The sequence below is a fragment of the Equus przewalskii genome, chromosome 28 (assembly GCF_037783145.1).
Source record: "Equus przewalskii isolate Varuska chromosome 28, EquPr2, whole genome shotgun sequence".
Taxonomy (NCBI): Eukaryota; Metazoa; Chordata; class Mammalia; order Perissodactyla; family Equidae; genus Equus; species Equus przewalskii.
The window spans coordinates 11,102,019-11,174,107 of NC_091858.1; the positions used below are offsets into that span (position 1 = coordinate 11,102,019).

The window sequence follows — 72,089 nt, forward strand, 5'->3', positions numbered from 1 at the left end:
TGTGGAGGTGTCCCACATACAAAATAGAGGAAGACTGGCATGGATGTTAGCTCAGAGCTGGTCTTCCCCAAGCTAAAGAAAAGACGATTGGCAAAGGATCTTAGCTCAGGGCAAATCTTCCTCAGCTAAAAAAAAAAAAAAAAAAAAGGAAAAGAAAAGAAAAATAAAAGCAGTACCTTACTAAGTAGAGAGTGTGGGGAAAGGCCCTCCAGGCAGAGAAAACTGCAAAGCACTTGGTGCATTCAAGGAAAAGAAAAGAAGGCAATCTGATTGGAACAATGAACTCACCTGAGACTGCAGCCATACATGGTTGCTTAGGATAACCACACAGGCTGACCATGCCTAGCCCCAAATAGGTGGGAGCAGGCAGGTGGGGGAACAATAAAGGTTGTAGCTGTATTTCATGATCTTATTCTGACCTAAAATTACCCACTTTTACTTATAGAATTACTCAAATATATTCCTATTGCCACTGGTCCTCAGTAGTCCTCTCCTTCCCCTGGAGTCTCTTTCAAATCCTCTGGAGAAGACATCACCTGTCACTGGGGTGTAGTAATTGCTCATGAAACAAGGCCATGAATTGCTATTCTTGATAAATTCTCTGTTCACAAATAATGATAATTGATAATTCTTACCTTATAGAACAATAATAAAATCTGAAGAACCGAAAATACAGTTTTATTTGAAGCAATGGGTTTATTAGTCACCTATATGTTAACAATGAACTTTTCAGTGTATCACATATTTTTTGTGTGTACGTGAGGAAGATTGTCCCTGAGCTAACATCTGTGCCAGTCTTCCTCTATTTTGTACGTGGGATGCTGCCACAGCATGGCTTGATGAGCAGAGTGTAGGTCTGTGCCTGGGATCCAAACTCACAAACCCTGGGCTGCCAAAGCGGAGCACGTGAACTTAACCACTACCCTATCACTATGCCACTGGGCCTGTTCTACAGTGGGTCAGCTTTCAGTTTTAATCAAATCTTCAGTAGTAATCCACCTGACCCAAAATAGTTGGTCATTTCCTACATACTGATATAAACCACCACCTATTAAATGATGCTTTTGCATTAAAAAAAAAATACTCAGATGCATTTGGTATTATTTGAAAATCCAGATCATGTGGCAATAAAAATTGACAATGGCTTGCTTTGCCAAATGTGTGTAACCTATATTTTGGGATATAATAAAATTTTCCATACAACAATAATCAAAACATTTGTTGTATGATGCATGCATCATAAATTTAAGCATAAAATGTTTTTGAACATGAAGTATATTAGAAACATTGGATCTCAGAGAAGATCAAATGATATTCACATATGCAAGTGCTTTGAAAATGGTAAATCATTATAAAATATATCAAGTGAGGTATGAAAGTAATAGATACATAAAATAGCAGGAACCAAATGTAACTGCGTGCTGCCAATGATGTAATGATTCTTGTTTGTCTAATTTGCATTTTCAGAAAAGACTGTTCATATGTTGCAACAGCAGCTAAGTTTACAACAATTTTTCTTTGTTCTTGGCAAACAAAAAAAGGTTAAGAATTTGCAGACAAGTCTTGGCAAAGAGAGACTCTGATTCAGCCTTGCCAATCCCTGAGAGTTACAGTATACAGCTGAAAATGTACGTAGGCTATGGACTTGTCAGAAAAAAATTCAATTAGTATTGCTAATCAGTACAACAAAATCTTCAGGTCATAATTGGGTCTGGAGGAGCATTAAAATAGTTCTAGAGCATTTTAAACACTAGTTGGCTCCTCCCGTTCCCATTTAGATGGTCTCATTTCCACGCAGAAATATTATTTGAGTTGAAACAGTAAAAGAGCATAACCAATAGTTCCCTGATCCATCTAAATATACCATTTGATTTAGAACATGACTTTTCGTGCTGTCAAAGATCAACTGGACTATTTCCTCTATCACAACGTTTTGATTTCTGACCCAGATTTTCATTGCTATGCATGAAAAGGCTGTTCACTTTATCCTCAGAAAAGATACAAGGTTTTTGTATCCAATGATACTTCTGGTTAAACATGCATATCCATAGACCCGACCTAGAGATTCAGAGGAGGGTAGAACTGGAAAGGAGTCTATAGATCATGTAATGGATGGCACTGACCCATTCCTCATTTGACAGATAGAGACCGAGCCCCAGGGAGGCATTTCTAGTATAGCTATGTTTCTAGGCCTTTTATTTAAAGTGACAAGTCAACTGCTGTTGCAGAAATGATGGCCACACTTTTTTTTTTTTTCTGAAGAACCAACTGTTGCAAGAATTTTCACTCTCCTTTCTCTGTTTCTTGCTTGCTCAGACAGGATATGTTTCCTCTTTGTCAGCCTGCCTCACAGCCCCAAATTCTTTTGCCCCTTATATGGAAAGATATCACTTGCTTAAACATGTTGAGAAGCACAAATAAAAATGAGCCTCTAAAAATATTTAAATACATATCTTTTATATAAATATATACACCAGGTTCAATAAACCAACCAATACAAAGAATTACCTACAATAAACTATTATCGAAAATAATTGACCACGACCTGACATGATCCTAATGTCATTAACACGGTCTTACACGTACCCCTCTCTCTCTCTCAGCTTTACTGTTCCAAGTTTTCACATATATCTGTCTTCATTTGGGGCATTTTAAAACTAAAACAAATAAAAGGAATAAAACTAAACCAAATGGATACCCCAACACTATTTTGAAAATAATGACTTTTTTTCCTGTTTCTTTTTGTTGTTTTCAAGTTACAAAATAATTGCATGCTTGTTATAAAAAAGTCAGACAGCATATGACTTTAAAGATGAAAAAATGCAAATGCCTCCAACTAATCCCTCTTCCAGAAGCATCCATCATATACCGAAGGCAACATACTATTGTGTTTAAGATGGTAAGTGCTGAAATCAACCTGCCTGGCTTCAAATCTTGGCCTGCACTTACTAGCTGTGTGGTCCTGAACAAGTTGCTCAGCTTTTCTGTGCTTCATTCACAGCATCAATAAAATACATTAATAAAAGCGCTTACCAGATAAGTGTGAGAGAAATGAAATGAAGGCATTTAGAAGAATGCCTGGCATAAAATAAATGCTCCGTAAATGTTATCTATTATTATCAGGTCCTTTTGAAATGTAAACAAAAGTATAAATCAAAAATAAATAAAAAGCTGTAAAACAAGAAAAAAAACCTTGGTAACTATGTGAGGCGATGGATGTTAACTATACGTAATTGTGGTAATTATTTCACAGTATACACATGCGTCGAATCCTCATGTTGTACACCTAAAACTAACACAGTGTCATATGTCAATGATATCTCAATAAAAGGGAAAACAACAACAACAACAAAACAACAAAAGCTATACAAAATAGCACCTACTGAAGGAAATTCTTGAGATCATAAAGCTACGATATGTTTTTATTTCATCATTCTGTTACCCTCCACGTCAAATTTAGTTTAATAAGTTATTCCTAGGATTTCCAATTGTTGGCTAAATTATAAAGCCTATCACAAAATCTTTTGAAAAGTAGGCATATTTTTGAAGTAATTCAAATAAAATTTCCTCAATAATTTTGAAGCAATTCCAAATATAGTAACTATATCTGTTTCTATTAGTATCAAACAAATATCTTTCCATAAAAAACCCAATTCCTCTATAAGTTTCTTCACTCCTCACTCCCCTTTCTCTCCCACCTCCTTCTTCTTATTCTTGGATTGTGAAGAAAGCCAGCACAGGAACTGGGAACCTGTCATGGAATGACCTCTGATGACATTGCAGCCTTCCACTTGGCATATGCTGAAGAGACCAACACTATGTTCAGCACAAGACTGGAGCTTCTCCCCCAGCCCCACCCCCCTGGTCCTGGCTCTGTCTGTCAAATAACATCACAGCATCCTGAGGCCGCACTCTCTGCATTTGGCGTGACACCTGCACAATCCTAGCCTGATGGCCACTCATCTTCTCATCTGCCCTGAGATTTCCTTTCAATCACACCTTTGCCTTCACCAAATGTATTTAATCTTAGTGGAGTCTTGCCTGGTTTGAAAGTCTTCAATGTTTTTATCATTGAGTACGTTTGGCTGACTCAACACAAACCAGTGCAACTCAATTGACAAACCCTCGTTTGTACAGACTTAAAACGTTCTCAAAGCCAGTCAATCTAAGAGGCTTAAAATAATCTAACTACTGTTGCTCTTTTCACGTTAAGTATGAAACACCTGTGCATAATCATGGCTATGTTTAAGTATATGAAACTGATCAGAAGTGTCTGTGATAATCTGAGACAAAAATGGGGAAAAGTGTAATACTTTCATAATATTGAAGAAAGAAGAGGTTTTCTGTGGAACTTCAGGGCCATAAGCAACTCTTCTTCACTCAAAATATACATGTTTTTAAGGAGTCTCTATGTTCCACAGAATTTCATGCATGTGTGTGTGTGTGTTGATGAGAAACAAGAATGGCCAGGCAGGGTCATATAAGTTTGTTTACTGATGTATTTGTTGATAATAATCTGTTGTATAACTGTTTGAACACGTATGTCTGGTTACTATGTCAATAGGAAGTTTCCATCTTATCTGATCTAGTAGATAAAAATTTCAGTCCATTATTCAAATATTTTAAAAAATATACCTTCATTTTCTCAGAGTTGATTTCATGTCCCTAACCTTTGGGACCGGTGAGAAAATTCACCTCGGTCTTTATAGGACCCTTGACCCACAGATTTTTTTTCCAGGATTCTGGGTGGATGGGACAGAAACAGAGCTGAGGAGAGTCAAGCCAGCCCTTGATCCTGGAGTCATCCCTCCTCCTTGATTCCTGAGAAGAGGCCACGAATCAGCTCCCACAGCTCTTAGGGTGTGGTGGTCCCTGATGCTTCGGAGCAAGAATTTGAGCCTCTTGTTGTGGCTTTCGATGAACCATCAGCCTCAACATAAATGCAGTCACTTCTCCTCTGAAGTCATTCTTCCTGCTCTGTCTGTCCTCTACCCCCTCGTGCTCCATCCTTCCTGCCAAGAAGGTGAAGGTCCCTGTTCACTAGGGTCCTACACCTTCGGGTGTCTTACTGTCTCCCTAGGAGCATTACTCAGGAAGTGGAGTGCAGGTCTTTCATTTTCTCTCTCCAGGTACCTGTAAACATTTCTCTTTTTTCCTTCCCTTTCTCCACCTCATTGGAATCATACTTTTAGATATCTAGGGTAGCCATGTTCTCTCACCCATTCTGGCCAAGACATTTTTTCCTACGATTAGGAATCTTCTCTCTATTCTGGGGCTAAGCTTGAGGGAGACAAAAAACAAAAATAGAATCTCAAAGCCTATGCTACATTCCTTCCCTCCAGCAATAATTTCAGGATCTGAATCAAAGGAAAGTAAAAGGCCCAGGATAGATGAGAACATTAATCTCTAAAAATATTAACTCCCCTGCCCCATACAGACAGATCAACCTGCCAAGACTTCATAAATATTAATAACTTGCTGAGAAGGTGGAAAATAGAGTGGTTCAAGGAAGGTATATAGATGCCTTTCCAGGACCCTCAAACTTAAATCCAAAATGAAACTCACAAACTCACCTTCTTCAGTGAAACCTTCCTTTTCTTTCTCTTTTCTCTATTTCTATTAATAGAATCACCAAGCAACCAATCTACTAAATTAGAAATGTTGATGTTGCCTTCAACTCTTTGCTCTCTCAATCTCGTCTCTTTCAAATACCATCATCTGCAATCTAGTTTGGTCATGGCTTTCAAAGTCTTTCCTCTCCAGCCTACTTCCACTGCCTTAATCCCGGCATCTCTGTTTTAAAGTCTTAAGTATTTTTTTTAGGTTAAACAGTAACATATGAATAATATAAACAATTCAAATTATATACAAGCATAAAAAATAGATGGCAAAAACCTCCTTATGGTTCTACATATCAGAATGACAACTGCTACCATTTGGGTATACATATTTTCCACATGTATACAGCCAAATAGAAAAGTTTGTTTTTGTTTTCACAAATATAAGCTTATATTATATATATTGTTTTGCAACTTAAAAAAAAATTCACATTGTGGACACCTTTTCAGGGTAGGATATATATCTCTACAACTCTTATTGATCGGTGGGAAATATTATGTTGTTTAGCTATATCACAGTTTAATTGATCTTCCCCAGACGGACATATAGGTAGCTGCTGCATAGAACTCGCTTCTACACATACCTTTGTACCCTTGTGCAAAGATTTCTACAAGATTAATAACTACTACCCAATTATCTTCCAAAAATGTTGTATATTCCCACTGACAGTGTATGAAGGCACCCCTTATTTACTCTTTGACTGGACTATTGCAACATATTCTTAACTGTTTCCTTTGGCAACAAATTCTCCCCACTCTGGTTTATCATTTTCACAGCCACCAACGATGCTTTCCTAAAAAGAACAGAGTAAATCATAACACTTCCCAACTTAGACGCCTCAGTGTCAGCTCATGGTAGCCAACAAGATGTAAGTAATGTTCCAATGGCATTCCAAGACTGGCCTCAACCTACCATTTTAATCTCTTCTTTGGATATTGCCTCCTGCAAACCTTACACTTCTACCACCCCAGGATATTAGGAATTTTTTTGTGTTTCAAACATTTTACACATGCTCTATCACTAACCTGCCCGTGATTTCACCTCTGTGAACCACTTCTCCTCAATCTGAAGTCCTATTCTGCTTCGGGATTCAGTTCCTGGCTCAACTCTTTAATAAGCAGCGTGCTCCATTTTTTATTCTTCCACGTCTTTTTTTCAAATCCTGACTTAAGAATTTTCTCTCTCTCCCACCATTGGGTAAGAATTTTGAGTGCAAAAACTGTGCCAGTTCATCTTTGGGCTCCTTCAGACCCAAAGTAGAGTCTTTGTAACAAAGAGGATGTTTAATACAATGTTTGTGGAATAAATGAATGGCTGAACGAGGGTAAATAATCAGAGAATAGATCAAATGATGTAGGAGATTGTACATCCTTGAAAAACTCTTTTAAAACTTGGCCAGTCCAAGTTCTTTTGGGCCTTTACCTGACCCCATTTCCCCATTTACTCCCTCAAAGGCATGATCGAAATCTGAAGTGCCCCTTCCCTTTCTAAATGCTTCTGGTTTGGCATCCTACAGAAAATAATGAAGCAAAGAAATCATGCTAATCTGCATATAAAAAGAGAAACTGTTGACCTGGTATAATTGTGATAAGTTGAACTGACGGAGTCAAATTTACTCTGAAGGGGATTAGAATATGCCACCCAAAAATATGACAATTTGACATAAGAATTATTTTGAGCTGAAGGCAATGGAGAATCAAATGATGCAGGAAGAGTTCTCTGCTCTCCACCTATCTGCCTGAAAGCAGAGCTTAAATTTCCCTTTAGGGGAGATGTCCCCCTCCCAGTAAGGAAGAGAAAAGTGACCCGTTATCAAAGAGGGGAAGTCAACACCAAGATGAGTTTGCATAACAGATCTGACTAAAATAGCCTTTATCTTCCATTCCTTTCCCTCATATATTTCCTAGTTACTTCCCCACACTTTGTCAACCCTTGAAACCCAAACCCTCTTTCCTTTGTTAAGAGGGATATATAAGCCCCCAAGGCTAACCGCTCCTTTGAGTTTTGTTTCTTTCTGTGAACTCCAAGTGCATGTAAATATTAATAAAAATTGTGTGGCTTTTCTCCTGTTTATTTGTCTTTTATGAGTCTAATTTGCAGGCCAAGAGAGTAGAGGAAAAGTTTCTCTTCTCCTTCTGATAGTTTTGCCATGAGGATGGGATGGCTTGGGACTTCCTACTTGCTCTGGAGCCTGTAGCTGAGATTTCCAGAAGTCTGACAAAGCCAGCAAAGGTAAGAATTCTTACCAACTTAGCATCCCAGATTTCTGCTTAGAGTCTCATTAAGTGAGAGCGGTCAGAGCCTCTCTTTGTCTTTTCCTTTACATTTGTAATAACCAGTACTTTGGGTGATTTTGAGTTTGCATACTTCTTTTTTTTTTTTTTGGATGAGGAAGATTCACCTTGAGCTAACATTGGTTTGCCAGTCTTCCTCGTTTTGCTTGACTTGGAAGATAACGCCCTAAGCTAACATCTGTGCCAATCTTCCTCTATTTTGTGTGTGGGTCGCTGTCAGAGCATGGCTGCTGACGAGTGGTGTAGGACCACACCTGGGAACCAAACCCAGGCTGCTGAAGCAAATGTAACCACTAGGCCATGGGGCCAGCCCCTGCATACTTTCGTTATTGATCCTTTCCCGCCTGTAGATAACGTTGTTTTCCCTTTGTCTCTGTCTTTTGTATTGCTTGTCATTAGGAGAATCATAAGATAGAACATGGGCATAGGTCTCGTAAGCCTCAGAGACCACTGAATTCACAGTTCTCAGACCAGCATCCATGTGGACAAATTTTGCTGTGGGTCAACAATTCAAAAAAAAAGAGATGGAGTTCTCCTTCTATTTTGTTTTTGGTCCTGAGAGCTTGGCTTAGATCTGGAGAGAGTAGTCTCTCCCTGATTTTCCACCTGCCAGAGGTGCAGGCTGCTGGGCCTGCATCTGGAGGTGGCTAGCCATCGGGTTAGGAATCTGAGACACAAGTGCACAAGCGTCATTTTCTGTCTGACTATTCCAGCTCTCAGGGGAGTTTGTCTAAATGAAGTACCTTAGCCTATAAGGAGCTCTTGTCATCTCTTTCCTTGTTACCTTGTTCGTGCTGGGAAAGTCCCATCTCAGTATTGCCTTCACATGTCACAGACTGGCATCTGTGATTGGAGGTGTCTCACTTTTGTGGGAGACTGGAGACACAAGTTTTCACAAACACCATCTTACTGCCTGTAGCAACAGAGGTCTTTGCTTTCTTTCTCTTTGGCTATCTTTAGGAGTGACCTTGGGTCACGGGGGCTGCTTCTTCTGCACCTTCTTTGGGTATGCCTCTTTTGTCTATGGTTAAGCCATAAAAAAGCTTATTGGTGTTGAGTCACAAAAGGCTTCTTGGTTTTCACTCACATTTTAGAACAGGTGTACCTTTGGAAATCCTGAATCATCAATGGCCAGATGATGATCCTTGGATTTGGGAAAGGTTTTATATTTTAAAGAACTTTGAGAGAGCTCTCATCCTAAATAAATGTCCTATTAGTACCCATAGGAGGATCACATTGAAAGGAGAAAAGAAACCATTATGGCCAGCCTGAAAGACTCCCTTAACAAAATCAAAGAGGAGAAACCAGATTTAGAACAAAATTAAGATCCATACCCACCGTAAACCATCCTCTCTCCTCCTTTTAAAATGCCTGTTTGAGAAAGCTTAATGCTGTCAGAAGAATTGACTGTTTGTCCCGGGGAAACAACAACAACAACAAAAACCTAGAAATAGTAAATATGGCCCTAGACTCTTTCTTAGAGCAACTACTTGAAAGCTTGCATCCTTTCTCTCCCTCTTTAAGATGTAAATCTTCTACCACCCAAAACCATCTTTGTAAGGATGGCAGAGATGTCTCCTTGAAAAGTAAACTACCAGGGAAATAACTCTGGCACCCAGCCCAAAGAGCATCTTGCTTTAACTTCTCAGTAGACTAAAACAACCACCTGGGATTAAAGTCACAGCCTCCATAAGATTGTATGTCAGGAAAAAAACCTTAGAAGTCTCCCCTACAAATATTGGTACAAAGCTTTAGTCTTCATATTGATCAAGCAGCTTTGACTCATTCTATTTGCCAGAAACAATTTAGGATTAAAAATAAAAGATGAAAATGAGAACCATCTCTTACATAAATTAGTGAGTTTTGTGCTTCAGTATTTACACCTGACTCATGGCTAAAGTCTTAAAAGAAAAATCTCTATTTGTGTTTGTCTATGTATTTATGCATGTAGTATGTGTGGTATATATACATACATATATATATGTGTATATATATATGATATTTGCTTACCTCTGGATAGTATTACCACATTAATCAAGGAGCTCTCTTCTAAATCGGCTTGGAAAACCATAAGCATGTATAAGTTAAGTATTCCTAAAACTCTCAGAAATGTAAGAACTAACCCAAATACTTTCCATGTTCATGTGATCTGGGATAATCTTTGGTAAATAAAACTAGTTTAATATTATTGGTTTAATAAAAACACGTACATCTTCAGAGTTGTCAGCATTAAATATATACACATACACATTTTATTCTACTTGGGTTTACAAGTAAAATAAACTAATGTAACTACTAGATGTTTAAGAGTATAAAATGTATAGATGTGATTTGAATCAAATTGAATCATTGTTCTGACGATTTTATTTCAACCACAATTATGTTTTATAATATGTCAGTTTAAAAATAGTTTTCAAAATCTTTTTGGTAACTTGAAACCTTAAACTTATACTAACTTAAATGATAGATATTCACTGAATATCTAGATCCTTACCAAATAAGATAAAATACTGAAACATTAATTATTAAACATAAGCTCATCTACTTTTGGTGTCTTAATTTTACAGAAAGACTAAAGTCATTTGAGTACGTTAGTGAACATGTTCTCTTGCCACGTTGAAAAATCGTACTATGAGGAAACACAAACATATGCCTTTAGAAATTATGAAATGGTTTATTCCTAAATTTGTTCCTGTACTACAGAATACTGCAATGTGACAGTTCCTAATTGCCCACTTCCCAGTCTTCATTGGAAATTAAGGTTACTAAGGGTTAAGAATTGTAATCAATATATTGTAAATGAACTATTAGGAACAATAAGAATAAAGAAAAAAAGCTGTATGCAAATCTCTTTTTTTTGTTAAGGAAAGAAGAGAGTGTTCTTGTCCTAAAGTAGTTTAGAGGTCATTTCAAGGTTGTTTCAGAATGAGAAAGAAGATAATGAAGGACAAAATCATGAATGGATATAGAAAGTTGTGAAGGATCTGTGAAAAAAAAGAAAAAGAGAGGGAAAGAAGAAGAATCTTATCTTGTGAGATCAAGCTGGCTAAGACTGAATGGATTTATTAATGAAGTTTTAAAAAAATTAGCCAAAGAGTGTACTGCTATAAAATTTAGAGTTTGCTTTTTTCTCTGTTAAAAAAACAAAGTTATCTTGGATGATTGGCCTATTCTTAATAAAAGATTGTAATAGATTTTCTTTACTTCTTGAGTAATCCACCTAGAAAACAAAGATTCTGCTTGTTTCATTTTGTCTGTGTCACGTCTTTGATTATCTAAGAAAACCCCCTTTCCTCAGCTGCCCCTAAGGTGCTCGGTCCTTCGGAGGAAGCTAAGGCCGCGTTGGGGCGAGCCCTCACTTCGTCCAGCGATTAGCACCGCTCCCGGCAGGGCCGCCCAGCCCTCACGCGCACCAGGGCCTGGGTCTCGGAGCTCGCCTGCATCTACTCGGCCCTCATCCTGCACGACGATGAGGTGACCATCACATATTTCGGAGACATTGACGAAAGCTTCACTTTGCTCTCTAATGGATTGCCATTTTGCTTGTTTTAGGAGGATAAGATCAATGCCCTCATTAAAGCTGCCGGTGTAAATGTCGAACCTTTCTGGCCAGGCTTGTTTGCAAAGGCCCTGGCCAATGTCAGCATCCGGAGCCTCCTCTGCAACATGGGGGCTGGTGGACCTCCCCCGCCTGCTGGGGCTGCCCCAGCTGGAGGTCCTGCCCCCTCCACCACCGCTGCTGCCCCAGCTGAGGAGAAGAAAGTGGAAGCAAAGAAAGAATCTGAGGAGTCTGATGATGACATGGGCTTTGGTCTTTTTGCCTAAACCTCTTGTAACATGGTGAATAAAAAGCTGAACTCAAAAAAAAAAAAAATAGAAAACCAAGTCTTCTCAATATTGAAAGAGTTAAGGTTTATTTTTTTACAATCATGTTTTCTTCTGTATTTATCTTTGAACTCTTTTATTTTCACTTTGGTTAAAAAGTTAACTAAGTATTGTTTCATAGTGATCTGTGATCCTATTTAATCAAGTGTTGAAAGCTTTTGACATTTCAGACAACTTGCCAAAATCAAATTCGAAAAGTATTCTCTATCTCTTTTTTTTTTTTTTAAGGAAGATTAGCCCTGAGCTAACATCTGCTGCCAATCTTCCTCTTTTTGCTGAGGAAGACTGGCCCTGAGCTAACATCCGTGTCCATCTTCCTCTACTTTATATATGGGACACCTGCCACAGCATGGCCTGCCAAGTGGTGCCATGTCCGCACCTGGGATCCGAACCAGCGAACCCCGGGCCACCAAAGCGGAACCTGTGCACTTAACCGTTGCACCACGGGGCCAGCCCCTAAAGAAGTTTTCTTGACCTTGAACTGCCTTCCTATTTCCTAGAGGGCTCCTGGAAAATCTCTAAGGATTTGTTCTCTCACTTGGTAAAAAGAGAGATGTTAAACTAATTAGGTTTATTTAATATATTAAATTGCATGGGAAGCATTATCAAATAAGAAATGAGCCAAATCTTCCCCAGGTTATCTTGCATGGGCAAAATGATATTGTATAAAATTCCTAAAACTTTGTCAATATTCTAGCTGTCCACGGTATGTCCTGGTATAATGTTATCAGTATAATTCCAGTAATTAAAGTGTACTATGCCAGAAACAACCAAATTTCCTTGTCAATTGTATTATAATGAACTTTCGTCACATATTTAACCACGGCCATTTTAAGTGTTTTGTCTTTCACAGAGTTATTGTTTGACTCTTATGCTTTCCTGAAAGCCCTTGCAATCAGCTACAGTGCATCATCTTCAACAAAGCACTGTTTCAGAGGCTCACAGCAAGGACTATGACAGGCACTCTGGAGTCCATGCTTCTGATGACATTGCTTAAACAACTGTAGGGTCATACCACTGGACTAAGGATTTCTAAAACTAATGGAGAAGCTGATGGGTTCATAAAACCACTAACCCAAGATCAAACAGAACAAGAATTAATTACATGGGCCTGAATGAAATGATGAAATATGATGATAATTTTTATGGCCTATTTGTTTGAAATCTCTCTGGTTTTTAAATTTTCTTTATATAAGGAACTTCTTTCTCTTTTCTCATAAACTGTCTATAACTCACAATTTAATAGATTATACCTTGTAAACAAAAGTGAAACGTATCTTTTCTCCCTGCCCAATTTTTACAAAATTAAAAAGCTCTTACTGAGTATCCTTGTTTTTGCAGCAATGTAGTTATTCACATAAGTTCAATAAGAATCGATTCTCCTTGTAACAGGACACAATTGGAAGCACTGATTATATCACCAAGGCTTTGATTGGAATGGCATATCGCATAGAATCAGATTCAACAAGATGGTTTTAAGGAACTAAGGTTGACTTTATAGAGAAATGCTTACAAAGCATTTTTGGAAAAACGGGCCTGGTATCTGTCTAATATGGTTCCCAGCCTTATGCGTGAGTAAGGAAGATACATCCTGGCAGGCCCAAGGACATCAACATATTTTGGGGACCTTGAGAAGAGAGGAATTCACCCAAATCTATAGGTATTGCAGGCAAAGTCTGATGGTGAGTTCTCAGCTTGGCTTCCTAGCCTTTAGAGGCTTTTAAAAGCTTAATCTGAGAATCCTTATTAAAAGTTCCAGGAAAGCAAAACTTGAAAAGGCCTATGTGGTCCATTAGTATTCTTGCCACACTTATGCAAATAATTAGGGCTTTTTTCTTTTTTGGTGAGGAAGATTCACTGTGAGCTCACATCTGTGCCCATATTCCTCTAGTTTGTATGTGGGACACCACCACAGCATGGCTTGATGAGTGGAGTAGGCCATGCAAGGGATCCGGACCCACAAACCCCAGGCCACCAAAGTGGAGTGCAGGAACTTAACCACTATGCCACTGGACCAGCCCCCTAATTAGTTCAATTTTAATGAGATTAGGCTTATTTTGCAAACAAAAGTAGTCTCACTCTGATTATCTCTGATCAAAATGGGAGTGATTTTAGAGGGAGATGTTATATTTCTATGGAAAATTATAACCCACCTTTTTGGTTGTTCATTGTTGTTGAGCTATTTTCACTTCTTTGTAAACTAGGTCTTGCCATCTTATAATCAATGTTTCCAATTTTCTCCCACCTTCTTGACTTGACATCACTGAGAACTAAAACTGCCCTTTTCCTGAAGCCCCTCAAGCTGAGGCTGGATCACTGGATGTAACTTCAAAGGATTTATCACCACAACAGTTTGAGCCACTGGGAAGCTCACCAGAGCCTGGTCCTTTGAGCTCTAGAACATAACCATGACTGTGAGACTGCCACTACTATCCTCACTCCAACATCTAAAGACACTTTGAGTGTAACATTTAGAAATCTTCTGGACTGCCCTCTGGGCTAAAAAACTGGGTTTATAGTCTGCTTCAACCATTAATCTTTGTTTTTCTTTTGTTTCCATGGAAATGCCCCTCATTAAATGCCTGGTTTCTCACACCACGTAAAGGCCTAAGTTCAGGGCGTACCCTACTCCCGCCTGTACCACTGCTTCCTGAAATGAGACAGAACTGTTTAAATTGACCTATTCCCAGGACTGGGAGACTGATTTAATGGGATATGGGGAAAAGTGCTTTGATTTGTTCTTTCTGCTTATTTATTCTCATTCTAATCCATGTTCTTCTCTCCCTTTGCAAATCTCTTACCTCTCAGCCACTAACTCCAATCTTTTCTTCACAGTGACCAACTCGGCTTTTGATGTATGAAACTTCTGGAAAAGTTTTAGTTGGGGGAAATTAAGGGGATCAGAATATGTCACCCCAAAATATCAAAGATTTCCAGTTTGGCATAAGGATTATTTTGATCCGGAAGAAATTGAGAATCAAGAGATGCAAGAGGAGTTCTCTGCCCTCCCCTGACCTACCTTAAAGGAGAGCACACATTTCCCTTGAGGAAGTGCCACCACCACTCCTGTACTGGGAGGAAGAAGTGACTCTTCTCAGCCAAGATGGAGAGTCAATACCAAGATGAGTTTGAGCAAATAGATGTTATGAAAATAGCACTTATCTTCCATTAGTTTCCCCTGTATATTTTGGAGTCACTTCCCCACAATTTATCATCCCTTGAAGTCCAAACCCTCTTTCCTTTGTTCAGAAGGGTATAAGAGCCCTCAATTCTAACCACTCCTTTCAGTTTCACTCCTTTTCTGTGAACTCTAACTACTTCTTTAAGTTTTACTTCTTTCTCATGACCTGCTGTGCACGTAAACATTGATAAAAATTGTGTGCCTTTTCACCTGTTAATCTGTCTTTTGTTATTCTAGTTCTCAGGCCCCCATTAACTAACCTAAGAGGGTAGAGGGCAATTTTTTCCTCTCCAACTGCCCCTTTGCCTGCTCATCCATCCCTGGACGAATAGTGTGCATTTGTTAGTTTGCTGGTTGGCTTTGTGTATAGCTTGTGATGTGAGCCAGAGCAAGGTCAACCGTTTGGTACCAGAAGCTGCCTGGATTTGGATCTTTATGGCCCCAAAGCCCTTAAAGACTAGTAGAAATATGGCAGCCTGTAAGTTAAGAAACTATAAATATGCTGAATTTAAATTCTTTAACATTTTAGGTGTTATTTAAGAGATTTAGATATTTCTGTTAAATTCGTTACAATAAGACACAAATCAATTAGAAAAACGAAAAACCATACGGGGCATCTTGATGAGCAAACATGGCATTTGAACCAGAAGATGTGGAAAAAAGATCCCATTCTTAGTTCTAACTCTTATTAGCTGAGTAATTCTGGTCAACTTACTAAAGCCTCTGAACTTATTTCCTTATGCATAAAAGGGGAATAAGAATTTGGATCTGTTTTGCGTAAAGATCAAGTAACGATCTTGATCTTTATGATATATGCTATATAAATGAGATATATGCGTGTATTACTAGCCAAGGACTAAATAGAAACTTAGTTTTTAATATGGAAAGAAATTCTAGGCTTGTTGATCCTTTCTCATTTATTAAGTTTAACTTAGGAATTAAAATAATAATAGTAATCATAATAATAAAGCAAGTGGGTCCTAAAATGCACTATCATACGTAAGAAAGGACTGAGAAGAACTCAAACGAGAGAAAAACCCTACTTGAGCTCATGTACCTTAGTTAACCAGCTCGCCACACACCATCAATTCTAATTTTAGATGTAAATCTGAGCAATTTCTAAAGTGTTCAGAGGCTTTCTGTAGCGGGTTTATCAGATAAAAGTCAGCCCCTGCAGAACAGCAAAGCAATTGCTTTTCTAACAACTAGTCCTTCATTAACTACTGTTTAGGGAAAGAACTAAAACACCAGAAACCTGTTGAGAAGCTTGACATTGTTTCTGGGGATTTTCGCTAAAATCTTCAGGGCTTTTGTGAAAAAAGCTGAACCACTACAGTGAAGGATTTCATTCCCCTATTACCTACTACGATTTGTCCAGTTTAATGTCATATGTCTTTATAAAACTCCTGGAGGAATCTTTAAAATTGTTATAAATGCGTTGCATTCAGCCAGACCACCGCAGAGTGGTGATTCAGTTCGGAAATAACTGACCTGATGCAGTTCACCAAAAAAGTCTTACTTGGCAAGTCAAAGAAAGTAATCTGAGAGCAGGATAGACAGGACGAGCAAGGGCCCTTTTCCCTGTGCTGCTGTGAAAATACAGAACCCCTTGTCACTGTCAGCTACAATTACCAGTATTACCCACTGACTCTATTTCAGTGCTAAAGCAAAGAACCAAAGGGAAATAAATCAGAACCACAGAAGCAATGCGAAATTTTGTATTTTCTCCTATACTGTTTCTTGCGGTTAACTTTGTCTATGTTTACGACTCCTAAGGAACATTTAACATGTCGACAAAGCCATTCCCTGGCTAGGAATTATATACACGACCCAAATTACATACTGTGCAATGCATATTGTGTTTGAAGGTTTGAAAACAGGATGTGTACAAAATTTACTACTTAGGACAATGAGGCTTGATGTAGAAGCACAAAGAAGAGCTAAAGAATTATTTAGTAATTGCCCAGGGTAAAAAAATCAGTCTGAGTAAATCTAGATACTATTTTTTTTAAGTTCTTATTTTTTGTTAAAAGCTGTATTTTTCAATTTTCATTTTTATATATTTTTTGTTGTTTGTCTCCTTTTAGCTTTTATATATGGCCTCTAAATAAAATTCTGTTTGTCAGTTTGGTAGTTTAGACTTTTTATAGGGCTGATTGCTACGTAATTGATCAGGTGAACAAGAAAAATCCTTGATTCCCCTCCTCCATAGAGATGTGCTTCTTTTTGTCCATTTCATCCAGGTAGGACTTTAAAAATGTTAACAGATGAATCACTTTAGCTCTGTTTTGAGACATAATTCTGTTTTGATGTACAATTATACTATGAAACATAAAGAGCAGGTTAAAATAGGATATACAGTATGAAAAATTAGTACTAATGGGAATTTGAATACATATGGAAGAAATACGCCAAAATAGTTAAAATATTAAGAGTGATCTTCTCTAGTGGGGCAATTATGGGTTTTTTATAGTCCCTGCTAGCTTCCAAATGTTCTACAATAAACATATATTTCTTTTATCATCATAAAAAAAGCCAATTTTACAAGGAATGCTTATAAATAAGCTTCTTAAGGGCAGAAACCACTTCTATTCATCTTTGAATTCTTCACAGTGCAATTTAATTGGAGAAGTGTTTTATTATTGTAAAAGCCACTTGATTACAATACGACATTTGCCACAAACAAACAAGCAATTAAAAAAAAGTTATTACAAAGTGAAGTGATTGCTTATCAACAACTGAAAAATCATCTTTGCCTTTCCCCTTTTATTATTTTATCATTTCCTTGCAAACACCATTAAAAGTTCTTCTTTTAATAAAATGGTGGATTCTATAACCATAGAATCTCAGGATGAGAAGGGACCTTCAAGACCATAAACCCCAGCATCACCTGGAATTATCCAACTGAAACTCCACATCCTCCAACAGCGGGGAATTCATCACCTTTCAAGTCAGTTCATACTTGCAACTTCAGCAAAGTCAACAGCAACATAGTTTGGTCCATTTGAATTTATTAAACAATTTTTTTCCTCACAGAGAATAAAGATCCTTGAAATGGATTTTGTCTTATTTTTAATAACAATTTACGCTGCTGTACCAAACTCGCTGAGGAATGCCACCTACCACACGGAAGGCTGCAATTTCAAATGAAGTATATACAAGGATGGAACTGTGTCTCTTTGAAATGCATTACCCTTCTATGCCACTTGGGTTTTCAACTGATATCTAAGAAGATGTAATCCTCCATTCCAAAATCACAAAGTTACTTCCATTATTTAATTTTAAGCAAAGATTAAATAATTCAGCCACAGGTATAAAAGGTAGCTGCTCTTGGCCAGTCGTTTGGAGTCTGTTATTTTCTGAGATGGGGAACGGGAGTCGGGAGGGAGCATCGCCCAGTGAGTGGCCTGATAAGCAGCGCTAATCCAGACTCTGTTTTTACTTCTTTGTGAGACTCAGAACCTTTCATTGGGCTTCTTAGTTTAGTTGTTCTAATGGGCTGAGAGTCACTAGTCTGCTGTCGAATGAGATTTTTAGAGCATGATTAACAAGAAAAGAGGCTCTGGCTCACCATAAAAATCTGAAGTTTCCCCGCCCCTGTAGATACCTAATTTAACACACAGAAGGACTCTTAATTACCTCCGTTTGGGTGGAATGCTAACGTTGCTACTGGAAGTCACTTGTAGGAGAGTTTGTTTTAAAACCAAAGCAGCAAGCAGAGGTCTCTAAGTCCTACCTTGGATGAAAAAGCTCTGTTTTAATTAGAATTCTGCCTCCACCTTATTATTATTACTTTTTTTTGTTATGCCACCATCATGTTTTCAGAAACACTTGAAACACTTCTTGTTAATATTGTTGGCTAAAAATACAACTTTAACCTCCTATCACTCCCCAGCCCCCCAAACACTCAAAAATTTGTTTAATGAAAACTTGTTTACTGTAACAACTGCCTAGATAAGAAACTAGGACTGCGAGAGTTCAAAGCATTTTACAGATTGTAAATACAGGGGTGAATACAGATGTTAGAACACAGGGACAGAGAACAAGATTTGTTTAAAATATTTCTTGGGTTCATGTACTTTCTGTTCACCTCAGAAGTCCTCATGCTTTAAAGTTTATTTTCTTGAAAACTAAGGGATTTGTTCTAAGATCTATAAGGACATTTGTCCATAGCATAACATCAATCAGCTCTTTGGCCTGTTTCACAGGCTATGCTAAGTGATACCACTCAGCTCTGGGCTGTACTGGCAGATATTTTGTATGTGGATGTGTACTTTCTTTTGAAAAACAAAAAGTAGAGGAAGAAGAGTAAAAGCAAAATTCTAGGAGTACTGGGGGGTGGAAAAAACTGAATGCAAGGTTGCAAACCAAATGTCACTCGGGTCAACTGAAAGTAAATATATGATGGACTCAACCTCCTTATGCAATTCATTGGCCGAGTAATTGACTCCCACGGTACTCAATTCTAAAGGATTTGTTAGATGTCTCCAATATGTGCTCAGCACTGGGCTAGGCCCTAATGAATGATGGAGACAATACTGTCCCTATGACTGTTTGGGAAGAAAATAGCTTTTTATGTCTCGATCAGGTTTTTATGTCTCAGCTGGATAAATTTCTCTGATGAGTGAAATAATTATAAAGATTACATACAAAAATATAGATTTATGCATAATCAACAATATTATATACTGGTATTCCTTGGTTATATAGCACATTTGACTTGACACTTATAATCCAGAATTTAGTCCAGTTTTCCACCTTTTCAGAGAACAAGCTGTGTTAAAAGTTTTATTAGCATATGAGGGAGAATGACATCTCATCCTGCTCCCAGATAATCAAAAACAAAAGCAGTCCCTGTGTGTATCCCTTTGGCCTCATAAACCCCAGAGGATGTGGCTCAAGTTGAGGACGATGCTACCCATAGATCCAGGTTTGTTATGGTGGATCTTCCATTGTGCAAGTGGGCGCTCTGCACTCATTTCCATGGATACAATGTAATTCCCCAAGACATTCTTGGAGTCAACTGAGACAGCCTTTTCTCTAGCAGTTGTGCAGATAATTGGGCCTGGGGATCCATTCTAAGCTAGACTACCTGGGGAGTGGATCTCTAGTACATGGTATGTACCCAATAAAAGGAGGTTGACTAAACTAAAGGGAAGAGAAGCTTCTATTTTGTTTGCACAAGAGAACATTCTGCCCTTATCCTCCTAGCCTCAAAAACAAATTAATCTGCTTCTTCCCCAGTCTCCTGTTATAATAATTAAAGAGTAAAGCATCTTCTTCTACATAGTAGGAGTGGTTAGGAAATTTATTTAAATAGTAATTTTTTACAAGCATACCAGGGTGAATGATTCAAATATTTATCTCCTTGACTATATCATATCTTCTTTGTACTATAATGAAATAAGAATGATTTTCTTGTGAACTGGTTCCTTATGACTAGTTTCAAAGGTACTAACTGAGAGAAACTAAGGGAAATTTCAAAGTAACCAAGATACTTGTATTGGTATTAAATAACAATTGATCATTTGTATGGGTCAAAAACCATGCTAGGTCTTTCAGGATTTTTTCACCTCATCTTCCCAAGACTCCTGTAAGGTAAGCGTTGTTATTCCTAGTATAGAGATTACTTAGGAACTATAGTAACTAAGATTAAGTGGTGACTTTCCGAGGATAAGGAAGAAAAAAATTAGCCCTCTCAAAACATTTGTCAACATTGATCCTTGCTTTGCCTTGTATTCTTCTGAGATGGTCAACACAGGCATTCCAGGAAGTGCCAAGGACACAAAATGGAAGATTGGTGACTGTATTGTGAAGTTAGCACCCTGGTGCTGAGTGGCGATGGGCAAGTAGAGGTCAGAGCAGGATGGACAAGCATCTCCCCTGAGGACAAAATGGGTGGCAGGCACGCTTTCCTTTCTGAACTTGGCTTCTCTTTTTAGAGGTGGAAAATAAAACAAGGAGAGGAGTGGACAATTTTGGTAAAGAAATGATAAAATTAAACAAACCTTGAAAACAAAAGGAGTGTTAACATTTCTCAAGACAAAGGGTTTTGGTCTCTGGCACTTCAGGGCTCTGGGCCTACGTAGGTATCCTTGGGCTCTGACCTCCTGATCTTTCTCTATGTGACTATGAGTGAGAGGAGTTACACTTCAGCTCTGTATTTAATACAAATGAAACCACTGGAATGCTTCACAGCTAGCAGGTACTGAAATAACAGTGATCAACTACTACCTACCTCATAAATCACAAAGACTTCCGCAAGCACGGTTCTTCAAATCATTATGCCCTGGTACCTGCTCATTCCCACAGAGTAGCAATCCTAAAACTCGAGTGCACATCACACTCACACAGAGGGCTGTTCAAACACAAGTTGGCCCACACTCCTGAGCTTCTGATTCAGGAGGTCTGTGCTGGGACCCAGAAATTTGCATTTTTAACAAGTTCCCAGGTGATGTTGATTCTGCTGGTCCAGGGACTACACTTTGAGTTCCTCATAGACATATACAATTTAAATGTATTTAGAACATCCAAAGTCACAAATTAACAATGAATAATGATGGGAGGCAGAGAAGTCTTTCAATCAGGCTCCAAATACAATTTTTTTAAAGAGTCTTGAAACATTAATCTCTTAAATATTAAAGCGGGGGTGACGACAATATTTTGGATGAGCCGAAGGTTGGCTGTATTTCCAATGACATAATATTTGCCAACTATTGTTAAATGCAAGCCTTTTACAGACATTTGGAGAACTATTATGAGTTATTAATTTAAATATTTACCTTCCATTACTTAATATCTTTGACTATCTGCAGCCCTAGGATCACACAGTCTTGGTCCTTCACCAGAAGAAGCCCGGAAGGCTCCTTAGAAAAAAGTCTACCTGTGACCCCAGCCCTGGGCCAGGTGCCTGCCATTACTTTTAACTTTGAATTGCCCTCCCCCCCCCCCCCCCCCCCCCCCCGTGCTACAGATTTCTGTGGCATCTGAGACTCCTCCCCTCCATCCATTAACTTTCCATTTCTGCCTCCTTGTTCCACAGGCCATACAGCTAAGAGAGCACTACTGAACAATTCGTGGGACTTTTAAGCCATTTCCTTGGGGTGCTTCTCAAATGGTCAGATGTATAATAATCTCTCTTTTCAATGGCCTCATTTGCTCTTACATTTCATTTTATGTAATGATTACAATTCCAAGAGAAAGGTTACTTTAACATTCCCAGTCTTCCATGAATTCTTCTGGTTTTGCTTTGGCAATGCACTTGCTCAAATAGAACTTCCAGGCAGTAGACACTGCTGTGTATTTTCAATTCATGAAATTGAATTCTTTTTTATTTAGTAATGTTCATATGGGGTGTTGAAATAGATGAAAAGCAAATTAATCACATTGTATGTTCTTACGTAGTACTTCAAAAAAATAGGGTAAAATCTATCATCCTAGGGTCACACAGTTTCGTGTTACTGAAAAATGAGACAGGAGAGCTCGAATTTTAAAATCTTCCCTCTATTGCAGATTATTATAATGAAAAGTAAGATGAAAGCAGTGAGTGGGTGAGTGAAACTGTTCATCATAAAATATTTGCGTGAAATAATAGAAGACTCCATCAGTTCGACTAGAAACAGGGCCTGGGATTAAAACAAAAAAAATCAGCACACAATAGAGAAGAAAGTGCTGCAAGTTAATTAGCCAGCAGGATGCTTTTCATTTGGGGGTTGACTGTGGTGCTCTAAGAAACAATGGGTCTCCAGAAGATTCCTTCTAATGGGGCCCAACAATTAGAATCGTGAGCTGCCTTTGTACCCTGTTACAAAATCTCATGCCTTTAAAATAGATCTGTCACTAATGACTGAAGGCTGCGTGCAATTTACCTCACTCCACACCATCTGCTGAGTATTCTTAGTTCTGACTCCAGTTGAAAGGAACTCGTAACAAGTTCCCTGAGTAGACACTCTCTCTTTAAAAATCCTTTAGAGTCTAATGTTTAGAGAAATGCTTCTGATCTACAGAAACCAGATTGTATTCCCCAACAGATGCTGCGCGCCTGGTTTTGCAGGGTTCAGTGGCACCAAATTCTCTACAACAGAGTCTGTACTCCGAGGAACACGAATATAGACAGGGGGTCCCAAGGAACCCAACGATAAAATGGTGCACATTTCAATTGTCCCGGGATTTCTAAAATCTCATCTGGCTCTTATCACTGGAATGGCGGAGCACAGAGACATTCACTAACCCTCCTGGAATCAAATACTTGCTTGGGAAGGAAAATTAGGAGATTGGAAGGGACCCAAAGAAATCATGATGCCCTGCCTTACAGCAAACAAAAAAAATACCAGTCTCCAAAAATCTATCTTTTCAGATGAACTTCTGTTTCAGCAAGACATAAGAAGTCAAAAGAATAAAAGTGGTATTTTGTGTCCCTTGTTGGACAGTGTCTTTATGCACCTTGTTGGAGTGGAAATTGAGCTATAGAAAGGATTAAACGTGCCCGTTCAGTCTAACCTCGTTCATGCTTTCAGCGGCAGATTTGAGGGAGTATTAAACTTTCAGTCAAAACTGATTTTTACTCTATTTTTTTCAAGTTCAAAAAAAACTATAATCCAATAGCTGGCAGGAGACACAAATATACCATTTTACATATTATGATTGGCTAGAGCGTCAACTCGGAAATTTACAAGATGAGGTTTTTCTTTGTCAATTATGTTTATTTGATGAAAATATACTCTATCAGTTTTTAATTGAAAAATGACTTTTTTGGTTACTCCAGATTTTTCATAGTGACTTCATTAATGGGCATCAGGCACCTGCTATCTAGTAGATCTAGAGAAAGGAAAGATGGTCAAGAGCTGGCGTTAAATTTTGGCAATTCTGTGTAGCCTCTTGAGACAACTACAGTGCCTTTACAAAATTGCTTTTACATTCTTTTGAGACTAAAAGGTAAATGTGCAAAAGAGTAAACATAACTAGTTTCTGAAAAATAGAAGAATTAAAATATTTCCCACCATATTTTAGCACACCAGCAAAAGGCAAAAGGCCATTGCTAAGTCTCTAGCAAGACAAAGACAAGACAATATAAGGCATAGATAGCTAAGATAAAGCGTCGATATACACAACATAGTCTATCTCACACTGCCTACTGAACAGCATGACTTGGATTTCAAAGAGTCACCTTGACCTCAATGTGCTTACAACTGAACTCATCATGTTTTCACTGAACCTATCTTAACTTTTCTAAGTTCATTAATGTTATCACATTTCATCAGCGATCTGCTCTTGAAACCTCTGACAAAGATGACTCCTTTCTCTCATGTTTTCTCCATATGTCTCTCCTTAAACCATGCTAATTCAAAATGCATTTTGTCCTTGTCTATTTCTTCTCCTGCCCACTGACAGCAATAATATGGGGCTGTTCAATACTTTGTACCTGAACACCTAGTAGCCTAACCTGGTTCCTTCACTCCAGTCTCTCTCCTTTCCACTGTGTATTTCACAGAAGCCAGAGAGTCTCTTGAGTACCCTGTTTTTGTTCTATTTCCCACCTGAATCAAAGCCTCAAATGGCTTCTCCTGGAGCTCTGTGGTTCTGCTCAAACTTTCGAATGGTCAGTGGACATCTGAGGCAGTGATAAAAACTGAGAAAGGAATGAAATTGTTTCTGAAGGTCTCTTCCCACCTGTTTCTCCCTTTCTCAACAGCGAAAGGAAATTGACGTGACAGCAGTGCCTGAGAGAGAGAGTGGCCAAATGTTTGGTTCTCCATGCCTATGCTTAAATACAAAGAAGACTAACCAGGGTCCCTGCCCCTGCCTTCAAAGAGCTTAACATAAGATTATTATAAGGTTGGAAATAGAGAGAAGTGTATTCTAGAAAAGGCTTATAGGGTGGAGGATGACAGTCCCAGATATAAGTAGCTGTGGTGCATCCTGAGCATGAGAAGTAGAAAGTCATTTTGCTCCAAGTCCAGAGTAATGAACAGGAGGGGACTAGGAACATGACATTTATGGTAAGAGAAGAAATTTGAAGGGTTCATTATCTGAATCACCAAACAAATGCTCATTGAGCATCCAGTATATGGAGGATACATAGGGAGGAAACAGATCATGAAGTCCCAGGCTTTGAGGTAAGAAAATGAGATGGCAGAAACAATTAATAAGAACACAAGGCAGCATAGTTGGAGCTGCCATTAAGTAGCATCTCTCAAATGAGTGGTCAAGAAAACAAGTGTGAAGTCAAAAAAGTGAGCCATTATTGTGGTCTCTACATAGTATACTCCAAGCCCTGGCTATCGGTGAGGGAGTAAGATACACTGGGGTCAGACTAGTAAGAGCCCTGAATACTAAGATAAGGAGTTTATTTTTTATTCTCTAAGGCAGTTTTCTGCCTCTCTGTTCCTTTTAAAACAAAAAAATAATGGCACGGTATGAGTAACAGAAGACTGTGTATAACTGTGAACAGATTTAAGCACCTATAATTCAATAAAATTCACAACAAAATTAATTTACCACATTAATGAGATGCATAATCAGTGGTGTGCTGGTAACCAGCTCTCCAGAAAAAAACAATTCTGATTTCAATAAATACTCTCATCACGGTCAATTGAAACTATTAAAGTGACGTCACTAAACAGGGAGTTGGGAAGAGACATGTACAATTGGCTCTCGTCAGCAGATGTGAGTGGGCTCCAGCACACCATTACATTGCACTTGGTCTCTACAAGCACAGAACAAGCTCTTTGAAAGCACTGACTACGCCTTATCTTCTTTTATATCCCCCCCCCAACTAGGCATCTAATAGTTATAATATGTGTATAGATGACAAATCATACATATACATATATTCAGCTACACATAGGATCATAGTTAGCATTATCTTTATAGCACCAACCCAAATTTTGAACTTGCTTTCTTTCTTTTTATTTGTGCTCTAGTATCTGTAAACGGTATCAGTGTTTGAGTTTCCTTTGTTGACTCCTTGCCCATTGATACATGCTAAAAATCAAAAGCTCCCATGTCTTTCTGAGCAGATCCCAGCTGAGACCCTTGTGCCCTCATAGCCCTGATTCCCTGAATCGGCCTGATCTGACCTCCCTCCATTGTTCTGCTGTGATTAGGAAGGGACTGTCTAGTGCTGTGGGTCACTCTGTGGGATAAGCCCAGTCCCTCCCTCTTCCATACATGAGGAGCAGGGGCCCAGTCCTGATAAGAGGAACTGCATGGAGCAGGGAGAAGGAACAGGCAAAATGGGCTCCAGGTCCCAAGCTTCTTTGGAGTATTGAATGAGGAGAATTGGAGCAGTGAGGGAAGAGGGAGGGAACAGCTAGGTGGAATAACCTGCAGACAGATGGGTTGAACTAAAGCCCCAAAGCGACTCCCCTTCTCAATCAGAAGTTCTCTAAGCCAGGGTGGCGTTAGGGAACAACCTAGGCTTTAAAACTCATTTACACCAAAGTGCAAACGACGAATGTGAGAGAAGTATTTGATCTATGGACAGAGGGTGTTAAGCAACATGAGACTTAGGCTGTCCTGGTGTCTTCCCACAGTCCCCTGTCTGGCATATGGTACACACACAATGCATGTCTGGATGACAGTGAGTTAGCATGATCCAAGAGAGCCTGTAAGTATAGATGAATGTGTGTGTGTGTGTGTGTGTGTGTGTGTTGACTGGGGAGATGAGAGAGAAGATTTTCTCTCAGATTTTCCAGTTCTTGTAGCTCACTGTCTTGTTGCTCTTCCACACTTCTCTGGCTAAATCTTACATTTCCCAAGGTACGGCCTGGCTGGAGGTGCCTTTTATTCATGAGGGTACCAATCTTTTCTCTGAGACATGGGAGATATTTAATAAAGACTCCCAATAATTCTCCACTCCCCTTGCCTTCAAAAAGGCACTCACCTAATAAACCAAAAGAATCATAGAGCTAGGAAGGATTTCAAATCATCTGACCTCTGTCTCTGTCTCCAAACTCTTCTCTTTCTTTTTGCATCTCCTCCCTAAGTTTACCAGAATGTTGGACATATATTGAACAGATCTTTATGCGGCCTAGGCTGACATTAAAGAAAATATATAAACTTGGATTTTCTTTTACCAAAAAACAAATAATAATTTGAAAAAATTATGTAAAGAACTGTAAAGCACATATCCTCTAGACCTGTGAGTGTACTACTACTCATTTGTACCAAGCCCCTTTGCTCTCTCTCATTTCCTTTGAACTATGACAAATAAGTTGGGTTCCATTTGTTCAGTTTAATGAGTTCATTTCTCCCCTGAGTTATAGGGACTGGGAACCTGACTGAGAGTCCCTGGCACCCTGCCAGGATCTGTATCTTAAGTTTTTTCCTTGAAACTATGTTTTACATGAATTAGGTATAGATTTACAATTTATTTCATTACCCTAGAGCACTGGGTGCAGCCCCGTTTAGGTAAACAGATGCATCGTGAGAACTCTCCCCAGCAGAACTCAATACAACAGTTTTCAGGGAGCTGAAATAACAGGTCTGAGCAGGTAGCACTGGAGATAATTTCCAAATTCAATTATATTCCTTGTTGAGGTAAATACACACACCCCGAAGAGGTAGTTTCAGTTGTGGGCGTCAAATGAAACCTCAAGTACATTGAGCATTACTGACTTCCTTCTTTAACTTGAACTCATGAGCATTTTGGATCATTTTAAAGCCGAAGGACAACTTGGATGCTCCAACCCTTGGCTCTCGCTTCCTTCTCCTTTGCCTGTATTTAGACATTACCATGTGGTCTCTACTTCTGCCTTTTTTGGTATGTAATCCTCTTCCATACTCATCTCATGGCTGATGGTTAACGATTGTTTCACTGAGTTTCACTGCACTTTATAGTGCTTTTTGATTTTAGGATACAGTGATCTCAATATTTGTTTTTGGTTTGTTCATTTTCCATTAACGGCATCAAATAAATAAATACAACCTAAAAAACAGTAGTCATGACCTCTCAGCAGAGGCGTGTCCTACACAGTAATTTTTATGATATTATATTGGTGTCCTAAAACATTTTGAATACAGCATGGACTTTAAAGCAATAATTGAACACAGTTAGCTCATTGCAAAAGGCCTTGGCCCGCAGAGACTGCTCCTGCTGGGAGTCACCTAAAAGGGCCCCCAGGCTGCAAAAAGGCCCCCCACGCAGAAGAAGCCCACTGGGCAAATGCCTCCTTGCCTAAGGGCCAATCCCAGCCTGGCAGCTCATAAACACCATTAGCAGAACCTACTGCTGAGTTATTATGCAGCAGAAGGATGCTTGAAACTGCTGCTTGGTATTGTTGTTTTATTTCTCCTTTGCCTGGGTCAAAGTGGCAACGTTCACTTGAAAAGATGAGGCAATTGCAACTTCTGAATTGCTGCAGAGGATGAGAATTATAGACGGATTTATTATATGTCGTGATTTTCTAATCTGCAATGTGTCTATTGTACCTGGACTGTGTCATGGGTAAAGATAACTCAGCAAGCTCAGCAAAAAGGAACTAAATTACCCCGCTTAGAATCTTTCTAGGATTCGAAGCAATAAACAAACCAAGGCATTTTATTCACTAAAACAACGAGGTAAACTACAGATTGCGAGAGACCAAAGAACAAATGTAATTATTTTTGTGAGGAGACACCAAATTAATAATTCTTATCATTCGGTCCTACTTTTTGGTTTAGTTTTTCTTTTTATCCTTTCTTCCTCTACCACCATTCCACCTCACCTACTCCCAAAAGTCATTAAAAGTTGAGATTTTGAAATGACAATTGAAAGATGTAGGTGGCAAAACTGGACCAACAGTTTTTTAAAATATATGTAATTTTTTTAACTGTATTATAATTGTGCTTTTGAAACAAGACACCATATCCCAATGTTTTAATTGTTAGTATACTCTTCTATCACCTGATTCATGACATTAATATAGGAAAATCTAAACAGAACATTTAAGACATGAATTTCAGTTATGTTTTATTTCTGAGGAGAAAAAGTTTCTGAGAAAATGACCCAATCATTCTAAATTGTCACATTCATTAGGGCTCATCGGTGTTGATGATGCTAAACCACTCCCGCAGAACCACGGTTTGAGCATTATTCTTTGTGGGGTCGAATGCGATGAACTCTCAGTGGTAGTTGCTGACCTCTGATTCACGCCACCTTGCAGCCGGCTTTCCGGAATGAGAGCATCCTTGATGGCTTTGTTCTTTCCTTGTGTAGATCTTGAAAAGCTGAGGAAATTTTGTAGAGGGATGGGTCTCAGTGAGACGATTGGACTTGTTGCTAGAATGAATATTTAACTTGATTGGCTTTCTGCTTCCATAATCATCAATCCTCCCCTGGAATTGTATTCACATTTTATGAACTCTCTGTCTCTTCGGCTCCTTTGATCTACAGACATTGTCTTCCAGTTGGGCATTTGTCTGCCTCCCAACTCATCAGCCCCTGAGTCCATCTAAATAAAGTGCTACATAAGAACTTAGTGTTTCCCGAATAACAAAAGATAGATCTGAATGCTTCAGTGCACCCTGAAAGGCTGTTGAAACCATCAATCTTGCTGGCTCTTGTAGAGGTCAAGAGACGGCAGGGCCAGCTGGCCAATCAATTAAGCAAGAAATTCAGTTTGGAGCTTAAGAAAAGCTGTCCTGTAGTATTCTTTCTAGCAACATAACTGTCAATATTTATGGCAGGTCATATTTAAGATCGAAGGAAATGAAGGGAGTTACTATCAAGAGCAGCAAATACTATAATCATCAGTAATTCCCATATGTTGCCAAAAGGAGTCAGTCCTACAGAACATATAGTTTCTTGAATCAAATTGAACATGGAAAATATCTTATAGATCCTCTAGAAAAGAAACTGCATGGTGGCCACCCATAAAAGGTTATACTCCTCATCTCTCTCCACTGTCATCACAGTTGCCTCAATATAAGTCAGAAAGTAACTTCCTGTTTGGCTTCCCGGAATGAAACTTTTCTATGATTGTATGGGATCAATTGTATTCTTAATGCCTGTGAGCACACAAAGGAGAAAAATAAATAAATTAACTGAGAGATTGTGAAAGGAGATCGCACCAGTAAACAGGACTTCTGCAGAATGAATTGTTTCTTTCATATACGACCTTCTGCTCTATCTCTTAGTTCCATCCCTAGAATTCTATACACACCTTGCTCTGATTCTTCACATAATCGGTCCTTCTTTTCCTCCATTTGTCCTTGATTACACAATTGGAGATAGATATCTTCAACACACTTTCCTTTTTTCACAGTGTCTGTTACCTAGGTTTAAAAATCAATTTCCACTTCCCTTATGTATTTGTGTCTCTTTCACACCCACACACTCAGACACTTCATCTTTTCCAGCCTGCAGGGTCCTGATGCTACCTGTGTGATTTTTACTATTCCCCAATGAGTTTGGCATATTTGGCCTCATCTTTTAGAACAGAACTTAAGAATCAGAGTGCTGAATTAATTGAGACAACCCACATAAAGCATCTAACTCAATGCCTGATCTATAAGGATCAATAAATGTTCTATGACCTTAACAATTATTGTCAAATAACTTGCTTAAGATCATGTCACCTGTGAGTGATAGAGCCAAGACTGAACCTAGATTTAACACCTAAGTCTCATACTTTTCCTCTCTACCACACTTCTTTAGTTAGAAGTGCATTTATTCTTAAGCCAAGAATGATCTAAAAGTGAAAAGATAGAAGGAAGGTGGTAGGAGGGAGGGGTCAAGCAGTGTATCCAGGGATCTCTGGAGTGATGGCACGAGGTGAGGGAAGCAGCTGTTGACTCTTGGGACTTTTTGACAAGGTGGTAAGTGAGGTCCAGGAAGCAGGCAGGGAAAATTAGTACCAAAATCTTCAAGATGATGGGTTTCTAGGGGAGAAAACATTATTTTCTGTAAATCTTCTCAGTGCTAATACTCTGTACTAGTAGAGAGCAATCCTACATGCTTTGCATGAATAAATCAATAATCCTCGCAAAAATCAAATGAGACCACACCACTGGAGCATCTGCCTCTTCCCTGCCAGAGAGTACCTGCTCTGTAGCATATAATTGCAGCCACAGAAACAGTAACAGCACTGAGAGCAGTTCCCGAGCAGAATCAGAAATGGGATGATCGGCGCCCTGTAGGGAGGGTAATACTTTGGGGAGTGTCTAGTGCCTGTAGAATAGAGACTTCACGTGCACACGCGAGTAAGGGAGAGAAGTTGAGACTTCCGGAATCTGCCTTCGAATGTAATCAGTCTCCTCAATTCCCAGAAAAACTCTTCTGACTGTAGTCATTCCTCAATCCAGAGATTTCACGGAATTCCCAGAATGTTTTGAGGGATGGGCAATATTGTCAGAATGAGTATGATACTCGAGAAAACTGTTCTAAATGAAACTTTTATTTCAATTTCACATTATTCTTTTATCTATGAGTAGAGGAAAGCATGTCTGTGTTCATTAAAACATATATGAGTGCTATCTCTGTCACAAATGTACAGGAATATATTACTATAAACACACGTGGTAAGTGAGGAAGAACAATATTAAATGGAAAGTCATCTCAATGGGTTGCATCCAGAGATCAGGATCCCAAGAGAGAACAAGCAAGGATGGAAGGTCAGTGTGTTGTAAGTCTGAGGAAACCATAACAAATGGACCAGGCTTCTCACTGATCAGGTATTTGTGATTTGGGGGAGAATTGGTGGATTTTGTTGGGTCTGGAATCCAGGATGGAACTAGAAAATGAAAGACTGAACATCATGTTAAATAGTACGTTATAGTGGAAAGAGCCCTGATATTATGGCTTTGGAATTCTAATCTAAGATCTGCGATTGCTTACGTAGTTTAAAGAAAAAGGATGACCCTATGCTCCCAGGCCTTTAGTTTCCTCGGCTGTAAAATGAAGAGGCCAGATTAGATATCACTTACTAGATTATCTCTGAGGACCATTCCAGTTCAACATTCCATCATTATGCACTAAGGTAAATCAAATTCAGTGAGTATCTTGTGTGCAAAAAATATTCTTTTTTCAAATAATAATAATACTCAGGTGAGTGATAGCACTCATTTATCCAGCCATTCTCTGTATTAGTGTTCATATGTACGTATGTTATCTCTAATCCTTTTAACAACTGAATTTGACAAAAGAGCCTCAGTCACTAAGTAACTTGTTTAGGGTCAGACAAAGTGGATTCAAACACATTTTCAAAGACTTCATTCTTTCTACTTCACCCAGCAGCCTAAATTCCCCCATCCATTTGTCATTAATAAATTTGTATCTTCCAAATAACAAGTCAAAATACAGATAGGGAACGCTATCAGAAATCCAAGGAAAAAGTAGGCAGTAACAGAATTGTAAAGGGAGAGTCATGAAATAAATAAGGACTTAGCCTTCCATCCTCACAGATGGCTCCCATTCCCTCCCACTCAGCCTCAGCATTTCTTTACAGTGCTATGGGGGAAAAACACAAAAACAAACAATAGAAACACTACTAAGATGCACATTGCAAAGTACAAAACACTCTCACAGATACTCTTTGTGTGCCTACAGCATAGTTTTTTTTTTTATCCCATCCTAGAGGTGAAGAAACCTAGGAACAGAAAAGCCAGGACTTGCCCAAGGTCACCAAAATAGGACTTCAAAGAACGCGATTTTCCAACTATTCTTGTGTCCCTTACACTTTTTCAGCAACAAGAAACTGCATTTTAAAAAGGTAAATGTGTGCTAGATACATTTCATTAAGGATTGGTATGAGGGGAAATAAAGACCAAGACCTCAGGGTCAGGATCTTCAGAGGTAAGCTCTCATTCCTCTTTCTACATCACAATTTATCCCTTGAGAAGCCATGTGGACCTTACCAGTGGCTTTTTAAAGCAATGAAGATAACTGATGGGATGTTGCCCGGGCGAATTCAACCATAAGCCTTTGAGAGGAGAGAGTGAGTGTTAGCATCCCCTTCTCCCTGTTTACATATAGGGAGTACCTTGTGGTCCACAGGCATTCGTGCATACTTACTACCAATTTTCCTTATTCTCATTGCTAGCTTTCTTTTCATATCTAGTCTCAAACTGTTTTGAGCATCAACCCTAAAGTTGGCTAGAAAAGAGTCAAATAACTGCCTAGAACTTAGAATTGTATCTTAAATCAGTCTTTTTATCCTATTTGGAGGTTTTGGAGCTGAGAAGGTAGCTTGACTCAAGAGAAGATTTGGAACAACAAAATCTTTTTTTTTCCTTTTCATATTTAAATATTATAAATATTAAGTATTTAATAGTAGTAGTTTCTAAGTACAAAATCTGTCTTAAAGGGTTTTTTTTTCTTTTCATTTTAAAAAGAAAATAAGTCTAGGGCCAGCCCCATGGCTGAGTGGTTGAGTTTGTGCGCTCCGCTTTGGTGGCCCGGGGTTTCATCGGTTCGAATCCTGGGCATGGACATGGCACTGCTCATCAGACCATGCTGAGGTGGCATCCTGCATGGCACAACTGGAAGGACCCACAACTCAAAATAGACACAACTCTGTACCAGGGGCCTTTGGGGAGAAAAAGGAAAAATAAGATCTTAAAAAAAAAAGTCTTTGTTTCCAAATGTTGATTGTTTCTTACTAAACCCAAGCAGATTCTACTTGGATCATCTGTTGTGTGTAAAATAAGTACTTCTAAATGAAATCTAGAACAAGGGTACTTCTCAGTGGCTCAGTACCATGATTGATGATGATTGATCTATAACCACAACCCTCTTATCAGAAAAGTCGATTCAAAACAATCCACCGAAAATGTAAATGTGACAAATTACAAACTGTAGGGAAAAAAAATAGACCCACTTGAGTCCAAGGAAAAGTGATTAGAAAATGGATGTTCTGAAATAAAAAAAGCAGCAGGTCAGGTCAGTGTGCCCTTCTATCCACTAAGCCGTGCAGATGAAGAATCCTATTGTTACTGAAAAAGATAACTGAACAGAAGCAAAGATAAGCCCATCAATCTGAGTCAAACTGAAACAGAATTACTGCTTGCTGTGGAAATGGACAAGCCGTAAAGGGAGTTAGCTGTTTGTATGTATATAAGCATAAATGGCTCCAAGTATTGGTGACTTCTGTAAAGAAGACCCAATGAGGGCAGGGAGACAGCTGGGGTGCAAAAGGTTCCTAAAAGATTAGCAGTAATACAGTGAAAAGTTAAATAGTGTGTCAATGAACAAAGCAAGAATTCTAAATTAATGAAAACTATACTTTTCTTCATCTCTTTAAGATCCTGCTTTTTAAAAATCAAAAGACCCATTCTTAGTTACCACAGCTAGGAGATCTTTCCAAAGGGTCATGAGAACTATTGTTAAAGCAAAAGATAAATAATTTCTTTTAAGCAAATGGCTGGACTCTGAAGTAGACATAAAGAAAAAAAGCAGAATTGAAAGGTACTTAAGGCCATGTGCAAAGGAGGCAACTCTCTGTTTTGTGGTCTGTGGGATAGAGCCAAGAGTAAGTTTTAGAAAAAAGAATTTCACCACTGAAATTGCAAATTATTTCATTAACTAGGGATGCCTGGCATGTGAGACGCATGAAATCAGCCTGAGGGTAAGAGTTGCACTATTGTTTTCCTAAATTAAACTTTGGAGTATTTTATTTGCCAGGGGAGAGCTGAGTTATCCAATGAGGTGCATTTCACAAATTTTGGGATAGGGTTTGGTACCCGCAAATGCAAACAGTGAGCTCCCAGGATTCCCTTGTTCTCTCTCAGACTCCCATCCCAAAGCAATTCTAGTTTTTATATTCTGTTGGAGGGAAAAAAGTCCTTATGACCAAAAAAATGTTGAAATTGAGATTAGACATGGATAAGAGGTTAGAAAGAGTCTACTTTCCACAGTGAGTGGATTCAACATTGTTCAATATTCTTTGATCTTATGCCTTAATTCATTTGGCTTTATGATTCCCTACATCTCTTGTGCCTCCTCTGTCTTTGCTTAGCATCCTCGATACCTTGAAGATTAGAATCTTGAGGGTCTCACTCCACTTCCTGCCATCTTACAGTATCTGCTAACTTTTATTGATATTTACTACATATCAGGCATTCGGCTAAACACTTTACTGGCACAATCTTACTTAATCTTCACTAAAAAGAAATAAGATTGGTACAATTATTACTTCTATTTGACACATGAGGAAACTGAGGCTGAGGGAAGTTAGATGCCTTGCCTACAGCCCACAGCTGGTAGGTGTTGGTGTAGTGATTGAAGCCCCTTCAGTTGGACTTTGGGTCCCAGAACGTTAATAATAGTGCTCCTTAAAACCTGCCCCTGACTACCAACAAGAACCGTACAAGCTTTCATTTTCCTCTGACCCCAAACTTGCTTTAACATGCTTGGCACAGATGAACCCTATGGTCTCAGTGTACTTATTTTTATGGTTTTCTCTTTGCCTCATCAACTCTACCGTCCTCTCTATTTCTCCTTCCATTGCATTGTGAATAAACTCCTTTTGCTATAGATATATTAACTATCTTACCATGTCTTTGCCGTTATGGAAAATGTTGATGTTATCACATTTCTGTTACATCATTTATCAGCCTATCTAAATTTCCCAAAGAAGAGAGAGGCTGGTTGAGTTTTCTTGCACCACACTCAGACTTCCACATCACCTCCATCATTCACCTGGCTAGTTATCTGAAGAGGACTATGTACAGTTTCATCATCTCTGACAATCTCACTTCCTATTGGTTTTGACTGCTGTGCTAGAGTAGGCGTCTCCTCTGCCTTCACCATACTGTCTGTAGGTCTTAACACAATGCTCAGAAGATATCTGTTTAATGAAGGAATGAATGACTTTCTCAGTGACTTCAACACCTTGTTCATATTCTTTCCCTCCACTTAGTCACCCACATAATTCCTTAGGGAAAAACATTTCAAAATGGAAGTGGATGAAAATAAATACTGATGGTATGAGAATAGTAGTTGCTCTCCCAAGGTCTCAGTGTATGATGAATGTACTTCTTGCTGTAAAAAAAAGTAATGCTACATTGCTCAAATCTGTATATATGTAGATGTGAATTAGTGACAGCTCAGAGAGGGCTTGGTGGATAAAATAACAGGTAGAGAACAGAAAAGGTGTTTTCTGATGTGCCTGAAAGTAGTTGGAAAAGTATATAAAAAGAAAATTCCCGGGTGTGTGTGGGGGGGTAGAGAACACATATATATAAATATACATATATATATATATTTTTTTCTTTTAAGGAAATAAGAGAGATGCAAGTAATTCAGAGAAATGCTAACAGCAGCTCTGAAAGTTAAGCTAACCTGGATACTTAAGGGCAAAACTGTAGGGAGAGTGACTTCCGGGCAATGAAAACCTTGAGAACGCAGCTATAAGTTAAGAGAGTTCAAGTAACTAACTGTTTGGAGGGCTTTTTTTTAAAAGTTGGAGTCAAGATTTGTGCCTGTAAATGTAGACTGAAAGGTTTTTCTTAAGAACCAACTAAAAGAATTAACTTTAGTTGACCTCAGGTTACAGACAGACAAAATCTAGGAAGAAAAACAAGATTTATCCCTTAAAAGGAGGCAAAGCTGGACTCTATAATTAACCCGTGTCCCTGTAACTTTCCATGTCTAAGAGAGAGTAACCCAGCGGCCCCCCACCGGGCCCCCTGCAGGAAAATCTTTTCTTGTGCTCTAGTGGTTGGCTAAGTGTGGTGCTCCTGACTAGTCCATAAAGAGGAAAAAGACTGAGGAGTTAGGAGGCAAGAGGACTACCGTCCCCAAGTATTACACACTACTTAATGTGTTGTGTTTATTGCCTGCTCGCAGGTGGCTGCAGACAGGACAACTTCCTGGAGGCTTGTGTGTTGGGTCCAGATGATTATTGTTGAGATTTTCAAAGTATCTAAGAGGTACCAAGCACTAGACAATTTCCAGCAGAGAAAGGAGACAATCAGCGGTCCGGAAAGGCTGGACTGTATGAGGAGCTGGGGTGGAGGGAACCAGGCCATAAAATCTTGGAGGCCCTGTCTAATACCATTGACCTTACACCCAACATCGTTTCTGGCTTCCACAGCCCTCTGACTGTATCTCTCCCGTGGCCCTTACCCACTGATGACTTTATATTATCATTATTTACGCAGAGGGTGTAGTTCTCCCTTACACTGTATGCTCTTTAAAGGAAGGATCTGGATTGGGCTAATTTTTATGTCTACCTAGCACAATACATGGCCCCTACTATGAACGCAATGAATGCTTTTTGAATGAATAAGTGATTTCTATGAGTTAAGCTCTTTGAAAGAATTTCTCATGCATGGGAAGAAATTATCTCATGCAGCTGCTGTGTGCTGGACTGAATGTGCACTGGATTTTTCTCGGCGTCTATTGTAGGATTCAGTCAAGGACAAGCCTCTAAGAGACGCATAAGAGTGGATTCAGGGCAAGAGCCTTGGTCTACAGCACACATGTATTTGGGCTCCGGGACTAAGAAGAAGGCTTTAAAAGGGGACACATGCTCTTTCTAATCACTTTGCCAAATAACTGTTGAAATTCCAAGCCAAAACCAAAAAATAAAATAAGATAAACAGAACCATTATGGGCATATTCACTTCTGATGGGTATGATTAGTGCTCAAGCACTACACTCTGCTATTCTCTTTTGTATTTATTTATATTGGATTCATTCTAAAGAGATATGGCATGGCTTTATAAATTTCATATCTGAAAGATTTGTGTCTTCACGTGAGGCGAGGTTAGAAATGTGCTGAGTTAAAAATCAGTGAAGGGGATCAGAGTCAAAGGGCATGGAGATGAAATCTTGAGGGGTTGCTATGTGCAATTTTATTATTTATAATATTATTCACTATTTTGCAGATATGATAAATCATAATATCACTAGTATGTGAACAGTAGAGTTATTGCGTCAGGTCAAATGCTTCTGATTTAAAGAGCAAAACGTGTTGAGATGTGAGCCAATCCAGGAAGAAAGAGTAGCAAGGCCATTAGATACATGACCAGATGAATTATCCACATCCTCCACTATCCACCCAAACCAGGTCCTACAAGGAAATGGAGGGAAAGAGAGGTAAGACGAGGTAAGGATTAACACCCGTAGGCCTTGAGACCTCATTACCCAATGCTCCCTGAAAGAACTATAACATCACAATTTAGAGGTGGGAGAAATCCTGGGGAATAATCCAGTTTAACTATTTCACTTCACTTCTGAAGAAGTGGAAGCCCAGAGAAGTTCAATGATTTGTTTTTGTAACGTGATCATAGTGTCAATGCTGGAATCAGCACTCAGGTACACATTCGTATGCAGTTTTAGATGTCACCAGGCATCATCCCACCATTGGATTTTTTTTAGATTGAAATAATATTTATTATCGTCAGAGAAAATTTGAAATATATAAAGGTGTCGAGAAAAGTAATAATAAAAATTACCTGAAGGCCCATCACTCTAATATTGTCATCATTAATAGTATCTTCTTGTATTTGTTTGTTTTGCTGACACACTTTTTAATTTTTAAAATATTTTTAATTGTACTTTTTGTATTGTGCTTTGTTATCTTAATAATTTATCAGAAGCACTTCTCCCCATGATTACATGACTGTATAATATCAAAACAGAATACATGGGAGCTGGCCCAGTGGTTTAGTGGTTAAGTTCAGCATGTTCCACTTTGGTGGCCCAGGTTCATGGGTTCAGATCCCGGGTACAGACATACACCACTTGTCAAGCCATGCTGTGGCAGTGGTCCATATATAAAATAGAGGAAGATTGGCACAGATGTTAGCTCAGGGCCAATCTTCCTCAAGCAAAAAGAAGATTGGCAACAGATGTTAACTTAGGATCAATCTTCCTCATCCCCCCCCCAAAAAAACCCACAGACTATATGCTCTATTTTATATAACCATTTCCATAATGTTGGACATTATTTCTATCTTTTTATCTTCATATATAATACTGTCCTGAACACCCCTACTCAGAAAATGTGTTGTGTAAAAATAATAATATTCTTAGAGTAGTTTTCCGGAATAATAATTTCTGGATTAGAGGATACAAACATTTTGGAAAATCATAATACATATTGCCAAAAAGCTCACTGGTATTTTTCTTATGATTTTCTTTATTGTAGTCACATCCTCTCATATATAACTTAAATTAAAAAAAGAAAATTCCTTCCTTGACTGGCCTGCTCAACCATTTGAGAAAGTCAACTGTCAGCCATGGGCCATGAACACGCCCAACAACTTTTTTTCTTAAAGAAATGGATTTGGTCAAAGAAGCATTAAAGTTGCTGGACATTAGGTTGAATCGTGCAGCCACCACACAAGCATGAGAGCCTCTCTTTTTTTTAAAAAAAGAAAGTAACAGATTTATGGTACGATGGCAAGTATGATGGCAACAACTGTCCTGTAAGACTGCATATCAATTACAGAGAGGCTGGGTAGGCCAAGTGAATTCCCTTACTTTGCAAATTACAGCTGACCTTCTACTTGTTTAGGTTACTATTTTACCTGAGGTGAGCTGACTTGACAAAAAGTAAAATAATAAAACAAGAAATAAACATTTAAGAACCTCAGGATTCTAGAATTTTATGGCTGAAAATGCCATAGGGACCAGGGAGTTCCGGTTCAATGACAATATTTAGTAAAAACCAAGGTTTGGACAGATTTCATGGCTTGTATAGGTAATGCAACCTGTTAGTGACAGAATCTCTTCAGAAAGAACGTCTTGTGCATTGTCTAAAGGAAAAATGAAACCACCTCGCACATTCTACCTGAAGCATGGGCCACAGTGGCATTCACAACTCTGTGTTCATAATCGCTGTGTTTCCTGACAAGAACACTATTTTTGTTGTGTATCACTTTAGAGGATGTTTAGAGCTGGCGTAATTCTGGGACTATGTGAAAGAACAATGAAGTGGGATTCTGAAACCTGAATGAAGCCCTAACCTATGAGCTAGATACTTAAATTTCCTTATTTTCAATTTCCTAATCCACGAAACAATCCTGTCCTGACTACATCATAGGTCAAAAGATGTTTAAATTAGGGAATGCACGTGAAAATGATTTGGAAACATCAAACTTTATTTGAATGTAAAGAATTCTAAGTATTACTATTTTCCCTATTCATAATGTAACATCAGGGCAGGTCAATCTAAAGTTAAAATCTCTTCAAGTTGGGGCCTCCTTTTTAGAGGTTGTAGTGCAATTTAATTTTCATGAATATATTTCAGGACTTCAGAATCCTGACTGCAGAATTTAAGGATGCAACACAGCGGGAAACCGGGTTCTCTGAAGGAAGCAAGTGGAAGAAGATGTTAAAAATCCATGTCAAGGCAACAGAACACCAAGAACATGCAGTTTCACTTCCTCTGCTAGATTTCTGGGGATTTAGCATGCAGAAATTTTCAAGTACAAGCCTCTTCTTTTATAAATAAGAAATTGAAACCCAGAGAAGTGAAGCACAATTTTATTTAATAAAAATTTAGCGAAGTGGCTATTTTATTTAAACTATGTGGTAGTTAGGAGAGTAGGTAATTTAAAAATAGTTGGTTAGATTATTAAACGTTGGAAGAGCACAGGAGATTTTCAGGATGATTGCTACTTGAAGCTAGATACAGAGAAAGGTAAATATTTCAAAGAAAGCTTCTCGAAGCTCTTCTATTCAATACAACACACACAAAAGCTCTTTCCTTATAGACAACGACTAAATTAGTATAACAGACAGTTCTAGAAGGCATTTGTTTTGGTCCCTGTGTAGACGGTGCGTGAAATTACATCAGAAGACATGTCTTTTGCAAACCAGTCTCCCGTAATATGAAAATTTCTTGTTTATATCTAAACTTTCTTTTAAAAGGGATTTCTTAGAAAAGATTTTTCTAGAACTATTAAATCATGAGACAAACTGAGTCTACCTGAAGGGTAGGAACCCCATAGGAGTCTTCCATAATATTTTTCCGTTATCTACCAATCAGAGGCAGAATTTTGAGAAAGTTCTATTTTACCGAGAAAGGAAAAATGAGAAAGGGGCATTGAGCTCATAAAGGTTAATGACCGAGCCCTGTATTCAAAAGGACAGCAATTTTTGCATCACTTGTTATTATAGATATCACTTTTTTTTAGAGCTATGAAATGTATCACTCTGATAGGATATATTGTCTGTTACCATCCAGATACAGGCTTCACGCTGGGGTGTGTTTCAACTATGTGAAAAGAATGATTGGCTTTTCTTTATTTCTTGGGTAAATCTTAAAGTGGGGGCAAAAGACACCAAAAGAAAAGAGGAGGGAAGTAGGATATATTCTGTATTCAAACGAGGAATTGAGAATAGGTAATTCTCACTTTTTATTGCATTGTGCTCTTGGAAAGTATTTGAAAGCAGAATCAGTGAAAAACAGGGTTTTTTTCTGAGCCCGCAGTGCCTTTTATTCACAGGCTGGCAGAGCAAAATGCTGACTGAGTTTATAAATGGACCTATAGAAACTGATGAATCAGGCCCTGAAACTAAAAGATGAGTAGGTCTAGCTTGTGAAAAGTGAAATAGAGGTGATTTTCAAGCATCAGATGCTCCAAGTCGAAAGGCATTCAAGTTCACTGATATTTGCTCTCAAATTGTAAACTTTGACAGGTACTTAAAAGTCCATTTTGGAAAGTGTCTCAACAGGTCATCTGCAGTTAGTCTGAATGCTTACCGCCTAGACCTGCCGATGACCCACAGCTCACTTCAAGTTAAATGCTCAGTTACTTTCATCTGTGAAGACAGAACCAGTTAGTTCATCAGCTCTATAAGAAATGAGACAGCTGTATACAGATAAACCTCCTCCAAAGCATTATTAATAGCCTGTGTAAGAAGCCAAATAGATTGTCTGATTCGTTTTAGACCATGAGTTCTAGTGATTTTCATTCATTCACTCTGTACGTTTATTGAGTACCATCTCTGTGTCAAGCACTCTTCCAGGGCTGGAATTACTGCCAGGAGCAAGCAGATAAAGTACTTTTCTCGTGGACCTTACCTTCTACTTCAAGAGTAGGAGGTGGCAGGAGAGGGGCAAACGCAAATCGGTAAAATAGCAGACAGGGAAGAACACTGCACAAAATTAACATAAGGTGCTCTGAAGTTCAAGGACTGGTAGCAACAGTGAGGTCAGAGGACACATCTCTGAGGGGGTGATATTTAACCTGAGATCTAAATTCTAGACGTCAGCCTCCTGTGGATCTGAGGGGAAAGTGTTCTAGTTACAGAAAATAGCAAGTGCCAAGGCCCTGAGGCCTGAAGGAGTTTGGCATAACAGAGAAGCAGTGAGAAACAAAGACCAGTGATTTTGGAGTTTAGTAGACAAATGGGTGAGACAGGAAATCAGGTCACATAGGGGCCAGGATGGGAGGTTAGACTTTATTCTACAAGGAGTGAAAAGCCATTGGAGATTTAGATAAGACAGTAACATAATTGAATTCATGTTTCAAAGAGATTGTTCCGGCTGTTCTATGGAGAGTCATCAGAAGGGGCAAATATAAAATCAAAGGGAGGGGCCAGCCTGGTGGCGCAGGGGTTTGCCGGTTTGAATCCCGGGTGCGGACACGGCACCACTTGACAAGCCATGCTGTGGCAGGTGTCCCAAATATAAAGTAGAGGAAGATGGGCACAGATGTTAGCTCAGGGCCAGTCTTCCTCAGCAAAAAGAGGAGGATTGGCAGCAGCTGTTAGCTCAGGGCTAATCTTCTTCTTCTTCTTCAAAAAAAGAAATAAAAAAGATGAGTTTGAAAATGACTGTTAAACTAGGCAAGAGATTATAATGGTTTGGGGTAGAGAGAAGAAGTAAAGATAGAGAAAATGGGAAGGATTCTGGGGACACTTGGAATTAAAAGTTATAGGATATGTTGGTGGATTAGCTGTGGGGGTGGGAAGATAGTGTGGGGAAAAAGAGGAATAGCTCCCAGATGTTTGACTTGAGTGACTGCCATCTACCCCAAGTACCAGAGCAATTACTTGAGTACTTGGGTGGAGAGCACAGATGTTTACTGAGATGTACAAGACCAGCAAAACAGCTGGTTGAGGGAAAAGACAGGAGCTGTGTTTTGAGTGTTAAATTGGAGATGCCTAATGGACCTATGAGCGTGGCGTTGTAGAAGACTTGAACTAGAACCAGAGTGTTGGCTGGCGTCGGTCTATGATGGTCTGTGAAGCCATTTGACTGGGTGGCATAAGTAAGGAGAATGAGCTCCTGCGACACATGGACATTTGAAAGTTAAATAGAGGAGAAAGAGTAAAGGGCCCTGAGAAGGAGTAGTCAGTGAAATAGAAAGAAAGCCAGGAGAGAGAGTTCTGTTTAAAAAAAAAAAAAAAAATCATAGTTTTGCTTAGTGGAAGATCTGGCTTATTCTTCCCTCCCCTTTAGCTCTATTTGGGGGAAAAAACAAACAAACACCAACTCCGGAGTAAATGTAAGTTTTCTGGTAGTGCTAATGATCTGAATTAGCTTAACCTCACAAACAACATTATTTATTCATTTCTCATGAACTGGGAGAAGGCAGAGGAAGCAGGGCTATTAGGAAGTGACTTCATCTTCCACAAAGATATGAAAGGTATGGATGAGGAAATATCCACATACATGATGAAAATATTACATCAAAATTCATAAAGTAAAACCTACAGGAAATAATAGAAAACCAGGCAGAAATATGTTAGTACTGGGAGACTTTAATTCCCCTCTGTCAGTTGATGACTGATCAAGTCTGGGCTTTTGAAATCTGCAACAACTGGGATGCAGTCTCTTGTTACTTTATTCTCCTCCTTTTTTTTTTTTTTTTTTGATGAGGAAGATTGGCCCTGAGCAAACATCCATTGCCAATCTTCCTTTTTGGCTTGAGGAAGATTGTCACTGAACTAACATCTGTGCCAATCCTCCTCCATTTTATGTGGGATGCTGCCACAGCATGGCTTGACAAGCAGTGGAAGGTCCGTGCCCAGGATCCCAACCTGTGAACCATGAGCCACGGAAGCAGAGCATGCAAATTTAACCACTACGTCACTAGCCTGGCCCCTATTGTCCTTTTGATCCATGCTTTAAGAAAGGAAAGCTAAAGAGCTAGGTAAGGTCGGAGAAAAAGTGTCTGAACCTGTATCCAGTGCACCTTTTAAGTTTGTCCACATGCTGAAGGCTAAAGCTTCGGTAGCCACGGAGGGGAAGCATTTGAGTAATCTGCACATGCCACGTCAGTGAATCAGGAGCACATACATATGTGTGCTCTCTGTGTACAGACAGTCTAACTACAAACTCCTCCCTCCTTGGCACGATGCCTTGTCTTGTTAAGACAAAATACAACAAAGCAAACAAAAACCTTTCTGAAAAACCCCTCTAGAACGCAGGAGCACCATCCTCTGTAAACCCAGTCCCAGCGGCAGAGTGGCTTGGGCCCGTTATCATGCAAAGGAACAGAGGAACACTGCAATTCAAAAGAAAAGATTAAAGTAGAAAGATTTTCCGTTTGCTTCTCATTGCTTGTTCTTTAACCTAAGAGAAATCATATTAAATATATACATTTTAAATGAAGTTCCCAAACAGGAAATTTGAATAGGGACTTCTATTGCCTTTTAAATTACTACGGAGTCTTTTATTTTAGTTTCTATTGTTTGGTTGGGAGGGGGAAAAAAATCAGCGATGAGGCTGAAATGATTTACTTTCTACAAGGATGCAAACATAGGAGTGCTCCAGAAGAGGAACCACTGAAAAACGCAAAAGGACTTTGTAGAAAGGGGTTGGGGGCCATACACAACTGGATACTACTCTCCCTTGGAGCAGGGGCCATGGTTTTGCTTCTTGTATTTGGAATAGAGTCTGACAAACCGTAGACACTCTAGAAATAGCTCGGGAACGGGAGAAAGCATGCAACTACCATCTAGATCCACTGTGATAGACTGCGGCTGAGGACAGACTTCTCCGAGAGGAAGACGCCTATTTTCCTTCAGCAGCAAGTAACAAGGATGTGCATTTTTCTCAAGTGCTTTTTAAAAATAAATCGGAAGGGGCTATAAGCAAACGAGAGTCAAATACTGAAGACTAGAGATGAGAACACATTACTGAATTTATGTGAAACAGACGAGTGCAAAATGCACTGTTTTTCACTTAACGGAATTTGTTTTCTTGTTATGGAGAAGACAACGCTGTTGAGCATACATAGGAAACAATTCTAAAACTAAATAACACAGCTCTATGAAGAACAGATTGTTTGAAACAATGTTTCCTCTAAGGGCTGGCATCCAGTGAAACAATTAATAAACATCAAGGGACATCGGTCATCAGGAGAGTCTCCTACTCGGCTGGGATGTGATATTTCGAGAGGTTTAAAGAAATACGCTGTAATCTGGCTCATTGGGTCCCTCAGCTGTGATTATCAGTCTCCTTTGATTATTAACGTAATTACTATCTAAAGCAAGGAAAGCTATTCAGTGATTGCTTCTTATTTTTAAAAAGTCTTTTGACTGGTTAATGCAGTATCTTTTATTTACCTTGTGTCTTGAGCACTGCCTGTTCCTATTATTTTGATTCAACTTGGAAATATAATTTATTAGTAAAAACATTGGAATTAGGGGCCAGCCCCATGGCATAGTGGTTAATTTCAGCACACTCCTCTTCAGTGGCCTGGGGTTTGCGGTTTCGGATCATGGGTGCAGATCTATACCACTTATCAGCCATGCTGTGGTGGCGACCCACATACAAAATACAGGAAGATTGGCACAGATGTTAGCTCAGGGACAATCTTCCGCAAGTGAAAAAAAAAGAAAAAAGAGGAAGATTGGTAACTGATGTTAACTCAGGGCTCATCTTCCTCAGCAAAAAAATTAAAAACAAAAGCAAACATTGAAATTGGCAGCATGTTGTTATTTACGGGTCCAATTGGGCTGTGATGAAATTCACAGAACTCAGAAAATCAATGGTTCATCATCAGGTAGTTGATGCTATGAGGGATAATTTGGAATTGCTCTATTGTAATTGAATTTCAGCGACAGGGAGGCCCTTGATATAGTATGCATCTTTTATTGTATACGTATAGAAACAGTGGGTTAGTACTGAGTGAGCACTTATTTGGCGGACTTTATTCTGATTGTGTTGTGTTTGGTACCTCATTTCATTCTCACAGTAAATCAAATGAAAAAACTGAGATTCATAAAGACAAGCAATTTGCCTATAGTCATTCACGCTGTCTACTTAAGCAAAATCAGGGCCTGAATTTTTTTTTTTCTGCCCTGTCATATAGTGTTCTTTCCATTATTAAGCACTGCCAATTGCATTCTTTCTCGAATGGAAACCTATTCGAGGTCAGGGGTAATTTTTAAGAGGAGTTTAGATCAAGAAAATCTTAAAAAGAGTGAAATTTCTTCCATACTAAAATATCTTCAGAGAAAAGGAGGGCAAAAGAGATCCAGATACTAAATAACTTTTACTTAGCAAAGTAGGTGGAAAATGAAGTTTCATCAAGTAGTAATATAAAGGCATAAAAATCAGCTTTTTGGTGGGAAGTGGCCCATTGTTATGCATTCTGTGTCCCCGCCTATAGTTTTAGCCTCAAACAGTCGTTTGTGAATCACAGGCTGAACGCAGAGTGTATCTGCCTTTGCTGTGGTTGATGATCAGGAGAAGGATGGGAGGGAAGAGGGCAGGGCTCGGAGGCCAAGATCTGGGCCAATGCAATTCTTTGCCTTACTGAGATGGAGGCGTTTGATGTATTTTAATTTCCTTGTATTTGTTTTCCTTCTCTCTAAAGTAAGGACCTCTCTCATAGGCTATTGTGAGGATAAATAAAATAATGTCTATCAAAATAAAAAAGGTCATATATTAGTGGTTCTCAAGCCTATCAGACTCAACATCCCCTTTTTATAACAGTTTGTAAAGCAACTTAACTATCTCGAAATGAAATTTGTAGATGCTATATTTTATCCACAAAGATAACTTTCTTTTTTGAGGAGGAGGATTAGCCCTGAGCTAACTGCTGCCAGTCCTCCTCTTTTTGCTGAGGAAGACTGGCCCTGAGCTAACATCCGTGCCCATCTTCCTCTACTTTATGTGTGGGATGCCTGCCACAGCATGGCTTGACAAGTGCTGGGTAGGTCCACACCCAGGATCTGAACCAGCGAACCCTAGGCTGCTGAAGCGGGGCATGCAAACTTAACTGCGTTGCCACTGGGCTGGCCCCCAAAGACAACTTTTTAATTAATCAAAATAATGCCTGACACATGAAAGAGAAATAGAAGAAAATAATTTGTAATAAATAATAAAACATAGATCCGTAATTCTTCCACAGCTCTACAATCCAACGGCTCAAAAATTCAAAAACATTTTGTAACTTAAACAAGTTACAACAAAACAAAACAGATTTTGGAAACAAAATCTGACAGGAGCACACATGAAGCTGATGTGGTTTTTATTTTTCCCAATTAGTGTGAATAGACAGAATTTTTTCTGCAAAAAAAATTAAAGTTTTTGATTGTAGCACTCTCCCAGTTTCCACTAATAATGTTGCAGAATCCACACAATATCTGCTCCAGACTACCTTTTAAAAAATATGTTGAATTCCAAAACACACCCTGTCCCAAGTTTTAAAGAAGGGATGTGAGACTGTTATAATTGCTAACTCTTTTATAATGCTTACTATATGCCCAGCTTTGCTCTTAGCTCTCAAGCCTTTTTAATATCTATGAGATAAGTACCAGTATTATTCCCATTTTACAGATAAGGATAATGAGACACAGAGAGGGTAAGTAACTTGCCCAAAATCACACAGCTCGTGTGTAGTAAGAGTGGATGGTAAGAGAAGGTAGGCAGCCGGCAGCATCTGTGCTTTTGCCACCATACTATACTGTATTTCAGTAAGGACAGACTCAGGCCCGATTGCCCCGGAAGCCACAAAGAAGGAGTCAGATGCTTGCATCGCTACTTGAAAGGCCTACACGTTCTTTATAAGTGGATGCATACATTTTGCATCATATTGGTGGCGTTAATGCAGCAAATTTCCAATCAAAACAAAACACATTTTTTCATTTTAATAATTTTTTTTTCTAAAGATTGGCACCTGAGCTAACAACTGTTGCAAATCTTCTTTTTCTTTTCCTGCTTTTTTTTCTCCCCAAATCCCCCTGTATGTAGTTGTATATATTTCTTTTAGTTGTGGGTCCTTCTAGTTGTAGCATGTGGGATGCCACCTCAGCGTGGCCTGAGGAGCAGTGCCATGTCCGTGCCCAGGATCCGAACCGGTGAAACGCTGGGCCACTGAAGTGGAGCACAGGAACTTAACCACTCGGCCACAGGGCCGTCCCCAAGTACATTTTTAATTTGACTTATTGATAATTGCATACCTAAAAAGTTCAGTATGCATTAAGTCAGTTTATATATATAGATGTACATATATGTATGTACATAACAGAGTTAGGCACTCGACATAAATGACTGCAAGTAAATTTTTCACCTGCGTGAGGATCTGTTGGACATAAGCCTTAGGGGGGACGCAGAACAATCCTTCACTGTGCGATAGCTGTCTTGCCTACCCTTAGCCCTGCCCATTTAATGCCAGTAGTCTTCCAATACTTGCCAACAAAATGAACCCAGAAATTGCCAAAAGCTCCCTAGGCAGTAGATACTGCCTGATTGGGAACTACGGCTGTAAACCGTACATCATTTTAGAAACACCGATTATTACAGTTATAGTACCAATATTAATGAAACCATTCTTCATTACAACTATGAACGCTGGAGCAGTTAAAATCTACTAGTGGGGCATTCAGAATTTCAATTCCGTAACACTCAAAGAAAAATGCCAAGACAAATTTTGACCATATAGATTCTATTATCCTCTATCTGTGCTGTTTTCAAAATTTTACTTTTAACGTTTGTTTTATGTTGTTTTCTAAAAGATCCTGCCTTTCTGCCCTAAAGACTCCACCAAAAAACTGTTAGAATAATAAACAAATTCAGTAAAGTAGGAGATACAAAATCAATATGCAGAAATCTGCAGCATTTCCATATATTAATAACAAACTATCAGAAAGAGAAATTAAGAAAACAATCTCATTTACAACTGCATTGAAAAGAATAAAATACCTAGGAATAAGGGCCAGTCCCGGTGGCCAAGTGGTTAAGTTTGGTGCACTCTGCTTTGGTGGCCCAGGTTTGGTTCCCAGGCACAGACCTATACCACACATGGCCACGCTATAGAGGCATCCAACATATAAAATAGAGAAAGATAGGCACGGATGTTAGCTCAGGGCTAATCTTCCTCAAGTAAAAAGAGGAAGATTGGCAACAGATGTTAGCTCAGGGAGAATCTTCCTCAGCAAAAAAAAAAAAAAAAACACCCAACAACAACAAAAGAATAAAATACCAAGGAATAAATTTAACCATAGAGGTGAAAGACCCCATACACTGAAAACTATAAGACACTGATGAAAGAAACTGAGGAAGACACAAATAAATGGAAAGATATTCCATGCTCATGGATTGGAAGAATTAATATTGTTAAAATGTCCATACTAACTACAGCAATCTACAGATTCAATGCTATCCTTATCAAAATTCCAGTGACATTTTTCATAGATCTAGAAAAAACAATTCTAAAATTTATATGGAATCACAAAAGATCCCAAATAGCCAAAGCAATCTTGAGAAAGAAGAATAAAGTTCGAGGTATCACGCTGCCTCATTTCAAACTATATTACAAAGCTATAGTAATCAAAACAATATGGTACTGCCATAAAAACAGGCACATAGATCCATGGAACAGAATAGAGAGCCCAGAATTGAACCCACACTTTTACAAACAATTAATTTAAGACAAAGGAGCCATGAACATACAATGGAGAAAAGACCATTGGGAAAATTGAACAGCCACATGCAAAAGAATGAAACTAGACTACTATCTTACACGATACATAAAAAATTAACTCAAAATGAATTAAAGACTTGAATGTAAGACCTGAAGCATACAATTCCTAACAGAAAACATAGGCAGTAATCTCCTTGACATTGGTCTTAGCTATATTTTTGTGAATTTGACTGAAAAGGTAAGGCAAATGAAAGCAGAAATAAACATATGGGACTACATCAAAGTACAAAGCTTCTCACAGAGAAGGAAAACATAAATCAAAACATAAAGCAACTTACTGAATGGGAGAAAATATTTGCAAATCACATATCCAGTAAGGGGTTAATATCCAAAATATATAAAGAACACATACAACTCAACAACAAATAAACGAACAACCCAATTACAAAATGGGCAGAGGATCTGAATAGACATTTTTCCAAGGAAGACATACAAATGGCCCATAGGCACATGAAAAGATGTTCAACATCACTAATTATTAGAGAAATGCAAATCAAAACCACAAGGAGTATCACCTCACACCTGCTGGAATGGCTATTATTGAAAAGACAAGAAATAACAAGTGTTGGAGAGCATGTGGAGAAAAGGGAACCCTTGTACACTGCTGGGGGGAACATAAATTGGTGCAGCCATTATGGAAACCAGGATGGAGGTTCCTCAAAAAATTAAGAATAGGGGGCGGCCCAGTGCAGTTGTTAAGTTCGCACGTTCCGCTTCAGCAGCCCAAGATTCACTGCTTTGGATCCTGAGTGTGGACCTATGCACTGCTTGTCAAGTCATGCTGTGGCAGGCATCCTACATACAAAGTAGAGAATGATGGGCACGGATGTTAGTTCAGGGCCAGTCTTCCTCAGCAAAAAGAGGAGGATTTATGGCAGATGTTAGCTCAGGGCTAATCTTCCTCAAAAAAAAAAAATTAAGAATAGAACTACCATATGATCCAGCTATTCCACTTCTGGGTATTTATCCAAAGAACATGAAAACACTAATTCAAAAAGATATATGCACCCTTATGTTCATTGCAGCATTATTTACAACAGCCAAGATATGGCAACAACTTAAGTGTCCATTGACGAATGAATGGATAAAGAAGATGTGGTACATATATACAATGGAATACTACCCAGCTATAAAAAAGAATGAAATCTTGCCCTTTGGAACAATGTGGATGGACCTCGAGGGCATTATGCTAAGTGAAGTAAGTCAGATGGAGAAAGACAAATACTGTATGATTTCACTTGTATGTGGAATCTAAAACACAAAACAAATAAACAAAACAAAAAACTCATAGATACAGAGAACAGACTGGAGGTTCCTAGAGGGGAACGGGGGTTGGAGGTGGCTGAAATGGGTAAAGGGGCAATTGTATGGTGATGGATGGTAACTAGTCTTTTGGTGGTGATAGCTTCATAGTGTAAAAGAACCCCAAAGATTCTGCCTTTCTGACAAAATTAGCTATATATGAAATGCACCATTTTGAGACACTAGCAAGAAAGAACACTCAAAGGGAAAATAATGCCATTACTTTTGGTAGTCTTGTTTGCTATCTATGTAGAAAAGAAGGAAGGAAGGGAAGAAAAAGGAAGGAATGAAGGACGTCCAGGAACAAGAACGAGGCATTCTCTAGTTTATCTTATGAGTTCTCTGAGCATTATTTCCCTTCTCTTCATCTCTTAAAATCAAACTCATCCTTCAAGACTACTCCAATGGCACATCTTCATGAAGTCTCCTTCATTCTGTTCTCCACACCCATCAGAATTAATCTTTCTCTCTTCTTTGTGCTTCCATGGTACTTTTTCAGTACCTACTGTGTAACATGTATCACATTGAACATCTGTCATAGTTCTTGGGGGTTATTATTGTCTTCCTTCTTGTATTGTAAATATTTTGAATTAAAAACTGTCATTCATTTCTTTATTTCATAACACCTTCTGATAAATGTAGAAACATAAAGAAGAGAGAGAGAGAAGTGTTCGTTTTGACTGAGACAGAACAGGAGGGGCGAAAATAGCTAACTTCCTTAAGTTAAGGGGAAACTACAAAGGAAGTATTTTTCATTGTTCCAGTCATTAAACTTTGGGCAAAATAAAAAAAAAATTGAAATTGAATTATTCTTAAGGGATTATACCACCAGCATCATGTATATCAATAAATACATATTTGAAAAGGCTCTCAAGTGGACTTTTCTAGGTTTTTGCCAGAATGACTTTCTAAGGGTTTAACCAAGATAAGCTTTAATCTTGTCAGTGTAAATGAAGTAGGAGCACAACATGCCAACAAAGGCCTTGGGACAGGTCTGCCTCTTCCTTGACTAATCTCTTTCACTGCTACTTGAATTCAGACAAACCAAAAACCCTGTGTCTAAACTAACCTGATGGTCACTCACCAAGAAATGCTGCTTTCCTACTCAACCAACATCTAATTCACACCTAGGCTATACTGAAGACACTTTTCAAGGCAAGCAAGCTTAAACATCTGAAATTAAACCCTTACCCAAGCCATTGAATATACAGGCTATTTTCTTAGAGAAGGTTAAAATTTGCAAAGCCCCAATGTGGAAAACATTGAGGTGGATCACATCAGCGTTTGTTTGGAAGGCCAGGGTGAGTTTCTTTGTAACGCTCCCGGTGCGGGGATGGAGAGCCTGGACCTACCCAAGCCACAGCTGACTGGAAGGTGGGTTGCTGCGATGCAGCTGGATCCTAGCAGCTCTAGAATGAACCTCGTTTCTTAAGTTATTATAAATGTTTTAGGTTGGTGTTATTTGTTTCAGGAGTTGAATATCAACAACATTTGAAATGACGAATAATTGCTATGGAAGGACCATGTGTTGCCTAAAATTTAACCAAACATTTTATCACAGAAAAGCCTTCTGAGCCATATGGTCCTGCCTACCTCCTGAAGGACATTTATAGTTCTCTCTTCCCTATAAACAGTTTAAAGTAACCATGATAAACATTCTGGAGAAAAGCTAAACTTGCATTTGCTACTCTCCTGTTGATTATTTGCAATAATAAGAAAATGTTTATGCATGCAGAGGCGAAGTTTATGTGGGAGGCCCTAATGCATATACCCGCTTTGTGGTGATTTACTGCTCGTTTATGTGGAGGATGAGAAATAGTGAACACAATTTTTTGTACTGACACAACATTTCAATAGCTCCTGTGTCATAAGCTCTAATGCTTACTTCATCAATAAGACATCAATTCCAAGCAGGACATATTAAGGAGAACGACACATGTCACCTCAGTTATTTTATTTTCTTCCAATGTTGATCAAACTATTTTGTCAAAGAAAAAAGTATCATGAAAATTATCTTTCTGGAAGCACTCTGAATTCTCAAGGAAAGACCTAGAACCTCGGGAAATTCTTCCAAGACAGGGCAAGGTTTAAGTGAGCTACAGGTACAGAATCTGGTTCCTAAAACCTGAAAATCAGTACACATACAAATTAACATAATTTTCTTAGCACTTCTTGGGGGTTTCTACTTAATGAGTAGACTTCAATGGGGAGCGGCATTCCAAAACTGAAAATGTAGCTAATATTCCATGAAGAACCCACCCACTCTCCTCACTGTCACTTGCCATGTGGATGGTGTCTGTTAGGGATAAATGTCTCATTAAAGTAAATTAGTAGGGAACGGTAGCTAAAAGCTATTTAAATATTGTCTCAGAGAAAACACTTTATTGTTTCTTGTTCTTAAATGGTTCAAACAGCATAAGCAGAACATTGGGCATGGGGCGGACATGACATATTCTCTTGGACTCACAGATGAACTTTACATATTGGGATATCATCATCTATATTTCTGTTTTTCCACCAGACTTATCTTTTGAAACAGGTAATAGTTCATGGTTGCCAAGAGAATGAACTCAAAGCTTCTCAGTGTGGCATTGAAAAGATTTCCATAATAAAGCTCCAATCTATCTTTCTAGGATTAGCTATTCCCACTTCCTCTTGCCTCCAACCTTTAGTAGCCCTCTACTGCTTATTATCCCTTGGATAAGACATACCCCTCCGTGCCTCTGTGCCTTTGTTCATACTGCCTTCTCATCTTGGAATGCCCTTCTCCTCTTTTCTATTTCATGAACTGCTATTTTTCATTCACGGTCCCACTCAAATATCTCCTCTTCTGTAAAGCTGTCCCCATCTCAAAGTCCAAAGCACCTTCTCTTCAGCTTATAACATAACTTGCTACATTTCCATTGTAGCACCAAATGTGGTCCATTTTTTATTTACAGTCGATTCCATAGGCATCATCCCTCCAACTAGATTTAGACCTCTTTTAAGATAAACATTGTCTTGTTATCGCTGTCGTAGGTGCTCAATTAAATGTTTATTTCCAGAATTGACTTGACCGGATGAAGTTAGTTTGAGAGGTGAACACCTAAACTTTAAATTCCTCAAATAAACAAAATGAAACAAAGAAAAAATTAAAATTGGAATTTAACGATACAAAATATATTTCCCAAATGACCGTGATCCAGAGTTAAAAGTTCAGCCAAATAAGCCTAAGGACTTATTGAGAGTCAAGAAGCAAAGAGTTGCTGTACACAACTCCAACAATTTAATTTCTATCTTTATGAAGCAAGAACAGTAGCGCCCCCAAAGTTCCTAACTCAATTGCCAGGGACATGAAATTCTGTGTGAAGCATAAAGAACCACTGAATAGAACACAAGCCTGATAGAGGCAACTGTTGACGAGAAATGGAGGACTCTCCTCCCCCAGGAAAAAAGGGACCCTTCTCTGCTCGTGTGCTGGGAGGAGGGCCCTGCATTTGACTTCCATTCCTTCTTGACTGCCCTTCTGCCAGAGGGCAACAGCAAGAAGCAGTTCATTCAGGTTTCTGGGTAGAAATGATAGAGCCCGGGTCATGGTTGCTAGGGCAGGAGGGAAGATAGCAAGGGCTGAGGAGAAAAACAAAAAAAGTGGTGTCGTCAAACAGGGAAACAGATGGCCCAAATGGTGAGATTTAGTGGGAAAATTAGACAAGAGATTTCTGCAGCAGGTCAAACAGGAGTTCCAGTGTATACTCCCATGTCATTTGCCCAAGGTTCCACCTTGATGAAGTTTGAGAAAATTATAATTAGGATAATATCAAGATATGGAATGGTACCAAGAGATTGTCATGGTTTGAAAGGCCAAAAAAGATCCATGTACTCCTTCAGATTTTTAAAAATCTGCCATTTTTGTTAAAAAGTAGTTGAGGCCAACCCCCAGAGAGAAAGCGACCCAGCTTTTCTCCAAATGGTTCTGGGAGGCCTCTCCTCTTCTTTACTGGCTAACTGACTTCTCTTTATTTCAAAATTTGCACAGGCTCTCACATAAGTCAACAAAACCACCGCAACCAGCTAACCCTCACCCTCATTTCTTTCTTAAAGTGGTCCTCACTTTTCTGGCACACAGACCAAGACAGAGATCTAAGACACTCCTCTAGGCTTTTCATTTGATCTTCTTTGAATTCTGCCTCTACTTAAGCCCTTATCAATCTGAACTCACAAGGCTGTGGTGAGAATTACAGGAGATGAAATACGTAAAATAATCTAGCAAGTGTCCACCCCACATTAGTGTTCAAAAAATTATTGTATTTCTGCTGAGGCCCCTGAGAGCTGATGTGGTCTATCTTTGCTCTCTCATAGTCACCTGCCCATCACATTGCCAAATTTCTTACAGATATTATCATATCTAAACTTTAATCTCAGTTCAGTTACTTTGGCTCCAATGATCTCTTCATTTGCCAACCATTCCCATCCCAGAACTTTATGTGCCAGCCATTTTGAACTGCCTGCCCTTCCCGAATATACTGTGCTCTGCCATGACTCCACTCTAATGCACAGGTGGTTACTTCTCTGAAGTACTAGCCCCCTCTTCCCTTTTTCATATGGTACATTCCTCCTCATCCTTGAAGATTTAGCTGAAACATCCTTACTCTGTGATACCACTATATCCAAATATTTATTGCCACAATATATTTCCATCTTTGCTTTTATGTCTGTTCTGTTAGACTGCGAATTGCGGCACAACATCTTATTCATCTTTGATGGTGCCTAGTACATTGCCTGGCATGTAACAGAGACTTAATGAATGAGTGAATTTTCCTATGCTCGGGTCCAATGAAGTACACTGTCTATGATTATACTGTTTTTAACATCTTAAAAAAAGCCCCACACCTGAAAAAATTGAGGGTCAGCAATTGTGGAATTAAGTTTTGTTGTTGTGGTGCTTTTTTTTTTTTTCAGGCTAGAGACTCAACCCAAGTCCTCATTGAGCTCTTTGCATTTTTAGTTCTATCCACAACTGATTGCACTTTGCATAATTTTAAACACAACTTTCCTTAATACTCTTCTTTCAACTTGTTATTCAGAGACTCACCTTCCAATCCTGGTCCTATCCTTACTAAACACACACACACAAACACACACTATTCTGAAGATTCTCCCAAGATAATTCAATGTGCTGATGACCTTCAAGATGAAGCCAGAGGAGAGTAAACAATGAGCACTGTTTGAGCAAACATGCTCTGTCATCAGCTTACATTGAGGGTGAGGGGTAGTGGCAGGGCAGAAGAGAGCTGTGGGGAGGGCTGGAGGTCCAGAGGTACATCTACTATAAAAGCTATAACACCCCCTCCCCCTTGTTTACAAAGAAAGAGAAAATAGCTAATTGACGTAGGATGTGGGTGAGCTTGGTTTTCATCTCGATCCTGCTTTGTCTCATCTTGCGGTTGCCTCGGGAGTGCATCAGAGCCAACCATTTCCAGTGCTTTAGGGGGTAAAAACAAAGAAAATAAACCAACTCAGAGACTTTGGATCCTCCTCTCAGACTCAGGCCAGCTCAAAGAGCAATTCCAATTCCCTGCAGCTACTATTATGTAAAAATTATGAAAGTGTCAAATTCAAGATCTTGAGAGATTACGCTCCTTTAAACCCTGGATGTTTTTATTCCTATTGATTAAATAAAGAACCTGGTTAGAAATCCTTTGGAAAGCAAAATCTCAAGCATATGGCATCAAACATTAGTCAATGGTAAAAGAAGTCTCGAGGAGGAAATTTTCAAATTCTCTTGGTGGTTTATGTTTCTGTTCAGGTGTGTACATCAGCATCAGTTGATTTCACAATTGCTTCTATGCTGTTAAATGAAATCATCTTGTTTTTTCATGCTAAAAATATGGTGGAGACTCACACTGAAGAGAACATACATTGCTAAGCTCTGGAAAGCCTGCAAAATATAATCTAATTCAATACCTAAACTTTAAAATAATGTTCAATGGAAGTTAATGATCACCTGCAAAAATTTCAACCCCTGAGATTTACATCCTGGAGAAAGTCCTTGTAGAGATTTACAGTCAGAAAAATATCCTTTCTTTCACTATGTAATCCATTGTAAAAAATGTTATCTTAAACTTTGTTTTTTCAGCTTCCTTTTAGCAAAAATTGCAACTGGTTGACTAAGAGAATATAGTAGAATCAAGCGTAAGACAGATGTATCTCTTGGTATTCTTGTACGTTGATGTCCCAAGATCATCTACTTTTCTCTTTCTATGACTGAATATGATGAAAATGTTTCCCACAGTGATTAGCTCTATACGAGTTTATGACTCCAGAAGGAGCGTGTCAGAGGGTTTGATCACACCATTTCCAATCAAAACCAAAGAGAGGGCTTCATTCTTCTGGCTGCTATAATTTTCTAGGGCCTTTTGGATGCTGATGTTCCTATTGTGAAGGATATGGATGAAGTAACCTTATTAAAGGTCTTTTTAGTTTATGGAGAACTAAATGTCCTTGGTAGGCGTTAAGAGAAACTCTTATCAAATTCTGCCCCATGACTATATTACAGTACAGAACTTAGGTTCCTCATGTCTGACCACCCCTCCTGACCCCGACCTGGTCAGTGTGGAGAAGATGGGCATGGAAATGAGAAGCTTCCCAGGCCTCTTATTCATCTCTCTCCTCAAGGGCTTTAGTGAACCAAGAAGAGATACCAATGAGAGAGTCAAGAGGGTGACCTCAAAATTTTGATTTACATCACTGCTGCCAACATCAGCACAGCTTTCTCCTACAGGAAGAACCATCTCTCTAGAAACTTCTGTCACTCTCATATGATGCCCTTTGCTAGTCTATGCAAATCTCGAAGCACAATGAAAAAGGGAACCAGTCACTCAGCTGCTTTGGAAGACATGTCATATTCATGTCAGGAAAAAAGAGAATATGTTCTTCTGACATGAGGCTGCAGTTGAATGAATGTTCTTTCAGATCTGAATCGGTATGTGGCAATTTTGATTTAAAGGTTTTGCCTGACACAAATAGTTCCGTATATGTGGTATGATCTCAATAAATATCTGTTAATACGGAAACAAACAAATAAACAAACAGAGGTTTAGTTCAGAATTCAACAAATAAGTCTGTTTATTTGAGATTTGGTTTTCTTTCACGCTCCTATTCGGGGAATATGGAAATAAAAATAACGTATTTGCCTTCTTAATCATACATCAGGGGGACTATTAGTCCCATGGCAGTCTTCTTAAAAGACATGCTTCCCTCAGCCTTTCTTCCTAGATGACAAAGCCTCATCTCTGTGGTTTTTAGTGATCCTCAGGTGATTGGAGCCAAAGTTTAAGTAATTAGGAATCCGTATGAAACATTCTCACTTTTGATGAATCCTTGGATGGTTTGTGATAGTCAACTAGGCCTTCCCTAACTGATCCTAATAGATAATAATCTTAGATGTCATGGGAAGAAAAAAAAAAGAACCTAGGCCATTCTAGCTGTTATAAATGAACTAAGAAAAGAGAGGAGAGTGGAAGGCCATTGAGCAATGTCATTGTTGCTTATCTTTTGGGGTTATGTTAATTTTGAATCAGGGCTAATATTTAGGCCTTCATTTGCACATTCAGAGCACACATGTCACCCAGAAGGTGAAATAAACAGAGTGAGGTTATAGAGAAAGGCAAATCAGGTGGTCCAGTAATCTTGAGAAGTGAAGAAATGTACCAGAAGACTATCAGGGGAGATTCTTTCGTAGACAGAGCACATGAATGAACAGTGTGCCTCCAGCAGCCATCCTTACTTTTGGCTATCACTATGTTGTCCTCAGATGATGATCCAACTCATTAATGCCTTTCAAGAAACGTCCAGTGATAGCTACTTCCCTCCCCAAATTCTCTTTGAATCACCACTATTCCAACAGCAGCAGCTAGGAAGCGCTTCTTTGGTCTAGTGCCGGAAATCAATCATAAACTTTTATTTAAAGCTTCCAGGAATCTTTGAGGTGAGTTAGTCCCACCTCTTACTTTGGAGGTGAGGTGGACAAGGTGCAGAAGGGCGAAATTACTTCTTCAACGTGGCCTCATTTGTTAGAGATGCTCTTCTTAATTGCTTGATTTGCACTAGTCAATAGCTTCTCTTCTGTTTTTGACAAAACTGTCAGACTTATAAGGAAAGGATGACGTTCCTTTTCACGGTGTTAGGGAACAGACAGAAAAATATGATAAAAGCACGTGAGATTACCAAAATATGGGTCCACCTTTTGGAAAATGCCTGAGTCATGTCAATCCATTAACTAGTCAACTGGGTTAATGACTTGGCTGATGCTGCCCGGGCTCTTTGATGAAGTAGAAAAATAGAAGATTAAAATGTGTTTCATCTATTCAAAATTCTGTGCAAGGACAATAATTCCTACATGGGACAATAAAAAGAAGTTTTATTGGGTATCTCGTTTAATCTCCAGGCAGTATGCAAGTATGTGCCATTGATATTTATCTAAGACAGGAACACACAAGAGAGTCCATAATGTCAAAAATCACCAGAATATTTTCTAGAGCCATACATTTTTTTCTCACTTTAAATTCAAGAAACTTCATATTAAATGCATTCTGGAAAAGTATGGCTTTCTAGCAAATACAGGACAAGGTTTTTGTAAACTATAAATAATTATATACTCTCCTGCCTAGGACAGTTGGGTAAATAATATGTAGATTGCTAGTATCTATTGTGGGAGAAAAATGTGTATCAGCCACAAAGCAATCTAGAATCCTTATTAGGAACTTGTGTTCATACAGAGAAATTCTGGCACAAAATGGGAAACTTTGCAATATCTGCCCTTCTATTCTTTCCCCAGATATTGCTTATTGCTGTTCTTCTGCATTAGCTGCCGCTTTTCCCGACGTTTCTTCTTATTCAAGCTCCCTAAATCTGGTTCTTAACCAGGTCTACCTTGTTGCATCTTTTCACTTGTAACAATTCATTTACCTCTCTATCCCACTATTCCTTGACTTATGCTTCTAGTTCTCTGTCCACTGTTACTAGAGGAGGTACGTTATCAACTTTGTCACCTGTTGGGATGGGAGACAGAAATGTGAATGGTCTAGTAAATGGTGAGCCATGGGTTTATGAAGAGGTAAAGACAAGGGAAAGATTGACCGTTTAGTATAAAGACAGACTTACACTTTCCTGCTTTCTGAGATACTCATATTTAGTGTATTTAACAATTCTCCATCAAGTAATTATTATCCTTAACAGAATATAAAGGCCCAGTCTTTTCCAGGTTTGGAATCCACCACCTACCTTGATTAGACTAGTTCAAGTTTAGCTTGACGGCCCTCTGAAAAGGAGGATTCAATTGAGCCTGTTTTTACTGGCATGTCCTCAATAAATCTATTTCTAATTCTTTATTTTTTCTTAGTCAATGTATACTATTTTTGGTACACAGTGAAATAAGCCCTTTGGCCCAATCGCAGGTTTTATGAAATAGCATCAAAGAGGATTTTGAAATTTTTCTGAAAAATTTTGCAAAGGGTAAAACAATTGGATTTTGGAATATCTCAGGGGCAACTTGGGTTTTACTTTGAAACCTTTTTTTCCAGGGACTTCTATTGTTCCTCAGCCCTGAGTGAGATGCTTCACCTTTTCCCTGCAGTGGAAATAAGCAACAATAGGACTGCTTTGTGAGACAGAAAATGAGGAAGTCTTTCCAAATGAGGAGGACGTGGAAACTGCCAAAGAGCCAGAGGGCCAATGTAGCAGAAAATGGATCTGACTTCCTTTAGCTCATAATGAACACACTTCTTTTGAGTCTAGGCTCAGGTAAACCTGCAGAAGGAGGAGTCTTTGAGTCTGTGCAACGGAGGGCCAGTGCTTAGTGGAAAGAAGCATGGTCTCCGCTCTCTGAGTTGCTCTGTCTTCTCAAATTGCTGAGTAACAACTGTATGTCCTGTCAGTGATAGCGAAATGGGAGTGATGGAGAGGTCACCTTCTGTAAGCTTTGGGGATGGCAAAAGGAATTAATTATTACTTGTGTGAATCATTAATGGGATCAGACCTCTTTGATAACTGTTGTGAAGGGAAAACGCAGCTATCATTTATTAAGCACTGACTTTATACCAAGCACCGAACTAGGAGCTTTAAATATGTTTTATTTTGAATTCTCACGACAATTCTGTCATACAATTAAGGTATTTAGATCTCATTTTTTACGAGAAAATCAAGTATCAGAGTTAAAGGTCTTAAACTGGTAAAATGCAGTCTATAACTCAAGGTCTCTAATGCCTTTTCCATGATGCCAGGCCGTGGCAACAATTGTTAGCATCCAATTTCTAATTTCTTCTTAAAAAGCCAAGTTGACTTTTCGAATGATCTTATTCGGGACTCCAAAGGAAAAGCTGCTTTCTGAAATCCTTGAGCACCCTTGGAATCAGAAGAATTGTCTAGATATTGATATCAAAAAGTCAGGGGAAGGTTTGCAAGTTCCCAGGTGTATAAACTAACTTGACTCATCTAGCCAAGTATGCCCTTCCAGCAGCCTGGATGTTTGCTACCACGGAGATGGTACAAACAGTGGGCTGGCACAACGACTGCCAGTTCATCTGCATCTGCATGTGTCATAGAAACCTAGCCTAAAGCGTGTACCAACCAAAACTACCAGGGAAAGGGCTAATTTTAAATCTAAAACTATTTTCTTAATCTCTGAGCATGAGAGCACTGAGACCTTTCCTACGTACTCAGTGCCAATATTTTAAACTGAAAAACAAGACCGTTAAATAATAAAAGAGTAAGTATACTGATGAAGATATGCCCGAATTTAACTGTGATGAATGAGCAGGCTTTTCAGAACGCGAGAAAAGATCTCTTCTTATAAATACACTATTCTAAGTCAAATTCTGTTTATGAATTTTTTGGTATTTGAAAAACTTCAATTTAAAACCAGCATAGCCGTGTTCAGGCAAGTCTAAATACACGTAATATCTTTATATGATCTCACTGAGAGAAATTCCCAGCGCTTCATTTTAATTAATAATATCATATAAAGCAAAGATGGCATACATCCTGGTGAATTACCACTTTTCATCCTCTGTCTGCATAGTTCACTGAATCATAGTCTTAATGAGTTTGTGATGTCATGGTTCATCACCATGGAAACAACTATGATGACACATGTTACCTTGTGGCACTCTTAGTCATCAATCAATTCTCTCTGCTATGCTCAGCCAAATCAAATTCACTTATATCTTCACAAGTTAAAAATGCTCTCTATAGTAATGACTGTGATCACCAAAAATAATGATTGTTTTTGAAGTAGTCAGAAATTAGTGAAATTAAAAACATAGAAATAACCATTCATAATCTTCCTTCTTTTATTTTTTAGTGCTAATTCTAATTATTGCCCAAATAGACACACAATTTTCACATATTTGTAAACACAGCACAGTGAAATAGCCTTTACATTTTAATGTTATAGGAGGTTCTCTATAGTGCCGCTTAGTTATCATGACTTCGTATTAATTTCCGATATGTTTGGAAAGCCACCTTTGATATCCCAAGAAACAGCATGGTTTGCTAAACAGGGTTGGAAAAGTAAAAGTCAAGATTATGAGAATATTCTTACTGTGTCTTATGGAGTAACATAAAAATTATTTCATTTTATTTCTTCAGATTCCACAGTCAAAAGCAAAGTTAAGACCTTATTTCTCTTTTTCATCATGAGGCAGTGAAGATTTAGAAAACAAAACTCTCATGAGCTTCCTGGGAGGAAATTACCAAATAAAAATTTAGACGTAACCCAGTAAAACGTAAGTGCCTGAAGCAAATAAACCACAAATTACGAGTTTTGCATCCTTATTACTCAACACAGAGTAGGTACTCAACAAATGTTATTGAAAGTGAATTTATAGCAAAAGATTTGAGCAATAAAAGCAATTAGCCAATTTATAATTTAGGATTGTGTTTTCGTTGTTATTGTGAATGTAAAATTTGCACGTCCTTAGTGGGGGCAGATCTATAATAGGTAAAAATGATTTTACATTATCTTGGAAAAGTTTTTCTATCAGGAGAAACTTTAGCAATCTGGTTGCCAGCTAAGTTTAAAAAATTATTTTTAAAAACTTGTGCCCTGTGAAAGACCTGGTAAAGAGAATGAAAAGATAAGCTATGCACTGGGAGAAAATATTTGTAAGGCACGTATCCGATAGAGACAGCTCTCAGGAAGATACAGAGAACTCTCAAAATTCAACAGTCAAAAAACAACCCACGGGGGCTGGCCCCGTGGCCGAGTGGTTGAGTTTGCACGCTCTACTGCAGGCCGCCCAGTGTTTCGTTGGTTCGAATCCTGGGCGCGGACGTGGCACTGCTCATCAAACCACGATGAGGCAGCGTCCCACATACCACAACTAGAAAGACCCACAATGAAGAATATACAACTATGTACTGGGGGGCTTTGGGGAGAAAAAGGAAAAAAAATAAAAAATAAAATCTTTTTTTAAAAAAAAAAGAAACAAAAAACAACCCAGAAAATAAGCAAAAGGCGTGAAGAGACATTTCACTAAAGAAGATACACAAACGGAAATAAGCCCATGAAAAGATGTTCAACATCAGTAGCCATTAGGGAAATGCAAATTAAAACCAAAATGCGATATCACTATACACCATAATGGCTAAAATAAAAAAGTGACACCACCAAATTCTGGTGAGGCTGCAGAACAACTGGATCACTTTCATGCTACCGGTGGGAATATAAAATGGTACGGTCATATTGGGAAACATTTTAGTAGTTTCTTAAAAAAAACTAAACCTGCAATTACCATATGACGGAGCAATTACACTCCTGGGCATGTGTCCCAGACAATTAAAAATTTAGGTTCACACAAAAACCCATACACAAACATTTAGAGCAGCTTTATTTGTAATTGCCCAAAGCTGGAAACAACCCAGGTGTCTTCAATGGGCAAACAAACAGCCATCCCATGAAATACTATGCAACACCATAAAAGAGGGCAGACTGACCCGGTGGTCTAGTGGTTAAGATTTGGTGTTCTCACTGCCCAGGCCCGGGTTCATTTCTCCATCAGGGAGTCACACCACCCGTTGGTCGGTTGTCATACTGTGGTGACTTTGTGTTGCTGTGATGCTGAAATCTATGCCACTGGGATTTCAAATACCAGCAGGGTCACCCAGGGTGGACAGGTTTCAGTGGAGCTTCCAGACTAAGACAGACAAGGAAGAAGGACCTGGCCACCCACTTTTGAAAATATTGAAAATTGGCCATGAAAACCATGAATGGCAGCAGAGCATTGTCTGATACAGAGGCGGAAGGCGAGAGCATGGTGCAAAAAGACCAGCAGGGTTCTTTTCTGCTGTCCACAGGGTCACTAGGAATTCAAATCGACTCCTTGGCTCTAACAACAACAACAAATAAAAAGGAACCAACTGTTGATATACACAACCTGCATAAATCTCCAGAGAATTATGCTAAGTGAAGCCTTCCAAAGAATTATGTGGAATTGAAAGAGCCAACACCCAAAAGTTATAGACTGTATGATTCCACTTATACAACATTTGAAATGAAAATATTTATATTTGCCAGAGTTTAAAGGGGGGGGGGGGGCAAGGGAAAAATGTAGATGTGGCTATGAAAGGCAACATGAGGGGTACTTGTAGTGATGAAAATGTTCTGTATCTTGACTATTAATGCTAATATTCAGATTGTGCTATTATACAATAGTTTTACAAGATGTTAACATTGGGGGAACTGGGTAAAAGGTAAACAGGATCTCTCTGTGTCATTTATTATAACTGCATGTGAATCTGCAATTATTGCAAAATAAAAAGTTTAATAAAAAAGTTATTTTTAAGGAAGATATTATTTTAAAATTTATTGTTACAGTTTCTACAACCCACGTAATATCTAAAAGAGTTAACTATCAAAAGAGTCTATTTTATTTCTTGAGTGGGATTTGCATATTGGGAAAATGTAGCTCATGAGGCGTAATAAAATATCTAAAGAAATGTATTTCAATCAGACATTTCCTATTGAAAACATAGTATTCAAAACCATAAGAATAGTAGTAAGAAATGATAGTGTTTTAATAAAGAATGTGGGCAGTTAAAATTCTGAAATTTGTTTTTAAGGACAATCTTCATTGATAAGAACCCCCAAAGTAAAACTTCACTTTCACAATGCAGGTAGTAAGGTGTTTTGCAGGCTAATACTCTCTCTTCTTGTCTTTCTAATACCTGTCTTTGTGAAAACCAAGCAGATGAAATGAAGGGAGACTTTTGGTATAAATAAAGAAGTCTGTGTGAGATTCTCAAAAGTTTATTTGCCCATTCCACAAACATTTCTTCAGAGGTTATTATAAAGCCAGGCTATGTGCCAGGTGTGGGGGAGACAAAGATAAATATGGACTGGTCCTTCCTGTGAAGGAAGTCCATGCCTAAAGGAGGCAGGAATACTGCCCGAGTAACAGACTTTGACAATACAAAGTAGTAAGTGTGGTGACCAATGAAATTGCTAAAGAGAGCACACAGGAGCGGCGCTGAGTTCAGGTTAGGAGACTTTCCAAGAAATGAGGGCTTTACAAGACCAGCTAGGTCATGAGCAAGGAATAACTGTTCACCAGGTTAAAAACAACAACAGCCAGAAGGAGTTCCAGAAAAGACCTGTAGTCTCGATTTGGATAAATTCCCAGTTTGAGTGAGCTTAAGAAGCAGAAGATCCCCTGATACAGTTAAAAAATCTCTCCCATTTATCTGCACACACTATTATGCTGAGCAGAAACACATCCATGAAGACAGTCCCCAACATTTTCACAAATACAGTCCCCACCATTTCCGATACCTGCCAGGCTATGAGACATTTTGACAGTCATGTTGAGGATATTGGGGCTGCATATGCCATAACCATAACACACCAGATTTTCTTTTAAGTGTGTGTGTTTTAATTTGGTTGTGTGAGGTCCAGGTTGTGCACCATGACATTGACACCCTTACACAACTTTTTTCTATAAGCACCACTAAGTCACTGGAATCTCTAATTAAAGAGGAGAAATACACAATACTTATACAATGATCTATGATCATTCACATAGATCCAATACATATAGCTTCATCTTGACTAAATGATGACAGCCTAATCAACGATGGCTTTACATACAAAAAGACTTGGCATAACTCCGTTCCAGGAAGAAAATCCTTTCACTGATCAGACTCACGCTTACTTGAGCAATGTCAGATGAAGGAGGAAAGAATAAAATCTGAATCTGGAGGTTCCTTATAAATCACTGCTTGAAGAAAACGAAAGGTCACTTGATGACTCTAAAGCCAATTTAAGCTTCTAATCCCTTTCCAAAGCAAATTATTTGTTGAAAACATGAGAAATGAAGATTGAGGAATAAAATGAAAGTATACACTCTTAGTGATAGTAGAAGGCTAGGACTCATTCCAGAATTCAAAGGATGGAAAATGATAGATAAATAAACATCGTAAAAAGAATCTTCAAAATAAAAACAGTTTATCAATAAAAAATATTTTGCTGTAGAAGTAATGGTATCTATGAAAATAAATAACAGCTGGATATTACTATATTAGGATGTACTGAAACATCCTAACGTGCATCCAGAATCATTTAAAAATAAATATTTGTGAGTTTTGTTTACTTATCATTCTTTAGAAATTTGAAGTCACTTGATTTTATATTTTTAGACTAAAAAAATACTGCCTGATGGTGTTTTTACTGTGGAAAGAGACCTTTTCATCTGCATGGCCGGGGTGAAACAGTGAGGTTTGTAGACTATTACATTTACAGAACTACTGGCCAAGCTAACAGCACGATCGTTACTATAACAGCTCTCCGTGTGACAGAAGAAGGGACCTCTATGAAGTATCTGGATTATGCAAAGTGATCTTCTCTGACTCTGCCAGGTCTCAGAGAATTTGGTCAATCAATGGGTACTCTTCCACAGTGATCCCACAGCAAGCCACCAGCTTGGTGACTTGAGCTAATACCATATTTGTGAATTTTATTTTCCTTTAGTTTGACTAAAGGTGCTTTCCAATACAAGTCTCCCTGGTTACTGGGAAGAAATTCCCTCAGAACACGTTTGTGCTGCATGGACATGTTTGCCCACCCAATCCGCGAGGAACCCAGTGAGACTCTGGAGTTGTCGCAATGACAGCTGCCAAAACCAGGGCTGCGGTAAAACTAGAAAGGCTCTGATTCAAGAGAGATTTACTGAAATCCCCGCCTCCCACCTTGCCTATCTGCCATCCTTCTTCACCCAGCCCAATTGGTAATTATCAGACAAAAACATAGGCATGGTGTATCCAGAAGGCCACCGTTCAAACGTATCTGGGAAAAGATGGTGATTACTGGCAATTTCCCCTAGCCTTACCTCTTTAAATTATTTTGTCAAATTAGGTCATTGCCACTTTGGAAGGCACAGAATATCAGGAACTGAGGCTCTGGGCTAAGTTTCAATGGTGAACAGGGAAGAGACGAGGTAACAAGTCAAGGAACCCGGGCACCTGGGAGACTTGCTGTCGGTCCCAGGAATGGGTCCTCATCTGGGCTTCTAGGGGCATTAAGAGTTCAGGAAGTTAGGGGGTTCTAAACAACTTTATTCTCGTCTGTCACATGTTAATTGTACGACTTTGTGCATGTTACTTAACTTCTCTGAAGCTCGCATTTTTTTCCTTTGTAAAATAGGTAGGGATAATCCTACTTATTTTTCAGAGGCATTGTCAGAATTAAGGGACAGCACAGCGCTTTTAGCATCCCAGCATAGTGCCTGACGCACAGTGGGTACTCAAGAGCAATTTTTTGAGTGAATAACGTGTGGAAAATATCTAGCTTGCTGCCTGATCCATGAAGGTTCTCTGTAAATTAAAACTTTAAGTCTAAGTTTTACTGATAAGAAACATTCTGAAAACCAAGCTATCATGTGTGTGAAAGGATACATATTTCTCAGCCCAAGGAAGAAAAAATATCAGTACTATATAAAATTTTTCTTACACTTGACCAAGTTTAGCACTTCATGGTCCTAGTCCCACTGAGACTGAGAATTCACCAGTCGGAAAGAGGGGAGAATTTTATTACTCATTTAGTGTTAAATAGGTGAGACCTGTTCCTTCGTGATGCCAAGAATAGAAACAAAACAATTTACAAGACAGAACACTTTCTACTTATCTGATACACACATTTAGCATTTTCTATTTTGGTCCATTATTAATCTATAATTATTCTCCTTTCGGAGTTGAGAAATCATAGCAGGAGGTTACATTGCTCAAAGAATGAATTCTTTCCTGAACTAGGAAAATTGGAAAAAATACAAATCCCAAAGGGGTAAATGCCTTCCCATTTCCTGAGGCACTCTACAAAGTCTGCAATTAGCTCAATTTCTAATAGTTTCCAAAACTCTGCTAGTGGCCAGATCTCTTTTTTCCGCCACGAGCCTGGTAAGATTGCCTAAATCTGTAATCTCTCTCCTACCCTTTTGGACGCTTATCACTTCTTTCCTAATCGCAAGGGGTGAGGAGCGATTGGGAATCTCCTTTAGAGACTTGCATTTCTCTTTCATTCTGACATTTTCCTCATGCCTCATCACGTGTCCTTTCCATTTGATGCCCTGTTGCCTGGTCCTCAAATAAAGATAATGGGAAACAGGGTCTGATATGTCTTTCCCAGCCCACCGGAAGGAGTTTTCACTCCCAGCACCATAGCTGTCCAAGCTGATACTGTTCTGAGTGCAGACAACATACACCATGTGCTATGACGCCTTCTCTCGGCTCACCTCCAGGCACCCACACAGGAATACAGGCAATATCATATACTATTGTTACTGAAACCAAAGTGAGTTTGCCTCCTGGCAAGTTAAATCAGACTCTCCACTGGAAGTAATTGTCTCACAAAGTAAAGTGTATTTGCAGCAAAAAGGAGACCACGCAGAATCACTTCCAAAGTCATGGCGTCCCAAACAAAGGGAAGCAGGGACCTTTTACTTCAAATGGGGAATGAATGTTCAAAAGGGAGAGGTGGGTATTTGCTTGTGCAGACTCAGCTGGAAAACATGCTTCCACATACACCGCAGGTTATGGTAATAAGGCCTACGCTCCTGGAGAGGTCATAGCATTAAAAATAAGGCAAAGGTCATAGGCATAGCTGGTGGTGAGGCTTGGTCTGGTTCAGGGTGGTTGGTGATTGCATCTCCTTAACATAATAAAAAGAAAACAACAATTTGGAAAAACAGTTAAATGCTTCCAAACCCACCCTTGGGGCAATTAGCTCCTGTGGGCAATTAGTTGGTGACACTATGACTATAAATATAACAAATATTTCCCCCAAAACACAGTCATCCTACTCTTCCCACTTTCCTTTGGCTTAGGTCTGTAAATTAAATCTAATCATTATTTTACTGACTACCAATCAAAGCACCTCCTCTCCCTAAATGAGATTTGCCAAGAATATCCCAGATCAACCCAGGAAGGGCGGACAGCACAACTTGGTGGTGATATTAAATATAGCGTGATCTAGTGGAAAATGCATGGACTTTGGTGTCAGGAAAAATCGGATCCACATCCTTCATGTGCTTTCTGACTGTGCGGTCTTGAGCATATTATACCATCTCTCTGAGGCTCTGTTTCCTTATTTGTAAAATGAGGCTAATTAATGATATCTACTTTATAGGGTAGTTTAGAGGATTAAATGAGTTAATAAACGAAAAATAAGCTTAGAACCTGTTTAGGATATAATTAGCTCTCAATATATGTTATCTGTTGTTATGCCCATCCTTTAATCCCCAAATTTCCTATCACTGTCTAGTAGAGAGAGGCCCAGGACTCACTAAGGATGAGAGTTATACCAGGTTTATTTCAAGGATCCCACCTTCCCCACGTACATCTTGCCAAAATACGTGTACCTTTCCCATCTGATAACAGAAGAGGACAATTCCACAATTGGAAATTCACTGCTTTAATCTGGATTTGGCTGCTTATCTTCCATTAAAACATAAATGTTCCTGGAAGGGGTAACACATTAAGCCAATAAATAGCGCCATTTACCATTTGTGAATTAATACCTTCTAGGTACTTGCTTCGTTCCTTATCTCATCTTAACCTGCTTCACAATCCTATAAAGTAAACATTATCCTCCCTGACAAAGTTTCGACATTTAGGCTTATAGTGATAACGAGAGCAAAAACAGATAAGAAGTCACCTAATCAAGTTTCTTTATTTTTTTAAATAAAAGAAATAACAGAATTTAAACAATCTGAGATAGTGATAGACAGGTTAAGAAAATACAAAATAAGCCTAGACTAGGGTATATGAAGACACCATTTCCAAGGTGGGCTCTGACCTTGGAAATAGGTATTTCTGAGGAACTCTGAGAATATTAACTGTCTCGCGAGGTCTTGTCTCTTGAGGACTAGTAAGAGGTGTGACAGTTTTGGTAAATGTGGACAGAGTCGTCAAGAATGCAAAGGGATGCACAGACTATTGAGTGGGGGGTAGGCTGAGGGGTAGATGTTCCTGGGAACCCTGAGAATAAGTGCTAGGCCACGGCATGTGGATTCTTGTCTATTGGCAAGGGTGGAGCAGGACAGAATCCTAGTGAAAAGTTGGGAGCTCTACCCCAGGGCTTTGATGTCTCTTTACTAATTAGAGCGTGGACTGTCTCTCATCATAATCATCATTCAGTCATGTTTCCTGAGTGACTTTATGTATTATACAGTAGCTTTATATAAACTAGAAGCAATAAGACCTTGGTAGATAAAAGCATAGGCTCTAGAATGAGAAAGGTCTGGGCTTACATCACGACTCTGCTGGGACCATGTAACTCTTTCTGTGACCATGGGCAAGTCATTTAATTTCTTTGAGCCTCAAGTTCATTACCTGTGCATGTGTACGTGTGTGTGTGTGTTACAATAGTCACCTCACAAGGTCATGTGAAAATTAAATGAGGTAATATACTTGGGGAGATACAGTTGATGCTCAATAAATGCTAGTTATTTTTATCATGGAGACATCTCTAAAATGTGAGCTACTACAGGGTCAGGACTATGTCTCATTCATCTTCCTATCCCTGTGCCTATTGAAAAGTAACACTCAACAAATGAATGTTGACGAATGTTTAAACTAAAAACCCTCGGGAAAAGTGTTTCTGATGTGCTCCAAAGCAAAAATGGCAGTGTAACACAAGATACAGACCGACCACATCTACAGTAGCAAATGGTGCATTTTCTAGTAAATAGAATGCCTTCTGTAGTCAATGTCTCTGTAGCTGCTTTGTCACTTACTACTTACACAAAAAGACAAGCGTGGTCCCCATCTTCATTGATGAACATAGTATGACGTGAAACGTCACTATAAAAAATGACTTGGATTTTTGGAGGCAGCTCAGCCCTGAGTTTGAATAGAAATGCTCCTGGACCAGACCCTCCCTACCCCCATCTCCAACCTCATCCAGTGCCTCCAAGCTCCCACCACTTGCCTAGGCTCTGTACATGTGTTCTTAAACAGTTTGCCAGGTTTGTTCTAAAAGAAAACAGAACATATCATTTATTGCTGCTCATAGATATGTTACCAGATTTCTCTGCTTTCTTGGACACGGTGAAACAAAGGGAATATTACAACATTCCCTGCTTCGTTGGTAAGCAGAAATAATTCTAGATTCAAGAAATTGAGAATTCTTAAGGGGATCTTGAAGAAGAGAAAAGCTCTCATCGCTTGAAAGGGAATTCCTGTGGACTGGGAATCTGGCCTCAGGTAATTTTGTGTGGTTCACTGAATGAGTCAAGATTAGGTTGCAAAATCCACCAACAATAACAGTAGCACTATCCTAAGGCTGGAGACACACCAATTTGAAAATGTAAATTGTGATAGCACAGTCAAGAACATGACCGTGCGATTTTACTAAACAATTTCCTTGCCCATTTGAACCTATAGTGCATTCAGTTTCCATACACACACATCACTCTCAGATTTAACTTTCTTGACAAGGAAAAGATTAGGAAGAACAAAAATCATGC

General features: G+C 38.8%; 1 protein-coding gene across 1 annotated transcript; it reads left to right on the forward strand.

Annotated features, from left to right (window-relative positions):
- Positions 1-7,779: 7,779 nt before the first annotated feature.
- LOC103565507 (large ribosomal subunit protein P1) lies at positions 7,780-11,767 on the forward strand. Its single transcript, XM_070598096.1, is given in 2 exon segments — positions 7,780-7,851; positions 11,289-11,767. Coding segments are annotated over 2 exon segments (522 nt in total). The 3' UTR covers positions 11,739-11,767.
- Positions 11,768-72,089: the final 60,322 nt, after the last annotated feature.